Genomic DNA, 72,089 nt, shown 5'->3' on the forward strand with positions numbered 1-72,089 from the left:
TCTATGGTCCAAATGGATCCAAGGCTCTGTATAGTTGGAAACCTATATACAGCCTAAATGATGTATTACTAAACCATCCATTGGATCGGATTTTCCAACAAAGAATCTGATCATAGAGATTTGATCAATATATTTCATGTGCTACTAGATGTGTATGTCGGATATATTACATAACATTTATCCTCTTATTGACCCACTTGGGTGTGAGATCACTTGTGATTATGCATTTTATGAGTTCATCTAATCTGGAAACCCATGCATATTTTTGTATGTCTCTTATCTATGGTTTGCTAGCATGTGGGCCCTACTTGCCACTTAATCTATTTCATTTCCTTTGCACTTTTTGTTTACTGAAAATTTCCACGTACATGACCGTATTGCATGTAGGCCTCTTTGACACCTTGTAGTGGGCCCCACACTCTGTAGCTAAGGGTCTCACTTTAGGGGATGTTTAATCCTTATATAAATGAGCTGGGATGTCCCACCTTTTTATGAGGAATGATCCCTAAGTGTTTGAAAATTGAGCCCTAAGTTGTGACAGACCCCATTTCTGAAAATTGTCTGATTATTTGTGTTTTGTACCAACTTTGGGCCTCTGTAGTAGACCACACGCTGGAGATATGAGTAGGCCACCACTTGGAACCTTTAACCTATAGCAATGAATGGATAAGTAATATTTTACTCAGGCTAAATCAAACCCCACATGATCAGGGAGTGGATCCCAAAATGTGGTCAGGCATGGTTGTGCAGAAAATTAAAGTACCTATGTTTGGCCCTATACCAAATATTACGTGTGCACAACCAGTTGGTCCTAGCTTATAGTTTTTGAAGTACATATATAGTACAACCAAGGGCACCTGATGGGACACTGAAAGGTGGTCCCCTGTGATCATGGGATGTACTTAAGATCGGGCCAAAACTAATTCTGCACCGTGTTTCCTGCACATTTCCTCCAAGTACCCATATTTAGGACATCCCCGTAAATTGTATACACCAAACCAATGAGGATAGCCTTATACCTTTTAAAGCCCATATATAGAGCTACCAGATGGATCATTCCTTTCACCAGATGTGGGTCCCACATGATCATAAATCTGAATTGATGGCCAGAAACCAACATTTGCTCAAAAATCTGTTTGATGTAAAATTTATGTGGGGCCACATCAATGGGGTCCACCACCTTCCCAAAGCATTTAATGTAGCATCTAAACTCTGAGAAATAACTCTCAAATATTGTCGGACTTAAAAACCTTAAGTGGGTTATCTAGTATGGGCTATCTTGTATGGGCCTTACCTTTCATGTAATGAGGTCCACCTGACATGTTTTGTAAATGAATGTTGTATAACTTGTTACATATTTAGTGGATAGATCTTGTTGTCCAAATGTTCCCTTAAGACATAGGTGGCCTTGGGCTCATCTAAATGATGCAATCCTAAGGCCCAAGTGGGCCCAACACTAATTAGAGAAATCACTAGGGAATGAGAAACCCATAATGGTAACCTTACTTGAGCCTGTTGGGCAGGCCCATTGCCTATTGGGGCAGCGTGCCTTTCATACTACCTCTAGTCTAGTGGACCACGCTTAGAGAAACCTATTTTATAATGCATAAATTGGATAATTAGGCTTTTTCTTATTTTATTGTGTATGTGGCTAGTAGGCCCAATATGATATATGACATGAAAGATGTTAGCATGTTATCCTTTATGTTGGAGATTGTGCATTGTTTCTAGTTGGTGGAATGTGTGGGGCCCACTTAGTTGTGGATCTAGATCCACACCATTGAAAGCATTGTGGTTGGACATTTATACCCTTGGGTTGGCCTATTATTCACCAAATGGGACTCACGCTTGACCTATACAACCCCATGCCTTGCATGTAGTTCAAGTCCGGTGTGGAAGTCACACTAGGTAGGACACACCTAGTGATGGGTGATATGATGATACATGTATAGTAACATGATAATGATGATTGTGAGTTGTTGGTTGAAATGATAAATATGATTTAATGGATGGTGAATTAGAGCATATGCATTGATGATGGATGAGTAATTATTTATAACACTTATGTCATTGTTTATGTTATTCATGAAGTGAAAATGATCCTCATGGTAATGATGATGATATTATATATATATATGTGTGTGTGTGTGTGTGTGTGTGTGTGTGCATGATGATAAAACATGCTAGTTGACCACCATGCTTGATATCCAAGTGATAATAATGCACATATTGATTGTCGTGATGATATTGTGGACAAGATAACTATGTTTTGCTTGATGTACGAATGATGATAAATATATGATGTTGGTGAACGTAAGGATAACCATATGCATGACAAACAACTAATGCCTAGGGCATGTATGATAGTGATGGATGATGGCCATGATATTGACAATGCATATGAATCCCTATATGCTATGTACTCAATGCACATGATTGTATGATACATGTTATGAGGATAAATTTGATGTTGAATGCGATGTCTATGATAATGATGATACATGTTAGAACTTGTGTACTACCATAACCTATGCACCTTATGTATGTGCGTGTTATAGGAGCCCTGAGGGCCATTTATTAAGTATTCACAAGAGGTACAGGGCCTTAGTGTGCTATTAAAGACACTTAAATATATGGACCCTTACGTCACATTGGCTATTCTTGTGTCTAGGCCGATTATTGTTTATATCTGATAGTCATGCTAGTGTACCTGGTCTAGTAGGACACACTGAGAATATGCTTAGTATAATATCATGATACACGCCCATATGCATCATTTGCATACTTGTTATGAGGAGTGATTGATCATAACATATGCCATTGGGCTGGTTGTTTTTTCGACTCCCTGAGAGACGAAGTTGTCCCACATAAGCGCGAGGTACGTACAGGATTGTTGCATGACTGGATAATGTGACTCATGCATCTCGCATTTGTGTGCATTATTACTGTACACCCTAGCGACATTAGAGCCATAGCCTCCACAAGCATACCTTGGATGACAGGATTTGTCATGCCCCAAACTCGAAAACCGGGCTCACAAAATTTTCGATCGCCGAATTCGGCGTCGACAGCCTCCGTAGTATCCCATTCTCGGCTCTCAGCGCTCATTCACTAGGTTCCGATCCTGGGTTGCTACGAGGAGTATTTTCAACATCAGTTTGATTCGTAATAAGTATAACCAAAGGCATAACCCACAAACAACAACCAAAAACTCCATCACATTTCCACTATGATCGAAAACTTATAAGTACAATGAGCATAAAGGAAAATACAATGATAATGGATAAAAAAAGCTCCAAGATGATCTGCTAAATGCTCCTGCCTCAGCGCTGCTGTGGTCCAACGTCACCTGCACACAACAGTCGTGCATAAGCTTATGGAAAGCTTAGAGGGTGGTAAAAGTGTATGCACAAGGTAGTAATACAATTATGCAGTATCAGAGTAATGTGGAATATGTTGATGAATCCATGAATACTATTAGCCATACCAAGGCTACGCGATGCAAGGCATGAATGATGTCGGCCATACCAAGGCCATGCGATGCGAGATGCAACTCAAGCATACGAATCCTTATCTAAGTCCATATATCAATACAGTTCAACTTTGGAATATAACCGGGGTCTAGTACACTCCAAGCCAGATTGTCGCCCCATCGTGCTTAACAAGGTGAGTGGAAGAGACCTCACTATCCGTCTGCCAATATTGGGCCCGACTCGTCAATAGTTATAAGACCCGTATCCTAATCCATACTATTCCGTCGACTCCTGCGATCCTTCCCGTCGAATTTTGACAACCTGCGACTTATGATCGACATTTACTTGTGACCCTAAGTCGTATCTTGTATATTTGAGTCAGCTTAATCTGAGACTTGTACCATTGCGACCACACCGTTGCCGTGGTTCCAACGCTGCGTCTTGCATACCGATCTGATACCCTGGCAGGGAGATGTGGGCCGGCATTCAGTTTGAGGAAACGCTGCGTGTTTGCAATCCCAAGAGAATCTCTATGTCATGTCAAATCAATTCAATCAATCACCTCACATGTCAAGTACATGTCCCATCCCCAAAAGTAATCACAAAGTCAACTCTCTCCCTCTCTCTCTCTTACACACCTATACATGTCAAGTACATGCCCATCACCCCATCACTTACTTCCCATCACTCCATCACACATCACCTCTCTTTCTCTTCACACTTTTCAAGCAACCAAAAACGGTCCACGTCCAAGCTTTTCCCAAGAGAAAAATGTGAGTTGTGTGGCCCACTTCCCACCCCAAAAACCTTCATCCTAGCCATTCAATTCTCATCTTCCAGCATCAAAGTGAAGCACAAGGAGACTGGCATTCCATTGGACCAAGAAGATCGAACGATGGGTGCTTCTATAAGCTAGATTTTCATGTTTTTATGATGGGCCAAGTGAGGCCTACCGATTGATGGTATGGATCTCACTTGGGACCCTTGATGTGGCTGATGGCCCACCTTGATTTTTTATTATCATTCCATGATGGGGCCATTCTCCAGGGACCCCATCATGATGTTTACTTTCCTAAGATCTAAAGAGGTCTTCTAGACTGTCCATTTTGGGTGGAGAAGGAATCTCCACCGTTCATCTTTGATTTGGTGGGCCCACATGTATTGGGACCCACTTGATGTATGATTGAATGCAAGGGAGGGCTCATAGTGGCGGAGCCCTCCATCACACATGTCCTTCTCTCTTTCTATCTCTCTTTCCCTCTCTTTTTCATATTTTTTTTATGTGTTATGATGTGGCCGTGTGGCCCACTCGGATGGACCCCACCATGAGGCATGTATTTTATCCAAGTTATCTATTGGTGGGGCCCACTTTATATGTGTTGTATCCACACCATCCATCATTTGGTGGCCCACATGAGCAGGGCCCACCTTATAGCCCAAACCGTCCAGCGTCCCTGGACGCTAGACATTTACCGAAAACACAAATATTAGCTTTGGATTCAAAGCTTTTGAGAAGGGCCACACCTATAGGCCCCACCTTGATGTATGCACCCAATCCACGTCATCCATTTCATTCCCCAGCTTATTTTAGGCGTCGAGCCCAAATGTGAAGCCAATCCGATTCCTAGGTGGGCCATACCATAAATGTTAAGGGGTTGGGCTACCCACGTCATTTCTTACTTTTTACATGGGAGGTTTGGAGTGAGTTTTCACTCATGGGACCCATATTGATGTATTTCTTAGATCCACACCATACGTCCATTTTTTAACATATTTTAGCCGTGGAGCCCAGAAATCTACTCGATCTAACCATCAGGTGGACCACACCACAACCGATGGTGGTAGTGGGAGCACCCCTCACGCCAACCATGCAGACGTGAGGTGGGGGCGTCCTAACCATGGACCCCACCTTGATGCATTTGTTTAATCCATGCCGTCCACCACCTTCCCCATGTAGTTTTAGGCTATAAGTTAAAAAATGAGACAAATCTTAGTTCTTAGTAGACCGCACCGAGGGAAACAAAGTTCCACTAGTGGAACCTTATAATACCTACTGTTGTATGTATAAGTGGTGGACCTATCCATCATTCGACTCCTTTAGTCCATAGAGAGCTGGTTGATATAATAGACGGAATGGATTATCCACTAATGGGCCCCATATAGTAGAATAAAATAAAAATAAATGAATAAAGAGAAGAAGAAGGAAAAAAAAGTAAGTCCGTGGACGTTTTTGTCCAATGACGGTGAGGGTGGAAGCATTACTGGGCTTCCACCACACGTGGACCCCACCATGATGAAATTGTTTAATCCACACCATCCACCATCTTCTCCTTATAATTTTAGGCCATGTGCCAAATTTTGAGGCAAATATGAGTCTCGAATGGGCCATACTAAGGGTATTAATGCCCATCTGTTGAAACACTCTAGGGCCCTCTTTGAAGTCCCTTGTCACCCAAAGCAGTCCTAGTCAGAGTCTATTTGACCTCATTCGAGGTGGCTAAGATGGTGAACGGATTAGATTATTCACTTGGGGCGTCCCACCATGGATTGTATAGCGAGGCCCAAGATGGTGTAAGTGTTGTATATTCATGCCGCCCAGCCTCGTCGGACACCATGATATATGTATTTTATCCACGTATGGGATGGACCCACCTTGATGTATGTAATCTATATGCACACTATCCATTTGCCCTTGAACGGTGGGGCCCCCTATTGTATATGTGTTTTATACACACCGTCCGTCAGCATGTGGGGCGCACCATGATGAATGTGTTTCATCCACGCTGTTCATTCATTTTCTGGGATGAGGCCCACCTTTGATGTGTTTATAGCCCATCCATGAGGCCCACCTTGATGTATTTTGTGGCCATCTGTGAGGCCCACCTTGATGTATTTGGGGCCCATGGGTTGAGGCCCATTGTGATGTATTAGGGCCCGTTGTTGAGGCCTGCTTTGGTGTGTGTGTTTGTGTGCCCGTTGTTGAGGCTCGCTTTGGTGTGTGTGTGTGTGTGTGTGTGTGTGTGTGTGTGTGTATAAGGCCCATATGATTAGGCCCATCTTGATGTAGTTACGGCCCATCCATTGAGGCCCACCTTGATATATATTTGACCCATGTTATGAGGCCCATTTGATGTATTGGAGGCCCATGGGTTAAGGCCCAATGGGATGTATACAAGGTCTATTGCATTGTGTGATTCTATCATGGTTTATGTAATGACATTTATGGCGGGCCATGCCTTGGGAGTAGTGTTGGTTTGACGTCCACATTGTAAGAATAATGTTGGTTAAATGTCCGCATTATAACTCTCCCTAGGGCCCATTGATAGGCCATACTTGTTGTGTGTAGGCTATCAAAGCCCATTTTCATTGTGAGGATAGTTCATCACCATATAAAATGCTTAGTATAACTCCATAATTCATGCCCATATGCATCATATGTATGCCTGATATGAGGAATGTTTGATCATAGCATACGCCATTGGGCAAATTATTTATGGGACTCCTTATGAGACGGAGTGCCCACATTATCGCACCCTACGCACATGATTGCTGCATGACTGGATAGTGTGACTCAGGCATCTCGCATACATGTGACTTGATCATTGTACGCCCTAGTGATATCAGGGTCGTGGCCTCCACAGGCACATCGTGGATGGCTAAATGGGACACCGAAAATACTTGGTTCTAGCACTGTGGGCACTTAGGATGTCCTTGGGTGAAAGTCCCAGAATCCTCCAGGGCCAGGAGATGTTCCAACGTCTAGACAGAGTGGAATATGAGCGTCAGTGCCTATACCATGAGGGCATGTCTCCCACTATGTCATGGTCGATTGGAAGGGGGTGTGGCCTTTTCTGCCCGAGTGAGGGGACTGTAAGCTAGGCTGAGTATGACCAGCTCGTAAATGGGTCCGCTATCAACAAGCCGAGTAGGTATTGGTAGACTGCTGGCTAGGTGGATAATGAGGTCTCTTCCACTCATTAGGCTTTGCAGCTAGGGAGGAGGCAGTCAGCGTGGAGTGTAATAAACCCCGGTGATTTCCCCAAAGAGCAACCGTACTGATATATGGACTTATTGAGCAGAAATTGCATATCCATTCATTCATTCATTTACTATCCACTCAGGCTGGTGGTGTGTAACTATTTGTTACGTGTACCTTCACATGGCAGGATTTCGGTTGGGCGCTCGACTATCCTGAAATTAAGAGTTTACCACATTGAGTCGGACTATCCAAATTTAAGTATGAGACTAGTTTGGATAGAAGTCCCTTGTGGTGGACCCCATAGCCTGCAATACTACGTACTATCATCCCGACTTCACATTCCAGCATGCTCATTTCATTCGCACTGCATATTACATTGCATTTGCAGTACTTAGTATTTTGGGTTATTATGTTTTTTGTACTTATATGGCCTAGATGAGGTTAATGGTATTCGTGCCTCGTCAGGATTTGCATATTACATTGCATCTTCAACATATGTTATTGTCTCTTTCATGTCTTGCATCGCATAGCCTTTGTACGACTAATAGCACTTATGGACTTACCAGTATATTTTTTGCTTACTCTGATATCGTATGATTCATGATCTTGTCAGTATTTCTGTTTGTTCCGATGATGTATGATTTATGGGCATTATGGCATACTTGACACTTATCTTATGCACACACTTTCACCACCCTCTAAGGTTTTGTATGCTTATGCACAATAGATGCGTGCAGGTGGCGGTAAGTTGCAGTAGCGTTGAGCTTGGAGCATGCAGCTGTCCTCTGGAGCTTTGATTTTGACATATGTATTTCCTTTTTAGTATTATATTCAAATGATTATATTAGTGGATATGTGGTGATGATGTTACCTTTTTGATTTGGGTATACTTGTGGTTATGCTTCTTATGAGACAAATGTACGTTATAAAATCCTCCTTATAGGATCCCAGGATCGAAATCTGGCATATGAGTGCCGGAATCCGAGAATGGGGAACTACGGAGGCTATCGGCGCTGGATTCGGCAATTGGAAATTTTGTGAGGCCGATTTACGAGTTTAGGGTGTGATAATAGCGGACCCATTCATCGAGCTGGTCAAACTCAGCCTAGCTTTGCCCCCTCCTCTCAAGTGGGTAAGGCCGCACCTCCTTTTAACCGACCACAACACAGTTGAAAGTGCGACCTTCTGATATTCGGCACTTGACGCTCATACACCCACTCGGCCTAGACATTGGAGCAACCTCCTAGTACGATAAGGGTTTAGGGACTTTCACCTAGGGATATATATAGCACCCAATGTATAACAAGATTTTTGGTATCTAATCCTACCAACCGCGATATGCCTGTGGAGGCTATGACCCTAATGTCGCTAGGGCGTGCAGTATACATGTCACGCAATGCGAGATGCATGAATCACGCAATCCAGTCATACAGCAATCATGCGCGTACCACGCACTCATGTGGGCATCTCCCTTCACCAGGGAATCCTATAACAATCTGCCCAATGATATGTGCTATGATCAGTCACTCATCTCATCACAAGCATACAAATGATGCGCATGGACATATATCATGATGTTATATTGTCACATACTCATAATCGGTATCAATAACCGGCGTCAGCCTCGATAATCGGCATTGATAATTAGTATTTATAATCGGCACCGGCAATCAGGGTTGATAAACAAGGCGGGGTCCATAGATGATCAGCCAATCAACATAATATAAAGATCGGCACTCGGCCGTGGTTATATCAAATCCGATAATATAGAGTCATCCATTTATGGCAAATGGGGCCCACTTATTTGGGTTAACCCATGAAGAGAATGTGCCTAACAAGGCCTAAGGGAAGGTCACAATGAGGACATCTAACCATCATTGCCCCTCATTGTGGACATCTAACCAACACTGCTCCCAAGGAGTGGCCTACGTAAGGAATTCATAAACAATCTAACAGCCACACACATACATTACATTGGGCCTCGCTCATGGGCCTCACACACATTGCATTAGACTTCATATACATCAAATGGGCCGATCGAATGGGCCGATTCAAATGGGCCGATCGAATGGGCCGATTCAAATGGGTTAATTCAAATGAGCCGAATCAATGGGCCGATTCAAATGGGCTGATTCAAATGGGCTGACCAAATGTGTCGATCAAATGGGCCAAAGGTATATCAAATCGGGCCCACCCTTATGTATTTGAGATCTGACCTATTCATAAGTTATCATAGAGATAGATGAAATGAAAACAATTATCAACTTATTGGAAACTACCGTGGCCCTTAAGAATTTAAACAGTGGATGTCACGGTCCACTATTTAATTGGTGGGGTCCACTTGAACTTTAGATCTGGCTCACCACTATTTTCCCATGCTATAAAATGATCTCACAAATGGTTGGACGACATGGATTCAACACATGCATCATGGTGGGCCCCACCATCCAAACAGTGGACTATGTAGATAAAGCACATACATCATTAGGGCCCACACCACAGGGATGAAGCACATAGATATGGAGTGGGTCCCACCATCAAATGGATGACATGGGATACAAAATATACATCAAAGGTGGGCCTGTGGGCTGCTGACGTCAAGAGACCAGCTATATAGCTGCAGCACATGCAGCATTGCTGCCTTAAAAAAAGAGAGGTGGGTCCCACGGACCCCACCATCATATAATATATATATATATATATATATGTCACATGCAACATTGTTGCCTTAAAGCTTGACCTAAAACCTTTGCCCTCTGATTTAAAATATGCATACTTAGGTCAAGATGAGACATACCCGGTGGTGATTTCTGCCCACCTTAAGAAAGAACAAGAGAGTATGCTCATATCTACTCTCTTGGAGCATAAGGGAGCCCTTGGATGGACAATCGCGGACCTCAAGGGAATCGAACCCTCGATTTGTACTCACCGCATATATCTTGAGGATAATGCGAAGACCGCTCGGCAACCACAATGTAGACTAAATTCAAATATGAAGGAAGTGGTTAAGGCCGAGGTTCTTAAACTATTGGATGTGGGTATCATATACCCTATATCTGATAGTCAATGGGTGAGTCCAACTCAGGTGGTTCCTAAGAAGTCCGGGATCACCATCGTAGCCAATGCCAATAATGAACTCGTGCCGACTAGTGTCACTACTGGTTGGAGGATGTGCATTGACTACAGAAAATTAAATACCGTCACGAGAAAAGACCACTTTCCTTTGCTCTTCATTGATCAAATCTTGGAAAGGTTAGCTGGTCATTCCTATTACAGTTTCCTTGACGGGTATTCGGGCTACAACCAGATAGAGATCACCCCTGAAGATCAAGAAAAGACTACGTTTACATGTCCCTACGGCACCTTTGCTTACCGAAGGATGCCGTTTGGACTATGTAATGCTCCTGCCACCTTCCAGCGATGTATGATGAGCATATTTTCTGACATGGTGGGGCAATATTTAGAGGTCTTCATGGACGATTTCTTTGTCTTTAGTCCATCTTTCAGCGAGTGCTTGGAAAGTCTTAAATGTGTGCTGAAAAGATGTGAAGAAAAGAACTTGGTACTTAATTGGGAGAAGTGTCATTTCATGGTTTAAAAGGGAATTGTCTTTGGACACATTATTTCATCCAAAAGAATCGAGGTGGATAAGGCAAAGATCGATCTTATCTCTAACCTACCTCCACCCAAGAACATAAGGGACGTGCGATCCTTCCTAGGACACGCCGGGTTTTACAGAAGATTCATAAAGGACTTTAGTCTCATCTCTCGTCCTCTATGTAATCTACTTCAAAAGGATGCACCATACGAGTGGACTGAACCATGTCAGGAAGCTTTCACTAAGCTTAAGGGCATATTGACTAGTGCACCCATCATACAGCCACCTGACTGGAGCATTCCTTTTGAACTTATGTGCGACGCGTCTGATTATGCTCTTGGGGCAGTTCTAGGCCAGAAAGGATAAGAAACCCTACATTATTCATTACGCAAGTAAGACTCTAAATCCTGCCCAAGTGAACTACTCGATTACGGAAAAGGAACTCTTAGCCGTAGTGTTCGCTTTGGACAAATTTATGTCCTACTTGATTGGATCTAAGATCATTATTTACACTGATCACGCAGCGCTTAAGTATCTTTTGTCTAAGAATGATGCTAAGCTCCGCCTAATACGATGGATCCTCCTACTTCAGGAATTTGACCTAGAGATAAAAGATAAAAAGGGAGTAGAGAACGTAGTGGCTGACCATCTTTCTTGCCTTAATCCCTCTGATTCCCTTGAAACAACACATATCAATGACATGTTCCCCGATGAACAATTGTTCAGAGTCTCCCATTCACCTTGGTTCGCTGATATTGCTAATTATCTTGCCACAGGTTCCATACCGACACATTGGACTGCGCAAGATAAGAAGAAATTTTTCACCAAGGTACGTAACTTTTTCTGGGATGATCCATATTTGTTTAAATATTGCCCAGACCAAATCCTGAGGAGATGTGTGCCAGACGATGAGCATCAAAGTATCATCTCCTTTTGTCACTCACAGGCCTATGGTGGTCACTTTTCTGCTAAAAAGACCACAGCCAAGATTTTGCAGTGTGGCTTTTACTGGCCCACTATGTTCAGGGACACTCACGAGTTTTGCAAAGCTTGTGAGGATTGTCAAAAATTGGGAGCTTTGTCCCATCAAAATATGATGCCTTTGAATCCCATTCTTATCATCGAGGCATTTGATTACTGGGGCATTGATTTCATGGGACCATTTCTCCAATCTTTTGAAAATCTATATATTTTGCTCGCTGTAGACTATGTCACTAAGTGGGTTGAAGCGATTTCGTGTCGGAATAATGACCATCGCACGGTCATTAAATTCCTAAAAGAGAACATCCTTTCCCGATTTAGAACGCCTCGAGCTATCATTAGTGATGGGGGCTCACACTTTTGTAATAGGCCATTCGAGAGTTTAATGAAGAAATATGATATCTCTCATAAGGTGAGCACCCCATATCACCCACAGACAAGTGGGCAAGTTGAGATTTCTAATAGGGAGATCAAACACATTTTGGAGAAAATGGTTAACCCTGACCGTAAGGATTGGTCAACCCAATTGACTGATGCCTTATGGGCTTACCGTACTGCGCTTAAAACCCCTATTGGAATGTCTCCCTTTAGACTTGTCTATGGGAAGGCTTGCCACTTGCCTGTGGAGTTGGAACATAGAGCCTACTGGGCAATTAAAAAATTGAATTTCAATCTGGACAACGCTGGCTCGCTACGCAAACTTCAATTGAATGAACTCGAAGAAATCCGGAACGATGCATACGAGAACTCGAGAATTTATAAGGACAGAATGAAGGCGTTTCATGACCAACGTATTCTACGAAAATCATTCACACCTGGTCAGAAAGTCCTTTTATATAATTCTCGATTACATCTCTTTCTAGGTAAGCTTCGATCTCATTGGACTGGCCCTTACATTGTGGTCACTGCGTATCCTCATGGGGCCGTTGAGATAAGAGATCCCAATAATGGCAAGGAGTTTAAAGTAAATGGACATCACTTAAAGCCATTTGTTGAGAAATTTGATTCAGAGGACATGTCCATACCTCTGACTGATCCTGTTTACCAGGATTGACCTCCTAGTCTGATGGAGGTATAGGTAGGTTTCCTGTTTTCTTAGGACTAGGATAGTTTCCTGTATACTATTTTAGGATAGACGGTAAACTTAGCGCTCCTGGGAGCCAACCCAGCTTTTCATTCTGTTTCATTTTCCTAGTTAGTTAGTTCAATGTTTGTGGGTAACATTGCTGCAAACCCTCACGAGACTACAACTCGTCCACTAGGGGCAACCTAGGGGTTTAAAGGCTTGTTGCATATGCTAAATGCAATCGAGAGTACCTGCAAAAGTGGTGTAGGTAGGATTTCATTTTTGTTATTTTTATTTTACTTCTGTTGGTTTCTCTCTTGTGCTGACCCGATCTTACGTAGATATCTTTGGAAAGCCTTTTGATTCTTTCGTCCAGGTACTTTGATTCTTTCGTCCAGGTACTATCTTTCCATCACTCCTCTTATATTTTTGTTGTCCCATGTGCATTGCATGCTTATTTCTTTTACATTGAGGACAATGTAGATTTTAGGTTGGGGTGGGAGATTAGGTTTCCTAATTAGCATTTTCTTGGTCTTGAGCAAAAATTATGAAATTTTTTAAAATTTTCTAGACTTTCTTGTGAATTCGAAGGGATTTTGATGGCCATCTAGGGCACTTGGAATTTTAAGATACGTGATGTTGGTAATTTAAGACGCTTGGATTCAGTATCTGTTGGATTTCATAGTTAAGTTTGAATTGTTAATCCAAAATTAGAAGTTGTAAGCATTGATTGAGTTATGATCTCACATGTCACATGTCGCTTTCACATTAAGGTTTCAGTTTGATATTGAAGGATTTACTTGGTACTCACTAAGCTTGAAAGGAACCAACTTGAGAAATTGAAAGGATTGGGCAAATGGTCTACACCATAGGTTTGCTCCCTATAGGTGTAGATTTAATTCCCTATGAATGATATGTGAAAAATTTGGGTGTACAGTCTTCATCATAGGTTTGCTCCCTATAGGTGAGGATTTGATTCCCCTTCTTGGCGTCACTTTTAATGGAAAAATCAAAAGCTGAAGGAATGAAAAGATGATCTATGAGGCAAGTTTTGGTTATCATGAATCTTCTTATTGGTTACCAATGATATCCTGAAATAGAGAAGTGAATTTTAATGATAATAAGCTGAGATTACACTGTACGCTCATAGATCTCAATGATTAGAATTTTTCTAATTAATGGAATAATACTTTGAACTTGATTATGAAGTTTACCATGCGCTTGAGTCTAGGAGAAAGTAATATCCAACATTCATGAATCTGGGAATTCTCATATCTGGATTATTTTACAAAAGTCACTCGAGTTTATAGAAATTGTTCTGTAATTCTCAACTTACTTTTCGTATATTTTGCTCGGGACTAGCAAAATGCTGGTTGGGGGTTGTGTTGAGGGTCAAATATTGCATATCAGACCCAGTTATTGCATGGATTTACAAACATGATACCGTTTAATGGCCCGAATTAATCGTGTTTGTGATGTAGAGTGTATTTACGAGCATGGACTAAAAAAAGGGTGTTAGAAGTGTGGATTTAACACTCCGAAGTCACCAGAGCGAGGGAGACACTCTAGAGAACCAAGACTGAAGAATTTACATGCCAAAGATCCGAGGAAATTAAGCCATTCACGTTAAAGAGGCCCGAAATTGGTGAAGAATGCAAGATCACATAGTTCTCGCCATCTGATTGGCTCAAAACTTCATACATGGCTTGAGGGCCATAAATTAACCGTACATATCAAATTTCAGCCCTCGGATCACTATGGAAGTACCCCAACTGACAGATCAGCCCATAAACCGTTGATTCTGGGCCCACCTGATATCTGAAATTGTCTCAACTTTGGTCTCGACGGTTTAAATAAGATGAGAAAATGAATGGATGGATCAGATTTTTGAAATACATCACAATGGGGCTCGTATGTGAGGTGTGTACATTGCACATGTACGTGTACGCGAGCTGCACCGAACCGACTAAAGCCGATCAGCCACAGCTGACCCGCTTCTTCTTCCCAAAATGGATATTTCTGTTTTAGCGATGTATAACGGACGGACGACGTCCGTTTTGCGGACGCTAGTGGGCCCCACAGCGTACATACGTATAATCTAAACCGTCCATCTTGTAGAGGGCCATGAATACTTCAAACCTATGCTGAATTTTTGGACCCATGCAAGCACACGTGAGCGATACAGAGGCCATAAGTGGACTGCCCTACAACGTTCAAATTGATGTTTGAATGATTTCTTCTTTGATTCTGAGTCAATGGACATGAAAAACCATCCGTTTCTTACCGAAATTTCGAGGGCAATCTAATGGACGGGGTGGATTTCCTTGAAAACACCTCTGTGGAGCCCACCAATTACGTCAGCGTCGGACGTGCGAAAGGCTACGTACGTCCGCGAAATCTGATTTTTCAAGCAGTTGTGGCCCACCATCTTTGATCATATGGCAGATCTGAACCATCCATCGTGTAGGCCAGCCAAAATACTTCCAAGAGATGTTGATTTTACAGGAATAACGCAAGGAACGCGAGAGTTATGAAGCCCCGAACTTGGCTGCGAAAAGGCTTTCGTTGCGCGTGCGATAGCTTCCCAAATCCGATTTCCACCACTCCAGCAGGTATAAAAAGAGTTCCAAACGTGGAGAAGAGGGTGTGCTTGAATAGGGGACGTCAGATAGAGAAAGAGAGGCGGAGAGAGAAGTGTTTGGAATTTTTATATATTTTTTCTTTATTTTTTTTCTTTTTCCTATGAATTATGTTGAGATTTAGTCTGATTATGTTAGGCTAAACCTCTTAGCTAGGGCTAAGAGGTGAAGCTTGTGGCGTGATGGGAGCTTCTACAGGTTTGATTTAAACTGAAATGACTGACTCTGTTTTGATTTAAGAAATTCTTTTAGTCATTAATGGTTTGTTGTGATTTAAATTACAGTAGATCTGTGATGGCTTGAATAATTCCTTTCCTTTTTGTTTTGATGTTCGGAAACCCTGTTGTTCGCCATCGTCTCATAGACATGGTTGGATGATGGAATCCTTCCTAACACTCATACATCTTTTAGTTGGTTATGGATTGGTCTAAGTTCGGTTGTTTACCTTGTCTCTTAGGCATGGATTTATGATGGAATCATACCTAATTCTTATACCTTTCATCTCTTGAAAACTATATCAAGTAAGTTCAGTATAATATCCATGAAGCAGGCATAAGATCTCCCTGATCTCTACAAGTGGATCCTCTGAATCCCTAGTTCCCTTTCTCTGAATTCTTTAAGTTTAGATTAATATTTCACCATTATTTCTCAAATCACAATTGGTTTAGATTTCATCTTAGCCTAGTTCTAGATCTGGTTATTTTCAGATAACGTACAGGTTTCAATCCCTGTGGATTCGACCTCGGTCTTACCGAGTTTATTACTACATCACAACCCTGCACTTGGGGTGTATAACCCTGCACTTGGGGTGTGAACAACTATAAGCTAGGCTGAGTATGACCAGCTCGTAAATGGGTCCACTATCAACAAGCCGAGTAGGTATTGGCAGACTGCTGGCTAGGTGGATAATGAGGTCTCTTCCACTCACTAGGCTATGCAGCTAGGGAGGAGGCAGTCAGTGTGGAGTGTAATAGACCCCGGTGATTTCCCCAAAGCGCAACCGTACTGATATATGGACTTATTGAGCAGAAATTGCATATCCATCCATTCATTCATTCACCATTCACTCAGGCTGGTGGTGTGTAACTATTTGTTACGTGTACCTTCACATGACAGGATTTCGGTTGGGCGCTCGACTAACCTGAAATTAGGAGTTTACCACATTGAGCCGGACTATCCAAATTTAAGTATGAGACTAGTTTAGATAGAAGTCCCTTGTGGTGGACCCCATAGCCTGCAATACTATGTACTATCATCCCGACTTCACATTCCAGCATGCTCATTTCATTCGCACTGCATATTACATTGCATCTGCAGTACTTAGTATTTTGGGTTATTATGTTTTTTGTACTTATAGGGCGAGGTTGATGGTATTCATGCCTCGTCAGGATTTGCATATTACATTGCATCCTCAACATTTGTTATTGTCTCTTTCATGTCTTGCATCGCATAGCCTTTGTACGACTAATAGCACTTATGGACTTACTAGTATATTTTTCGCTTACTCTGATATCGTATGATTCACGATCTTGTCAGTATTTCTGCTTGTTCCGATGATGTATGATTTATGGGCTTTATGGCATACTTGACACTTATCTTATGCACACACTTTCACCACCCTCTAAGCTTTTGTAAGCTTATGCACAATAGATGCGTGCAGGTGGCGTTAAGTTGCAGTAGCGTTGAGCTTGGACCATGCAGTTGTCCTCTGGAGCTTTGATTTTGACATATGTATTTCCTTTTTAGTATTGCATTCAAATGATTATATTAGTGGATATGTGGTGATGATGTTGCCTTTATGATTTGGGTATACTTGTGGTTATGCTTCTTATGAGACAAATGTATGTTATAAAATCCTCATTATAGGATCCAAATCTGGCATATGAGTGACGGAATCCGAGAATGTGGCACTACGGAAGCTATCGGTGCCGGATTCGGCAATTGGAAATTTTGTGAGGCTGGTTTACGAGTTTGGGGTGTGATAATAGCGAACCCATTCATCGAGCTGGTCAAACTCAGCCTAGCTTTGCCCTCTCCTTTCAAGTGGGTAAGGCCGCACCTCCTTCTAACTGACCACAACACAGTTGAAAGCACGACCTTCTGGTATTTGGCACTTGACGCTCATATACCCACTCGGTCTAGACATTGGAGCAACCTCCTGGTACGATAAGGGTTTAGGGACTTTCACCTAGGGATATATATAGTACCCCATGTATAACAAGATTTTTGTTATCTAATCCTACCAACGACGATATGCCTGTGGAGGCTATGGCCCTAACGTCGCTAAGGCGTGCAGTATACATGTCACACAATGCGAGATGCATGGATCACGCAATCCAGTCATACAACAATCATGCGCGTACCATGCGCTCATGTGGGCATCTCCCTTCACCAGGGAATCCCATAACAATCTGCCTGATGACATGTGCTATGATCAGTCACTCATCTCATCACAAGCATACAAATGATGCGCATTGACATGTATCATGATGTTATATTGTGACATACTCATAATCGGTATCAATAACCAGCATCGGCCTTGATAATCAGCATCGATAATCAGCATTTATAATCGGCACTGGCAATCAGGGTTGATAAACAAGGCGGGGTCCATAGATGATCAGCCAATCAACATAATATAAAGATCGGCACTCGGCCGTGGTTATATCAAATTCGATAACATAGAGTCATCCGTTTACGGTGAATGGGGCCCACTTATTTGGGTTAACCCATGAAGAGAATGGGCTTAACAAGGCCTAAGGGAAGGTCACAATGAGGACATCTAACTATCATTCCCCTCATTGTGGACATCTAACCAACACTGCTCCCAAGGAGTGGCCTACGTAAGGAATTCATAAACAATCTAACAGCCACACACATACATTACATTGGGCCTCGCTCATGGGCCTCACACACATTGCATTAGACTTCATATACATCAAATGGGCCGATCGAATGGGCCGATTCAGATGGGCCGATCGAATGGGCCGATTCAAATGGGCCGATTCAAATGAGCCGAATCAAAGGGCCGATTCAAATGGGCTGATTCAAATGGGCCAACCAAATGTGTCGATCAAATGGGCCAAAGGTATATCAAATCGGGCCCACCCTTATGTATTTGAGATCTGACCTATTCATAAGTTATCATAGAGATAGATGAAATGAAAACAATTATCAACTTAATTGGAAACTACCGTGGCCCTTAAGAATTTAAACAGTGGATGTCACGGTCCACTATTTAAATGGTGGGGTCCACTTGAACTTTAAATCTGGCTTACCACTATTTTCCCATGCTATAAAATGATCTCACAAATGGTTGGACGACATGAATTCAACACATGCATCATGGTGGGCCCCACCATCCAAACAATGGACTATGTGGATAAAGCACATACATCATTGGGGCCCACACCATAGGGTTAAAGCACATACATATGGAGTGGGTCCCACCATCAGATGGATGACATGGGATACAAAATATACATCAAAGGTGGGCCTGTGGGCTGCTGACGTTAAGAGACCAGCTATATAGCTGCAGCACATGCAGCATTGCTGCCTTAAAAAAAGAGAGGTGGGTCCCACGGACCCCACCATCATATATAATATATATAACATATAATATAATATATATATATATATATATGTCACATGCAGCATTGCTGCCTTAAAAAGGGAGAGGTGGGTCCCACGTAGGGCCCACCCTCATGTATATATATAATATATATAAAATATTATATTATAGCTGCAGTTAGTGCAGCTTTATTGCATTAAAAGGGCAATGATAGGTCCCACATAGGGCCCACCAGCACACACACACATTATATATATATATATATATATATATATATATATATATATATATATATATATATATATATATATATATATAAGTAACGTCTAGGCCCTAGACGCCCTGGACAGTGCATTCATCAAGGAGGGCCTCACATGTGGGGTGTGTCCCACCATCTAAGGATGGTGGAACATAGCTTGCATCGTGGTGGGGTCCATCTAAATGGATGGACGTCGTGGATGGGTCCCACGAACCCCACGATCAGGTCACACTTCACTGTTAGCCATCGCACTAGGGAATCAATGCTAGGACCTCAGCGTTGAAATGAGGTATCTTTCTCCCAATCTACCACCAGAGCTATGGATCTGGGTGCAGATAAACATATCAAAGAGGGCCCCACACGGACGTGGGTCCCACCTTCCAGGGGCGGTGGACGGTTTAGATAAAACACATGCACTATGGTGTGGCCCATTAAAAGGGATGGAGGACGTGGATGGGTCCCATGGACCCCACTGTCAGCAAACAATTCACTGTTACTACACCCACTATCAGTCCACACTTCACTGCTACCACACCCCACGTCAGTCCACATTTCACTGCTACCACACCCCACGTCAGTCCACACTTCATTGTTACCACGTCCAACGTCTAGGGATGCTGGACGGCATGGATATAACATGGTATCATGGTGGGTCCCACATGGATGTGGCCCACCTGATTGGATTAATATAATATTTGTGTTTCCCTTTCATCCGGGCTTGTGTGACCATCCGGTCATGCAGGCCCCAAACAGGGATCAAGGTGACCCACCAAAATGGATGGCTTGGGTAAAATACACACATCATGGGTGGGCCATGATTATAGAGAGAGAGAGAAGAGGGAAGAGAGATCGAAGATGATGGAGGGGCCCCGCCACTATGGGCCCCTCATGGATACAAGCATACGTCAAGGTGGGTCCCACCATATATGGCCCTACAATCACAAAGTAAAAATGCAAATATGGGTCCAAGATCACCCACCGTCCACTTCTTCTTGCTCCCTTGGCTTCCTTTGCTCATTAACTTCGAACCTAACAGAAGAGATGAAATTTTAATGGTTGAGATGGGAGATGAAAGGGTAGGAAGTGGGCCATACTAAAGCTCCTCCATGAGAGCTTTGGGAGAGCTTAGACGTGTGGCTCTTTGGTTGCTTGGAAAAGAGTTTGAGCAATGAGAGAGAGTGTGTTGTAAGGAGAGAGAGGGAGGGATGGGTGATGGAGTGATGGATGTGGTGAGTGATAGGTGTGTAAGAATTTTGTTGACTTTAGGAGTAGATAGTGTAAGAAAGGTAGGGGTGTGTAAGAACTTTTTAACTTTAAGGGTTACTTAGGGATGGGTGTGAGGTGATATGTACTTGACCCTTGATGGGATTGATTGATTGATAGATGTGACATGTTGTAGAGATTCTCTCAAAATTCACACGTGCGATATTTTTCTCGAACTGAACGCGGGCCCACATCTCCTGGCCTGGGTATTGCCTCGGCGGGTAGGACGTGGCAACAGAACCGCGGCGACAGTACAGTCGCTAAGGTACAAGTCTCAGTTTGAGTCGACTCTGGTTTGCAGGACTTGACTTAGGATAGTGCGCAAACTTCGGATAAGGGTTGAAAGTTGTCGGAATTCAATAGGGAGGATTGTGGGAACATACGGAATGGTACGGACTAAGATACGTGTCTTACAGCTCTCTCCTCCAAATAAAAATTTCGTCCTCGAAATTTACACAATCATCGCAACTAGACATAACTCATGAGGAATAAGAAACATGACATCATTAAATAAAATCAGAGACAACATACCAAATACAACACATAATCAATCATAAAAAAGATGAGGATAACACTCTCGAATCTCGGTCTTGCGCTCCCAAGAATCCTCCTCAACAGAATGGTGACCTCACTGAACCTTCACCAATGGAATGACCTTGGTCTGGAGGACCTGCTCCTTCCAATCAAGGATGTGAATAGGCTGCTCAATATAGGAAGCGTACTCACGAACCTCTAACGGCTGCCAATCAATGACAGGAACGATGTCTGACCCACACTTCCTCAACATAGAGACATGAAAAACGTTGTGGATGCCAGACAACTGAGATGGTAAGGCAAGCCGATAGGCCATGGCGCTAACGCGCCCAGTGATCTCAAAAGGTCCTATGCATCTTGGGGTAAGCTTGCCCTTCGCTCCAAAATGAACTACACCCTTTATGGGCGAGACATTGAGATACAAATGGTCCCCTACATCAAACTCTAAGGGACGACGTCGGCGATCAGCAAAACTCTTCTGTCGGCTCTGAGCTATGCGCATCCTCTACCTGATGATATCAATAGCTTCTAACATCTGCTACACCAGCTCGGGACCTAGGAGATGACTGTTTCTAACCTCGGTCCAACAACTCGGTGATTTACATTGTCTGCCATATAATGCCTCAAAAGGAGTCATGCCGATGGTCACCTGATGCTGTTATTATGCATGAACTCAGCCAATCGTAGATGCTCATCCCAGCTACCCCCGAAATCAATCGCACAGGCCCGAAACATATCCTCAAGGATCTGGTTGACCCTCTCAATCTGACCATCGGTTTGTGGATGGTACGCGGTGCTGAGCTGCAAATCAGTCCCCATCGCTCTCTAGAAGCTCCCCCAAAATTGAAACATGAACATCGAGTCTCGGTTAGAAACGATCGAGACTGGAACGCCGTGCAGTCTCACGATCTCCGCGATAAATAACCTCGCAAGCCGGTCCATAGATTAAATCGCACGCATCGCAAGGAAATGTGCCGACTTCATCAGACGATCCACAACAACCCAGATGGCGTCATGACCGCACTGACTCCTTGACAAGCTAATAATGAAATCTATCGACACATGCTCCCACTTCCACATCGGGACACTCAACGGCTGCAATAAACCGGGGGGTCTCTGATGATCGGCCTTAACACACTTGCATGTGTTACACTTGGTCACAAAACTAACGATCTGGCGTTTCATCCCTACCTAAAAATACTGTCGCCTCATATTGCGGTACATCTTCGTCGAGTCAAGGTGGATAGAAAACCGCGATCGATGTGCATCGGTCATAAGATCTTTGCGCAACTCAGGAATATCCGGGACACATAATCAGCCTCTGAAGTGAAGTCCACCGTCTGAACCAATCTGCCAATTTGGATGACTCTTAGATGCCGCCTCAGCCATATAACTCTACAATGACTCATCAACCTGCTGAGCCTCGATCACCCTTGTGACAAGAGAAGGTTGAATTGACAGGCTCGATAATTACATGATAGAAGACTACAGGCCGAACTCAAAATCATACTTTGCATATCCTCAAGCATCCTCCACTCTCAGACCATCATATGCACCACTAGGCCACGTGGTTGACGGCTGAGGGTATCTGCCACCACATTCGCCTTGCCCAGGTAATACTGAAGATCGAAGTCATAGTCCTTCAAGAGCTTCATCCAGCGCCTTTGCCTCATGTTCAACTCAGACTGTGAGAAGAGGTACTTCAAGCTCTTATGGTCAGAAAAGAGCTAGAACTTAACCCCATAGAGATAGTGCCTCCACACCTTCAGTGCAAAGACAACTGTAGCCAGCTCCAAATCATGCATGGGGTAGTTCAGCTCATGGACCTTGAGCTGACAAGACGCGAAGACCACTGGTCTCCCAGTTGCATCAGGACAGCACCCAAACCAATATGCAAGACATCGGTAAATATAATAAATCCATCACTCCCAAAGGGAAGAGTGAGGACAGGATCAGACGTGAGGCAGTCCTTCAACTCCAGAAATGCTCACTCATAGGTGTCACTCTAAACAAACTCCGCACCCTTTCAAGTCAACCTGGTTAGTGGGGCTACAATACGAGAGAAGCCCTCAATGAAACGCCTGTAGTAGCCTGCCAAACCAAGGAAACTAAAGATCTTGGACACGTTCGTGGGCTGGCCCCACTGACGCACTGCCTCAACCTTCGAGGGGTTCATTCCGACGCCCTCCCTCGTCACCACGTGATCGAGGAACTTCACCTCCTCCTGCCAAAACTTGCACTTCTCCAGCTTCGCATACAGCTGGTGTGCGCGGAGGGTATGCAAGGAAATCTCCAGGTGCTGCTCGTGCTCCTTACGGGTCCTCAAATAAATCAGGATGTTGTCAATGAACACCACAACAAACTGATTGAGATATGGGCAAAAGACCTCGTTCATCAACTGTATGAATACCGCGGGCACATTGGTCAGTCCGAAGTACATGACCTGGAACTCAAAATGACCATAATACGTCATGAAAGCTGCCTTCGAAATGTCCTCCTCTCGGACCCGAATCTGATGATAACCAGAACGCAGGTCAATCTTCGAAAAGAACTGTGCACCCTGTAATTGATCAAATAAATCATCAATCCTCGAGAGCGGGTACTTGTTCTTGATCGTGACTTTATTGAGCTCGCGATAATCCATGTAGAGCCTTAACTAGCCATCCTTCTTCTTCAGGAAGAGTACTGGCGCTCCTCACGATGAACTGCTCAGACGGATAAAGCCCAACTCTCGCAACTCGTCCAACTTCTTCTGCAGTTCCCGCAACTCCAATGGTGTCATATGATACGGAGCCTTCGAAATAGGTGCGGTACCGGCACGAGGTCAATCTGAAACTCGGTGTGTCGGCAAGGTGATAATCCCAGAATCTCTTGGAACACATCAGGAAAATTGTAAACCACAGACAACTGGTCTATGCTCGCCAATATGGGCTCCTCTATGGCACACGACATCATACAAGACAACGACTCTCCTCTGGGCTCAGTAATGAACTGGAACTGCGGCAAGCCGGGTATACAAAACATGACTGTCCTCGCGGAGCAATCCAATATGGCGTGGTACTCGGCAAGCCAATCTATGCCCAGGATGACGTCGAACTCAAACATCGGCAATGCAAACAGATCGGCAGGAAAAAAGATATCCCCAACTAGAACAGGGCAAGACAAGCAAAATCGGCCTAACACTGCAGTCTTCTCTAAGGGAGTCAATACTGACAGGTCATCACGAGTAGACTCCAACGGCAAACTAGTCGATCGGCCGAAACTCTCGGCCACAAAAGAATGCGATGCACCAAAATGAAACAATACACGTGCAATGCATACAGAGACTAAAAGTATACCCTCGACGACTCCTCCGGATGACTGTGGGTCCTTCTGAGCCGCATAGAACCTAGCCTGAGCCGGTTGGGGAGGTGCCTATCCCCTATGAGTATACTGCCGTTGTTTTCGCTGAGGCAGTCGAAACTGTTGCCTCTGCTGCTGCGGTCTCTGAGGCTGGTGCTGATACTGCTGTTGAGGTGGCCTCGGTGGTGGGGGTTACTGTCGCTGTTGTTATGGGGGTCTCTGCTACTGCTGTGGTGGAGGTTGTTGTAGACCCCTCGACTGCTACTGCTGCTGGGGGTGGGGACACTCCCACATACAGTGCCCCGTCGCACTGCACCCAAAACAAGTGCTGGTAAACTGCCTCAGAGGTGGTGCTGGAGGTGCTGCTGGTGCATGGAAGGCTAGGTGACCTTTGCACCTTTGCTGCTGTGGTCGATACTGTTGGGAGTCACCGGAAGGAGCCTGTCTCTTCCAGTCTCTCCTCTGACTGCGATCAGACTGAGAACCGACCCACTTAGCCTAAAAAATCTAGGCCTTCCGTTCCACCCCCTCGAAAGTCGGGAACTCATGCCCAATAACATGACCTCGAAGACCGTAATGCAATCCATCTCCGAATCAGTGGGCTCTTTGCTCCTCGTTATCTACTAGATATGACACAAATCTGGACAGCGCTACAAAATGAGTTGCATAGTGAGCTACCATTATATCACCCTGCACTAGGGCCTCAAACTCCAATGCTCGCTATCGTTGGATGTGATTAGGAAAGTACTGTCGGTCATACTGATCCACAAAATCCTCCCAGGTCCACTCAAAATCGGCGCCTACTGCTCGGGAGACTGATGTCCACCAGTGCTCAGCCTCACCCTGGAGAAGGAACACAGCTAACCGAACTTGTCACTGGGTCGTACATCTCATCGTATCAAATATCTTCTCCACATTGGAACGCCATCTCTCAGCTGTTGTCGGGTCTAGCTCGCCTTGGAAATGCTGGGGATCGAGCTGTTGGAACTCTCGAAGGAGGGCGCTCACGCGCTCCTGCTCTGCCTGGTCTGATGAAACGACGGGGTGCCTACTCTGTCCCTAAAGCGGGGCTGTCACAGCCTGTAACATCTGTTGTAATTGGGAGGCACTTAGAGATATGGTCGGATCCACACCTGTCTCTGGTAGAGGAGCGGCATCCTCAGGCTGGGCAATAAGAATCTCTAGTGGTGGAGTGGGGATCGTAGGTGGTAGGGCGGGAGTCGCAGGTGATGGAGCGGGAGTCTCAGGTGATGGAGCGGGAGTCGATCGGGTCACTCTCCTACAAGACATGTCCTACAGGAAAGAGCGAAGATGCCTATCAACTTTGAAAACTCTCGAAGGTACGCACGTTAAAGGCCTATAACGGAAGATCGCTAAGCTATCCGAACTTCGGGACTTAGTCATTCTAAACTCATAGTAGACATGTAATATTGTTCTTGGTTATTCCCAAGTTATACTTTGATACCAACTTCTGTCACACCCCAAACTCGGAAATCGGGCTCATAAAATTCTCGATCGCCAAATCCGGCACTGATAGCCTCCGTAGTACCCCATTTTCAGCTCCCAATGTCCATTCGCCAGGTTCCGATCCTGGGATGCTACGAGGAGGATTTTCAATATCAGTTTGATTCGTAATAAGCATAACCAAAGGCATAACCCACAAACAACAACAAAAAGCTCCATCACATTCCTATTATGATAAAAAACTTATAAGTACAATGAGCATAAAGGGAAATACAATGATAATGGATAAAAAAAGCTCCAAGATGATCTGCTAAGCGCTCCTGCTTCAGCACTGTTGTGGTCTAACTTCACCTGCACGCAACAGTTGTGCATAAGCTTATGGAAAGCTTAGAGGGTGGTGAAAGTGTGTGCGCAAGATAGTAATATAATTATGCAATATCAGAGTAATACGGAATATGCTGATGAATCCATGAATACTATTAGCCATACCAAGGCTACGCGATGCAAGGCATGAATGATATATGCCATACCAAGGCCATGCGATGCGAGATGCAACTCAAGCATAAGAATCCTCATCTGAGTCCATATATCAATACGGTTTAACTCTAGAATATAACTGGGGTCTAATACACTCCAAGCCAAATTGTCGCCCCATCACGCGCAACAAGGTGAGTGAAAGAGACCTCACTATCCGTTTGCCAATATCGGGTCCGTCTCATTAATAGAGGACCCATTCCTCGAGCTGGTCAAACTCAAGCTAGCTTTGCGCCCTCCTCTGGGGTGGGTAAGGCTGCACCCCCTTCCAACCGACCATGACATAGTGGAAAGCGCGGCCTTCTGGTAATCAGCACTCGGTGCTCATACACTCACTCGGTCTAGACGTTGGAGCAACCTCCTGGTACCGTAAGGGTTTAGGGACTTTCATCCAGGGATATCTATAGCACCCCATGTAGAACAAGATTTCTGGTATCCAATCCTGCCAACCATGATATGCCTGTGGAGGCTATGACCCTGATGTCACTAGGACGTGCAGTATACATGTCACACAATGCGAGATGCATGAATTATACAATCCAGTCATACAACAATCATGCACGTACCGTGCGCTCATGTGGGTATCTCCCTTTACCAGGGAGTCCCATAACAATCTGCCCAATGACATGTGCTATGATCAGTCACTCATCTTATCACAAGCATACAGATGATGCGCATGGGTATGTGTCATGATGTTATATTGTCACATACTCATAATCGGTATCAATAACCAGCGTCTGCCTCGATAATTAGCATCGATAATCAGCATCTATAATTGGTACCGACAATCAGGGTCGATAAACAAGGCGGGGTCCATAGATAATCAGCTGATCAACCATAATATAAACATCGGCACTCGGCTGTGGTTATATCAAATCCGATAACATGGAGTCATCCGTCTACAGTGAATGGGGCCCACTTATTTGGGTTAACCCATGAAGAGAATGGGCCTAACAAGGCCTAAGGGAAGGTCACAATGAGGACATTTAACCATCATTGCCCCTCAATGTAAACATCTAACCAACACTGCTCCCAAGGAGTGACTTACATAAGGATTTTATAAACAATGTAACGGCCACACACATACATTATATTGGGCCTCACATACATCACATCGGACTTCATATACATCAAATGGGCTGATTCAAATGGGCCGAATCAATGGGCCGATTCAAATGGGCCGACCAAATGGGCCGAATCAAATGGTTTGATCAAATGGGTCAAAGGTATATCAAATCGGGCCCACCCTTATATAGTTGAGATCCGACCTATTCATAAGTTATCATAGAGATAGATGAAATGAAAACAATTATCAACTTAATTGGAAACTACTGTGGCCCTTAGGAATTTGAACGGTGGATGTCACAGTCCATTATTTAAATGGTGGGGTCCACTTGAACTTTAGATCTGGCTCACCACTATTTTCCCATGCTGTAAAATGATCTCACAAATGGTTGGACGGCATGGATACAACACATGCATCATAGTGGGCCCCACCGTCCAAACAGTGGACAGTGTAGATAAAGCACATACGTCATTGGGGCCCACACTACAGGGATGAAGCACATACATATGGACTGGGTCCCACCGTCAGATGGACTGCGTGGGATACAAAATATACATCAAAGGTGGGCCTGTGGGCTACTGACGTCAAGAGAGTAGCTATATAACTGCATCACGTGCAGCATTGCTGCCTTTTAAAAAGAGAGGTGGGTCTCACGGACCCTACCATCATATATATATATATATATATATATATATATATATAACATATAATATAATAATAGATATACGTCACACTACGCCAAAATCATGGATTTGCGACGTATTTTTGCGACGGACTTAGTCCGTCGCAAAAATCGCTTGGTTTATTGACGAATTTAATCCGTCGCTAACGTAAAAAGTCTGTTGCTAATCCCGTCTTTCTCAAAAATCCGTAGTTTAAACATCACGAAATTTCGCAATAGACCGAAATCCATCGCTAAAATCTGATTTACGACGGATTTTGGTTCGTCGTAAATTAGTGACGGACTAAATCCGTCACAAATTTTGATTTTGCGATCCTGCCCAAATTACTAGTTGGCGACGGTTTTCAGTTGCTTTTGCGATGGATCATGGTTGGTCGTAAAAAGACTTTTGCCCTATACATAAGTTTTTTCATTTTTTTTTTAGGATATGGTGGAAAAATGTTTTTTTGTAGTCTAATAATTGTTTTTAATAGAATTTCAGTGGATTAATTGTATATATTTGTATATAAGATTATTTTTTAACAATTGATTGATTGCAATAAAAAAAGAATTGTTTTTATAACAAATGAGTGGAAATTATTATTATTTTAAAATTTAAAACTAATATTTAAATGATTTGTAATATCACATGAAAAAAAAATATTGAGAATAAAAAATTTAACGATGTTAGAGAAAAAAATGAGATTTTGAAAAAATAAAAATCATGATTTAATAAAAATCTATTTTGTGGGAAAAAAAAAAGAATATTGAATAAAGTTGGAGGTATAAAGGTATAGTCGTTTTGGGTGTCTTAATTTGTCTTGGTTTGGCTTGTTTTGGTTTGAATTTGATTCATACAGGTTATTGTATGTTGTCATCAATGTTTTGGTATCTCTCATATTTTTCTTTTGTTAAGTTATTTTCCTTCTTCTTCTTCTTCTTCTTCTTCTTTTTTTTTTTTTTTGAATTTTTTAAAATTTCAAAAGGATAGAGCTATTTTGGACTTTTGGGTTCTGTTATTTTGTCATGGATGTGGAAATCTTAGGCATTTTTGCTTTGCCATTTTTTAAAAATGTTGTTGGAAGTTTTGATGGTAGATCTGTTTTGTGTGTGTTAATTCGCCACATGCATCTATATTTCTATGCACTCTGTAATGGATTGTTGCTATTTTCGTTTGCAGGCATTTCAGCAACTCACAAGAATCAACACTGTAATGTACTACAGTCCCACAATTGTGCAGATGGCTGGATTTGCTATTTTCATGTACTACCTAAAATATAGCTTATTTTCTGCTTTCTTTGCTGCCATCTATATTACACATCAAAATAAGTCGATGTTGATGATGTTATGTATATGTGTGTTAATTGGGTTTTGAACAATGCGTAAGAGATCAAATATATGGAAAAACCTTGTTTTTTATGGATTAACATGACTGTAAATACACATGGCTCTGTTTTCTTAGATCCTTAACAACGAATTTGATTTTTCTTTCTTGGCAGAACTAGTTCACTAAGCATTTAAGTGGCTTGGGAAATAGCAATTATATTAGGCAAGTTCCCATTTTCTCACTTTTTCACCTTAAAATGCAAGTGAATAAGAGCCATTCTTATCTCACGTTATTACATTCAGAAGATTTGGGAGTTTGTGGGTTACCCTTTTGAGTTGGATTTGCAACCTTTCGTTAGCAGCCCAAATGATGATAACAACATGAGTTGAAACTTCCGCCTCAACCATTGAATTAACAACTGTATGTTTGGTTTTCATTTGACTTGTTTAAATTAAAAAATTGATGTCTTTCTTAATTTTTTGGATATTAGGTGAATCTCTAAAAATACCCACTGTTCAACAAAATTTCTTTCATGCCAACCTTGTATTGCTACAATTGAGGTTGTGGCAAGATCAGCAGCATGGCTTGGAAGAAGCCTTTCTTGTGTTTGTGCTCAGAGAAGAGACACTACAAGAAAAGGGAGCTTTAGCCTCGGTTCAAAACCGTGGCTAAAAAGGTTAAAAACTGAGGCTAAAACCTTTAGCCTCAATTTTGCCTCAATTTATTCAAACCAAGGTTGAAACCCCCGTGGCTAAAGGCTTTAGCCTCAGTTTTAGCAACCGAGGCTAAAATGACTTTTATAGCCTCGGTTCTTCAAGTGAGGCTAAAAGAATCTTTTTAGCTTCAGTTTTCTCGAAATGAGACTAAATCAAAATTTTAGCCTCCATTGTTTCCAACTGAGACTAAATCCAAATTTAGCCTTAGTTGCCTCCAACCGAAGCTAAAACTATTTTTAACCTCAGTTCTCAACAACCGAGGCTAAAGCCTTTAGCCATGAGAGTTGTAGTCTCAGTTTATGTAACCGAGGCAAAACCGAGACTAAAGATGGGTTTAGCCTCTTTTGGCATCAACCGAGGCTAAATTCGATTTTTGACCTCATTTCTCTATCATCCAAAGTTAAAAATATCATGATCAATAAATGATTAAACCTATGCATATTTCACCCATTTAACATTCATCTAGACAACAATCAGCACAATATCAACAAAACAATTAATGGTCTATTTAAAGTTTTCAAAACAAAATACAATTGCACATGAACTACCACATAGCCTTCCACATGAACTATTTCAGTAGGGTCCCCTTTTAGCTCCTCTCTCTGCAACCGTTGCCTTTTAGCCTCCACTTTGACAAGCTTCCCCTAAAAGAAATGGAAAGTAAAAGCTACTTAAGAAAACTATTAAGTGAATTAAAGCTAATGCAGGAAACGTTCCGAATATATCCCAGTAACCATTGAGGAGCTGACCCTGTTTTCCAATACATTTACAGTATATTCTAGCTATTCCACAGACTTCTCTAACAGCTTCACGTCCTCCTCCTCTTCGGCATAGTTCTTCCTTGCCTCAGCCATCTGAGATCGAAAGGGAAAACATTGAGAATCAAACATGACACAAGTAGGGGAAAAAAATCAGAAATAAGGTAATGATAAAAAGAATCAGCAAGCACCTATCGAGCTTCTATAGCAATTGCTTCATTTTCTTCAGCAACAGCTTATGCCATTTCTAGCTGCTCTTTCAAGAGAAGTACCTCAGAATCAAGGCAATCCCTACCCTTAGTAACTTCATTCAGATCACTCTTCAAACCTTCAAGGTTATGATTCATTTGCCTAAGTGAATCACTCATTTCAATAAGTTCTCAAATAAGATTCCTTCCAAATGTCAAATCGATTAAGCATTTTATTAGATTCCAAAAGGAATTCTGATGTAATTGAGCTCATAGCAAGAGTCTCCTGCCAATTGCAAAGCAGAGACGATGGCAGTGATTCTCTGACCCTTTTTGCTACATAGTGTCCCCAAGGGCCATGGCCATCAAACACACCACAGAACATCATGACTTCTTGGCATCCGAATTCCTACAACCCATTTAGAACCCACATTTTAAAAACAAACACAGAAGAATTGAGCTCTCAGCAATTGAAAAATTGATTCGTACTCATCAAACAACTAAAAATCGCTCTCATTTCTTCCTATACAGATCTCCATGCTGAAACTAAAACTAAAAACATTTAAACCTGTGTGGAATTAAAATAGCTTTGAAAGTAAGGAGACAATGAAATAAACTTAAAATATTTAAACAATGCATGGAATTAAACATTTAAACCTGTGTAGAATTAAAATAGCTTTGAAAGTAAGGAGACAATTGAAAAACTTAAAATATTTAAACAATCCATGGAATTAACTAGCTTTCATCAGTAAAACATCTTGGCAAGGAACTACATGATACACGACCTGAGGATGGGCCCTGACATTTGGTGATCCACACTGTTGATCTGATGATTCCAATGCTGGATGGGCCACACCCAAAAATCACCCCAATGGGACAATCCTAATGGATTAGTTTGCTTCTGTGGGTGGGTGTGTGTGTGTGTGTGTGTGTGTGTGTGTGTGTGTGTGAGAGAGAGAGAGAGAGAGAGAGAGAGAGAGAGAGAGAGAGAGACATGTAGTCAAAGAATGACATTCACCGCGTCGTACAATCTGTTTGCATCGATTGGTTCACCAACAGTTTTTGATGGAATCTACGACAATAAGAGTGAAGCCTGCACAAGCAAAAAGGCCATGCACCTTTAGAAATGTGAAGCCTACACAAGAGTGAAGCCTGCACCTAATCAATCAGATACACAATAGTGTGTATAATTACCTTTAAACCTTCTGCAGTGCAATCTGATATGGACCATCCATGATCTCTAGTTGAGAAAGGCCATGCACCTTTAGAAACGTGACAATACTAGAAACTAAGATCACCAGGGTAGTCTTCCAAAACCTTCAAAAACAAAGTGGAACAGGTCATACGAAAAAGTAGGGGGAGGACCACGGTCAAGATATCCGAAAACAACTTGATTTTAAAAAAATTACTGAGAGAGAGAGAGAGAGAGAGAGAGAGAGAGAGTAGAAAAATACTGCTCTCAAAGTAATATAATGAAACCTGCGAATTCTTTATGTACTCATGCGCTTTCTTAAGAGTTGGACCAAATTCCTCAAGAAGGCTAGTTGAGATTATTGCCTGAACAGTGAAAGCAGTGTCCCATAATTGACTGCCATTCTAACCCTGCAGTTAACCACGATCAATAAGTGAGTTTTGAATCAAATGTCCTCCAGAAAAAAAAATAAATTATGCCGATGACCACTTATGCACTGAACTATAAATGGTTTTAGATTTTGAACACCTGTGAGAAACCCAGATTCAATTGACACTGGATAAAAACAAAGACAAAATGCCACTACATAAAAGTAAAGGTGGTTTATTTTATTTCCTGACCTGCATTTTCATGCCATCTTCTGCAAGCCACAAATAGTCAAAAATCCTTGGCAGGTGCAACTTGCATGCCTCAGAATTTGGATCTTCAACCTAGCAGCAAAGCATATTTAAGACCTGCTTATCATGAGATAGAAAAAACCAATGGACAGAAAAATAGATGATGAGTTCCGCTAATGCCTGTTCTTATTCATCAAAGGAATAAATTTTGGAACATTACAAGAAGATCCAACCAATATGTTTGCAATGGCAAGATTCCTACAATATGCTTGAATTAAATACTTTCTAGTAGGGGAATTTTTTTTTTTTTGATGTTACAAATATAAAAATTCTAGAAGCCATATGAAATTATCAAGGCTACTGTTGAATTGGTGAAAGTTCACCAAGTTGATTTAATAAATAATAATAATAAAGCCACCATACCCACCAAAATGAAGAAATAAACAAAGTCTCTTCAAGGAGGTTAAAGGGGCCTTTTTCAACTCCAGGTTGGTTAAAGGAACTTGCTCACTCGTGCCGTCAATACTAACCAAGGTATTACTCCAATCTACATGTGTGTTAATAGCAAAGTAATTAATGTCAATCTAAGATAAACATGGGAAGAATATGTATGCTTTTAATTACCATGACATAGCCTGGTGTAGATTCTCCAGCTCTCCATGACAATGCCTTCCCTGCAAAAGAATATTTGAGAACTTTTTTTTCAGCTTATACATTTTGGCAAGCAATCAATGCAAAACCAATAAGCTTCTAAATAAGGGTTTTATTGTGAGCCACAACTGACACAAACAGATACAGCTACTGGGTTGATGATTTTTTGTCCTCGTCTTTCTGTTTGGAGGGGGAGGGGTGATCAAATCTTTATGATCCTTTGATCAAAATCACAATCTGAACCATTAAGATGTGTTCAGAACATCGATGTTAGACTACAAATTAAGTTTTAGCCAATTTTGAATTTTGACAACTTAATCGTTTGGACCAATTCTTTCCAGATTGAACGTTCAGCAAGCTGCTTTGCTTCATCTAAAGTGTTTATCAAATAATTTTATTTCACTCCATCTTCTGGTTCAACTTAATACCTTCATCTAGAACTCTATCTTCTGCTCAATTAAAATCCATCACCTATCTGACCAGAGATCAACAAACTGATTAACAGAACTAAATTCCAAACTGATGCAGGACAATTAACCACTTGTCCCTGCATTACAAACTCCCTTTCTTTCAGGTAGAAAAAATCTCATGAGTAGAAAATTCACACAGATTTTTAAGAAAACAAATAGAAGTGAATTACCTACCATCCAATTCTCATCCTATGCTAGAACCCCCTGCTTCAGCTTACATCAACTATGCCAGAACCCCCTGCATTAGCCTGCATCAGTTTTTCCCATCGTTATTGAAAATGCCTACTTTGCCATGTTGAGCACACATATCACTGCACTAAACAGTAAATAAAAGCATTAGATGATGCAAAGCAAGGTCACAATTAAAATGTCCAATACCACTAAAAAATAACATGCTAATTGTTCTTTCCTTGGTATGGAGTTAGAATCACATGGAGTGCAAACAACAAGAAAATACAAAGTTTCTATGAGTTATCATATCAAACATTTGGCATGAATGCCTCCCTTTGGCATTTCATTGAACATCGGGTACACATCACAATTCAAAAGCCTCAAATCCCATTTCGTTGAACATCCAGTACACATCCCATGCATGTCTGCCTTTGGCATTTCATTAAGCATCTAGTACGCATCACAATTCAAAAGCCTCAAATCCCATTTCGTTGAACATCCAGTACACATCCCATGCATGTCTCCCTTTGGCATTTCATTGAACATCTGGTACACATCACAATTCAAAAGCCTCAAATCCCATTTCGTCGAACATCCAGTACACAATCGCTCCAAATTGATTAGAGATCAAACAAGATTAGTGCTTTGAATGTCTGCTTCTCAAATTGATTCGATCAAAAACCTTCAAAGAGGAGGAATCTGCCACGATCTGACGAAGATGAAGCCTTCAATGAGAAAATCACAGCCTTTTAGGATCCGAATACCATAACCCGATGACGACAAGGGCACTAGATGAGAAATCAAATCCTATATGACGTCGAGCATCGACAGATTGCTTAGAGAACCGATACGGACCGAGCTTGCAGATCGAATTTCTCTGGGACGAAACCCGATGTATCGAACGATCAGAGAGCTTTGAAACGATCTGGGATGAGGAAAGATTTCTTGTAAATCCAGGCACCCAATCGAATACGAAAATCCTCTTGAAGGAGAGATTTCAGCGCCGTTAATAAAGATTTCAAGCCCTAGATGGAGAGCTAGGGTTAGGGTTTCTGGAGGGTATCCCTAGCTTGGATTTCCCCCCATTTTTTCTCTCTCTTCCGAGAAAGGAAAGTGAATTCACAGTAGCTAATGGGAATGGGGTGGGCTTCGTGGAGGAATCGGTATTTATAGTTGCCGTTAGATGGGGGTTGAAAACACTATCCGATCCTCAATCTACAGATTATACTCGCGTTTCCATATCTGACAAGTGGGGCCCACTTTAATAAAATCCAAACGTTGGTCCAGTGCATGCTACGGTGGATTGACTACTTCCCAAAAATATCTAAGATGTTGTGATTGATAACTATGGTTTAGATGGTAGACTTTTGGCCTCGATTGCTCACCAACCGAGGCAAAAGGGCAGACTTTTGGCCTCAGTTACTCACCAATCGAGGCAAAAAGGCAGACTTTTGGCCTCAATTGCTCACTAACCGAGGCAAAATGGCAGACTTTTGGCCTCAGCTGCTCACCAACCGAAGCAAAAGGGCAAACTTTTAGCCTCAGTTGCTCACCAACCGAGGCAAAAGGGCAGACTTTTAGCCTCAGTTTTCAACAATCGAGGTAAAAGGGCAGACTTTTAGCCTTAGTTGCTCCCTAACTGAGGCAAAAGGGCAGACTTTTGGCCTCAATTCTCAACAACCGAGGTAAAAGGGCAGACTTTTGGCCTCAGTTTTCAACAACCGAGGCAAAAGGGTAGACTTCTGATCTCAATTGCTCAACAACCAAGGCAAAAGGGCAGACTTTTGGCCCCAGTTTTCAACAACTGAGGCAAAAGGGTAGACTTTTGGCCTCAATTGCTCACTAACCGAGGCAAAAGGGCAGACTTTTGGCCTCAGTTCTCAACAACCGAGGCAAAAGGGCAGACTTTTGGCCTCAAGTTGTTTATCAACCGAGGCAAAAGGGCAGACTTTTGGCCTCAGTTTCTCACCAACCGAGGCAAAAGGGCAGACTTTTGGCCTTAGTTTCTCACCAACTGAGGCAAAAGGGCAGACTTTTGGCCTCAGTTCTCAATAACCGAGGTAAAAAGGTAGACTTTTGGCCTCAGTTCTCAATAATAGAGGCAAAAGGGTAGACTTTTGGCCTCAGTTCTCAACAACCAAGGCAAAAAGGTAGACTTTTGGCCTCAGTTCTCAACAACCGAGGTAAAAGGGCAAACTTTTAGCCTCAGTTACTCACCAACCAAGGTAAAAGGGGAGACTTTTAAACTCAGTTTCTCACCAACCGAGGCAAAAAATGAATTTTTAACCTCAGTTCCTTTACAACCGAGGCTAAAAACCGCATTTAGCCTCCTTTTTTTGAACCGAGGCTAAAAAATTGAGGCTAAAGGCCTACTTTCTTGTAGTGAGAGAATGGTGCTCGTTCATCATTTGAACTAACCCCTTTACTGGTAATTTCCTACCTTTGATTTCGCTACATTCAATTTTTGGTTTTCTGTTCAGCTTGTGGATTCCATTCTAATTGCAATACCTGCTTAAAGCTTCAAAAAATGGGATGAGTTCCTTGCCCAAAAACATATCTCCCCCAGTTAACCAACAAGTGCATAATATGAATTACCATATATTATTTTTTATCCCCCTGGTTCATGAAGAGAACATTTTGCCCACATTATTTTATGCAAACTCAAAAAAATCTATATTTGGTACTTCTTAACTATGTAGTTCCATCTAGAAAAGAAAAAGAAAGCTTATGAGCTTGATTTACATCATTTTTGAGCTCATGCCTTAGAATGAGTTAGAAAAACGGATAGACGACATGGATAAAATGAATAAAACACATACATCACGATAGGCCTCACAGAGCTTGGGCCATGTTGTGGCGGATGCTGCAGGCAATCTGCTTCCATGACATCCACCCTATACATCAGTTTCACCACCTCGTGTTAGGGCCACATTGTGGTGGGTGCTGCAGGAAATCTGCTTCCATGACATCCACCCTGCACATCCGTTTCACCACCTCATGTTAGGATATGAGCCCAAAAATGACTGGATCCAAAACTCAAGTAGGCCATGCCAAATTAAACAATGGAGATTGAACACCCACCATTGAAACCTTCATTGGCGAAAACAGGATAGATGTCATGTGGACATGTTGGTGGGACTGTTATGTTCCCAAGGGTTTAAAGAGCCAAACATTAGCCATTCCATTAGTCCTGTGGTTTATGGCTTAAGATTAGCGAAAAGTTGTGTTTCATCAATAATCACATACCTGAATATTGGTGTATGAGACTTTATTGTGTTTCATCAGTAATCAAATACCTGATTGGTCAAAAGCTTCTCAATCACCATCTGTCAGCATTGCCTGCAATTTTCATATTCTTATGCAATCAGGTGGTCTTTTTTTTTTTCTTTTGTATGTTGCATGTTGCATTGTTGGACAAGGGGCTATGATATTGACATGTTCAAACTTTCTATAGTCTCTTTCAATTATTCTAGTTTCTAGTGATTGCATTCACATGCTCAGCAAGAAGTCTTATTGATACAAAATCTGGAATTGCAAGTAGGGGTTTGGTTGTCTCACCCCACTCTGGGCATTTCCTGTTTGGTGAATTGAGTGAATCGCGATTCAATTCAGCTGAGCATCCAAATAGACCCAAATAGATATTATGGATGTTGTTGATTCACCCAGACTTTCTTCGTATCTCATGTATTTGGTTATTATTATTATTACAATAATCTCTGTTATATCCAAAAGGATCTTGTTTAATTGACATGCAGTACAATTGCTTTCGAAATGGCTGGCCGGACCGAGATTACCAGAATCTCCATTGGCAGCCAAACGGATCTTCCTCATTCCATGTTGCAAGATTCATGTTGTTGAGTGTGCACCTTTTCTGCTAGCATCCAGCCATGGCTTGTATAAATTTCTAGTCATAGGCTCTTCGATGGTTCTGATTCTAGCACTTGCAAAACTGGTTTATGTATCAGGAGTGGATGTTCTGATGTTTTGAGTTTCGGCTAGTGTTTTTAGTTGGCTAGGTTTCTATATAACTTGTGTTTGATAGCAGATGAGCTATTTTAGTTAATTCTAATTTGAATTGCAGTTACTCGTGTGAAGAATTCATCTTTGACTATTCTTGGGCTGATGCTTACTACAACTATGACGCTCGACATGCCTAATTTGAATTGCAGTCACTCGTAGTCCTAGTTTTCTTCATCAGATATTTGTTAACTGCATTTGTGGCTTGAATTTGTACTTTATCCATTTTCTTTTCTCTCTCTCCCTTTAATTTTTCATGTTGCTTCTTAAAGATTAGTTTTTGGTTCTATAATATTTAAATTTTTGTTTGTTGCTTTAACAGTTCGACCAGAAAGGCTTCTAGTTTCTTGACCATCTCTATTGGTGGTAGCAATGCCATGGGAATCGAAAACCCATCCAACCTTTTCATGCAGATGAGAAGATAGAAGGTCTCTGACAAGATTTGCAGTTGAAAACCAGGTAACCAGATGTTGCTTTTACTTGGAATCAATGATACTGGTACCCATATTGATGTGGGAAGTGTACGTTTTTATTTTTATGGAACTGAATCTGCAGTGTTCTTCTAAACATCAAATCTTCTTGTTTTGACATTGATACTGTTTCATTTATTCATTTTGAGCCTGGAATGATGAAAAGGTCCAAGCCAAAATCTCCATCTCATACACTGCTTGCCTTTTGCTTCTGGTGCATACACCTCGTGTTTGGTGGAGAGATGCAAAGCTAAAGATGCAGCTAATGCTACAACAGACCCAGATGAAGGTATGCATCCTTAGCATTCAATCTCTATTATGAAAATTTAGAGTTTCATCTTAACATGAACTCTATTTTCTCTTGTTTTGAATCATTTGATTGAAACCAAGTGACGTCGCTTTGTTTTGATATATTTTCTCTTACTTAATGAAGTAGAAATGTGAATTATCTGAGAACTCAGCCACTGGGAGCCTTGGCACTTGCTGCTGGTCTCAAACCTAGAAAATGGACGAGGTTTCTCTTAGGTTGGCTGCTGGCATTTCTTATGAATCCTGTGCTGAACAGTATACGTACGTAGCCAACGCTAATTAATTGGAATATGGCTGAGATGACATGAAGGCAATCAATTTGAAATTGATTTTTTTTTTACCCATGTGTCAATGCATCAGATGGAGCAAAATGCAATCATGACCATCCATCTTCTGGTCTGTACTATATATGGGCCATGGACCAAAAGTTGTGTCAATTGGACAACTGTAAGTATCTGGGGATTGCACTTTTACCCAGTTGCCTATCATTTTTCATCAGTTTTTGCCTGTGACCATTTGTTTGTAGATCAAGAGGGTGGTGCAATTTCTTGGGCTGAGACCCATCGATGCTATGGGCCACCAGATAGATGTTTTGTATCTTCTATACACCACATGCATAGCGGTGGAATCTAAAATATCTTTTTCATATTTTCTTTTTTTAATACGAAAATAATGCATACGGCTTTTTTGTTAAATTTAAAGTTTGAAATTTGAATTTAAAGTATGAAAACCTATTTGGTAACTACCCAAAAGAGAGGCTAAAGTCTAAAAATTAAGTATTGAATTTGAAACAATCTGTTTATTAACAAATGTCTGAAATATATTAATTTGATACATTTGCTAATTCTCTAACTGTGGACCCACTATAATTTATTTTCTTTACATTCACACTGTTAATCCATTTTGACAACTCATTTTCTTTACATTCACACTGTTAATCCATTTTATGGCATGACCCCAAATCTTAGGTGGACTAAACCACATGAAATAGTGGTGATTAACCATCCATTAAAAACTTCTCACGGGCCATGAAAGTTTTGGATCAAGCTGATATTTGTGCTGTCCCTTCCTCCAGGTCTTTTTGACCTTACTAGCAGGTTGGATGGAAAATAAACATTACTTCCCAAGATGTTCTTAATGGTGGGTATCCAATCACCATTTTCTCCCTAACGTGGTCCACATAAGATTGTTTTTTTTTTTTTTTTTGGTCCACAAGATTTGTATTTACTTCATTTGTTGGATCTTGATATAAAATTCCGGTGGTGTGGTCCCCGAAATATTAGCTCCTTGCAACTTCACAGGTGGGTCTATTGTTTCATACCAATTCCAACTCTTGGTGACCCCATAACTTGGTGACGCCAAGACATCACCGAGGTGGTATCTGGCACACCACAAAATCCGCTTATACTAAAATTAGATGCCGACCCCTACCAAAGGCTTCAATTGGAATTTCGTGATGTCACGGTCCAAAAATCAGGCAAGTCCACTCCAAGGATCACCAAAAGCAAGGGCGCCACACCCTTGGCTTATTATTATTATTATTATTATTTTTCTTACCAATCTTCATTGCTTCAATATAATGAAGGATTTCCATAATGTTTGATTTGTATTATGTATTTATCTTTGGTTGTAAGATGCTTATTCAAAGTGGAAGTAACTATATAGATTGTGGGCTCAGGGGTCCACATTGCTTACATGGATGCATGATCAAAGTTGCTCATCAGGTACAAGCCACTATATGGCTTTCCTTGTGTTGAATTCAAGTCCATCCATATTGAGTTGCATGCTAGTTAATGCTTCTGTAAAAATGCTCATATTGAGTTGCATGTTATGATGCTTATGATGCAGTTTTATCCTTGAAGAAAAAGGAAAGAAAAATCTGTCCACATATTTATAAAAAAAAATTCCATAGCTATTCTCCTCCTTCTGCTAGTTACCGGTATTTATTGGTTCATTTTATTTTATATCAAATTTGTTTTTTGGTTATTTTATTTTGTTTTATAAACTTTTGTCTTTGCATTGGTAACTGAAGGTGGAGCATTGGTAACAGAGGGGGGCTTTGCTGCTTCATATGGGGATGGATATGGACTTCATTCTGTATGGTTGTTTTTACAGTAAATATTTATAACTGAAAATTTAATTTTAGATAGTGTAACTCAGATTATGAGTGTATATACTATTTTATTACCCGACCTCTATGCATGGCAGGGTGGTGCTGACAAAGGTCCTCTATATAGCATGAGTACTGGTTCTTGGGATGCATTTGAGAAGTCTTGCCTTAGGTGTCACTGAAGTCCGTTGATTTTTATTTTTTTTCCTTTTGCTTCTCCTTGTGTCTCAATCTATAAATTTTCTATCCATTATGTAACCTTTCATTTTCAGACCTCCTGTAAATGAGGTTGGTTGTAAATGATTTACAGGTTGTGTTTGAATGCTAATTTAATCTTGTAAAGGTCTTTTGATTTAGAAGATTCAGCCTAGCAAAATTTTTAATTGTTTTTATTATTTTTTCTTTTACACTGTAAATGATTTATTGGCGTTTTAAATAGATTTTACCAGTGTTTTTTAATCTCTCATTAGCATTGTTATAGCTTTTTAGCGGCATTTGTTGCTACTTTTATCGGCGTTTGTTGCAAAATTTGCCTTCGTTCCTCCTTTCTTTTAGCGGCGTTTTTAAAGTTTTTAGTAGCGTTTCGTACAGATTTTCCCGGCGCTTCTATACTTTTTACCGGTGCTTTTATAGTTTTTACCGGCAGTCAGCAGAGTCGCCGGTAAATGCCAACTTTTAGCGGAGGCCGCCAAAAACGACGGTAAAGACGAACGAACGCCGGTAAACGATACCGCGACGTCGCCCGACCGCCGGTAATTCTTGTACCGGCGGTTTTTGGGACTTTTAGGGGCGGTTTTGGCCGCCGGTAATTCCTATTTTTCTTGTAATGGATGTTACCTGGGTAACAAATTAGTTGGTGTTACCGTTACATTGTGGGGCGCCCACCTTGATGAATGTGTTGTATATCCACACTGTCTATCTATTTTTACAGCTCATTTAAGTAAGTTATGCCAAAATCTAAGCAGATCAAAATGTCATATAGAACACACCAGAGAAAGTTTTGTAGGCCACAAAAATTTTGGATAATATAATATTTATATTTTCACTTCATCTAGTTCTTGTTGAACTTATCAATAAGTTAGATGAAAAATAAACATTTCAGATCTGCTTATATTGGCCCTAGGAAGTTTTTAACCGTAAGTGTTCAATAACCATTGTTTCTTATAATGAGTCTACCTGAAATTTTGATATGCTTAATTTATTAGACCTCCTTCTAAAATGGGCTGGAAAAACAGATGGATGGCTTGGATATACAGCACATCATCAGGGTAGGGCCACTGCAAGGGTAACACTAACACCCACTAACATGTTACCTAGGTCACACGTAATCCACACCCAAATCCATAGCTCAACTGGCAGACTGAGCGGACATAACTCATTTTAACTCTTGAGGTCTTGCTATCAATACCCAGCGGGGGTGGCTAACATGGAGTGTGTGTACTGACATGGGTGTCTACTAACCAGCTAACCCGACCACAAACAAAAAAAAAAAAAGAAAAAAAGAAAAAGAAAAAAAGAAAAAAGGTCTCACCTAATCCGGCTGGAACCAGCAATGTGGTTGGTACGTGATCGTGGGGCCACATCAATGTATGGCCTTTTATATCAATGTTGTCCATCTATTTTTCAAATATATTATCATATGAGCTAAAAAATGAAGCAGGTACAAATATAAATGGATCAAACCATAAGAAACAGTGGTCATTGAACCCCCACAATTAAATAATAGTCATCTCTACTGTCAACTCATTTTATGACACGAGCTTAAAAACAAAGCAAATACAAATTTACAAATTTATCCACCCCCCCTGTTGCAGTGTAGTCCACTGAGATCTGGATATTCAATGCATGCATCGAGAAGGGTACCACCCACATGGCTGTACCATCCGAATGCGGATTGTGTCCTGCCCCCTGAATGGATTACCGTCCAACGAATTTGTGAAGGGGCCTACAGTGATATATCTATTTATCCACACTATTCATCCATTTTCTTGGATCATTTAAGATATGTGAAGATGAATGAGATAGATCTAACGCTCAAGTGGACCACACCAAATTAAGCACTTAGGTTGCATTAAATTAAACAGTGCATTAATGTGTTGTCTAATGTAAGAGTCATCTGTGATGTGGTGTACTTGAGCATTGGATCTACCTCATCTTTGGGCTCATACGTTAGAATGATCTGAGAAAAGGGATGGGCAGCATGGATAAACAGATACATCAAGGTGGACCCTACACATCTGCCTGCTGGGGCAGCACACAATCCGCTTCCTGCCATCCAAGTCACGCCCAATGCGTGGAGGGGAACGGATTGGATGCGGCCCACTCTCACCCAACAAAGTGTGGCCCTGACCATGGGAAGCCGATTGCCTAGTGAGTAACACACTATGCTCAGCGTACTGACTCTGTGAGGTCCACCAAGATTTATGTATTTTATCTACTCCGTCCATCTATTTTCCCAGATAATTTTAGAACTTGAGCCCAAAAATGAAGCATATACAATGTTCAAATGGACCACACCACAGAGTTGTTTTGAACTTCCACAGTTGAAAATTTCTTAGGGCCATAAAAGTTTTGGATCAAGTTTATATTTGTGTTTTCCATTCATCCATGTCTATATGATCTTATGAACCGGTTGGATGACAAAAAAAAACCACTGTGAGGCTTAGCAAAGTTTCAACGGTGGAATTCATTATCCCCACTGCTTTATGTGGTACGATCCAATTGAACTTTGAATGTGCTTCAATTTTGGGTTCAACTCCTTAAATTAGATGGAAAAACAGATGGGATAGACTACATACATTCAAGGCGGGCTCTACTGAGTTACTTAATGAGTAACTTAGTAGGCAATCCCATTTCCTAACCATGACCATGGGCCCACCTTGATGTATTTATTATATGTCCACGTTGTTCATCCGTTCTTTAGCTCATCTTAAGGCATGAGCTCAATCAGCATTTCCAATTCTCACGTGGACTACCCAAAAGGAAACAATGGTGATTGACAATTAACAACCGGTGATTGACAAATAAATATTATGGTGGACTTAGAAAGTTTTTAATGGTGAGCATTCAATCACCACTGTTTCCTATACTATGGTCTACTTAAGATTTGGATCTGCTTGATTTTTGGACTCGTGCCCAAAGATGAGGTGGAAAAAAGGGCAGACAGTGTGGATATATAATACAAAGATCACAGTGGGCCTGACAATCAAGGGTGCACCTTGTTGGGTGAGGGCGGGGCCGCACCTAATCCGCTCCCCGCCTAGGGGAACTGCTGCTGGGTGCTGAGAGAGCCACTGATGTGAGAAATAGGGACAGAGATTGCCCGCTATGGGAGGCTAAGTGGGGCCCACCTTGATGTTTGTGAGAAATCCAACCCATCCATCCATCTGTTTTTCTAGATCATATTAGTACATGGCCCCAAAAATAAGATAGATCCAAAGCTCAAAGTAGGCCGAACTACTGGAAAAAGTGGGTACGGAATTGCCTATCCATGAAACCTCCCCAGTCCACCATCACGTTTATATGTCATCTATACCCTTCAAAAGGCCATTCCTACTAAAATGAAAACTTATCCTCACCTATTTCTTGTCAGGCAACCCACTTGAGTTTTAGATCTATCTTATTTTCCCACCCATGTCCTAACATGATGGGGGTAAATAGATGAATAAGATGAATTTCTCACAAACATCAATATGGCGGCCTACCACTAGACTCATGTGAAAGGAAGTTCATGAAAGAGGCTGTGGCTAGCAATCTGTGGTGTAAAAACAAGGTGCAACTTGGGTCGGGCTCAACCTAAACCTAAAAAAAATTTGGTCGCTAGCTAGATCAGGATCGGCGGCTCGGGTTGAAAATCCCCGACCTCACTTTGGACCGAGTTGGGCTTGGTATCCACGATTTACTGAGGTGGGTGGTGTTCATCCCCATTGTCACCATTTACTAAGAGAACAATCAAAATGATTTACATATGATATGGATGGATCCGTGTAGTGTATTTGAAGATTTACAGAGATATATGAAGAGAATTTTATGACAATATAACTGTAGAGCATCAAATAATGTCATGTCATTGTTTAAGTGGCTGATGAAAGAGCAATCATGAATAAGTGATTATATGACAAATGACAAATGAAGAAGTAGAGTAGGCCACGTGTCGATTGGTTATAGCAATCGTCCGAATATGGGAAAGATCTAGATGGTTAGGGTAAATATATAAATAGTAGAGAAATTTAACATAAGAAGATGTCTCATACCAATTCAATCAAACTCAAACACTATCTTTCAATTATCGGTCAATTACATTCATTAGTGTAATCATTCAACTTTTCTACCAAGTAAATTACATTTCTTAGTGTAATTCTTTACTTTTTGCTTGCTATTTACATTCTATAGTATAATCTATAACATTAATTAAGTAGCTAGTAATCTTAGCTGTAATTTGAGTTTAAGCTCATACGCTGGATTGAAGTCTCTATTTAAAAAGGTGTTCTGCAGCAACTTTTCGCAACTGGCTGTAAAATTTCCTTTCCTATTTTATTTTTTCTTTTATCTATATAGAAAAGTTCTTTTGCATGGAAGGTAAAGTTGTAACCCATCAAATGACCAACCCTACCCTCTGAATATCGCCTGCTCCTGATTACACATTGAGCGAGTGACTGAATAGGTGACCGATCTCATCAAATCTCGGTCATATAGTGTGTATTTGCTTATCTCGACACTTAGGGTCATAGTTGTTTGGTTTGAATTGAGCCGCAAATTCAATTTTGGCACAACTGCATTCAAACGGCCAAAAACCAACACCAACAGATGGATCCCTAGCTATGAGGTTTGCTGTGATATGTTCCTTCATCTACATTACCCATTCCTTTTGACAATTCATTTTAGGGCATGATATATATATATATATATATATAATTTTATTTTTAAAAAAAAAACACTCATTTCTTAGATGGACAAAACCAAACGAAACACCGTGATTGAATACAAATATTAGCCTTCTATAATAGCCAACTATAAAAGTTATTAGGGCCACCGGAATGTCTATTTGTCATCCAACATATTGATAATATTACAAAGTACTGTCCGAAGAAGGGAACATACAAATATTAGCTTCATACGGAACTTTTGTGGCTAAAGAAATTTTTTTACTGATCAATCACCACTATTTCTTGTGGTTTGGTCTACATGAGATTTGGATCTACTTCATTTTTTGGATCATACACTAAAATAAGTTATTGAAATGGATGGACGGAGTGTATGTAAGGCACATGCATCACAATGATTGGACAATCCACCCACCAGATCCACCAAAGTTGGGCTGCGTAGATGAGGCCTCGTGCAACCCCACCTCATGTAAAATGCATATATCTTTGGACACTAGTGACCCTGCCCCTCGATGGCAAGTGGTTGGTGCTCTATGGGCCCACCATGATGTATATGTTTCATCCATGTTGTCCATTCAATTTTTCCGAATCATTTTATAATATAAGCCTAAAGATGAAGTAGATCCAAATCTCAACTAGACCACATCACAGGAAAGTGTTGATTGAATTATTACCATTAAAAACTTCTTAGGGCCACAAAAGTTTTGGATCAAGCTGATATTTGTTTTTTATTTTTTTTATTTTCCCTTCATCCAGGTCTGTATGACCTAATCAACAGTTTGGATATCAAATAAACATTACAAAGGGTCTAGGATGATTTTAATGGTGGACATTCAATCACTATTGTTTTCCTCGGGTGTGGTCCACCTGAGATGTAGATTTGCCTCATTTTTTCAGTTCAAGTCTAAAATGATTCGGAAAAATGGACGGAGGGCGTGGATAAAACATATACATCATAGTGGGGCCCACAGAGCACCAACAACTAGCCACCCGGGCTAGTGGCAGCTTCACTAGCCAAACCGCATCCTATGTCTTTTCAAGTATTTAGGGCTTGTTTGATTTTCCGACACCGGTAGATTCCCGGTAAATAGGTAATTATTGCTTTTTCACTTGTTTGAAGATGAGTGAGTAATTCCACCTAGAAAACCAGTCCAAAAATGTTTTACTTAAGTCCGCAGGTCCATCATAATGCATATGATATATCCGTGCAGTCCATCTATTTTATTATAATATTTTAAGGCATGAGACGAAAAATAAGGAAGATCCAATGCTCAATTGGCCCACATGAAAGGAAACAATGGACTTAATTTGTCCACCATTGAAAATTGATTCTTTTACTGGGCCCACATTGAGATTTATTCACCAGCTAACCCGTTCATAGGGTCACATAGGCATGGATAAGTGAAAAACATAAATATAAGCTTGATCTAAAACTTCTAAGGGCCCCAAGACATTTTTAATGGTAGGCATTCGATTCTCGCAATTTCGTGTGGTGTGGTCCACTTGAGCTTTGGATCTGCCTAATTTTTTGGCTTATGCTTTAAATTCAGTAGGCATAATGAATGGACGGTGTGGATAAGCCACACACATTATGGTGGGCTCCATATTTATTTTGCAAAATTCTTAATTAATATGTTTAAAAAGTCACTGGTAAAGTCAGCATCGGGTAATGATTACACATGTACAGGGTAATTACACTTGAGCTAGGAAATCAAACAGGCCTTAACGTAGACCTTATGGGAGCTTTCCATAAAGTCGAGTACCAAGACCGCACTGTGATGTCTCCCTTACATCCAAACCGAGCATCTGGTCGGTTCCCTCCATGTTATGGGATGTCCCAAAAATCAACCGCAATCTGAGACTAAGGTGTGTCACACCATCTGGAGCCGTGTGAAATCATGCTTAAAACATTTAAAATCAATTAGCTGGGCCCACCTAAGTTTTGGAGTGGCTTATAATTCCATGCGACCCTTCATCCAAGTAGTAAAAACAAAATAGATAAGACGGATGTCTGAACCGCATACCCACAAAAAAAATAAGGTCTTAGTGGTTGAGCACCTAATCTTAACTATTTCCTATGGTGTGGCTCACGTAACTCATGGATTAGCCTGAATTTTTTGTCTCATAGTCCACAATAGAAGGGTACATATAATTTACAGGGTGGATGTAAGAAACACATTGTGGTGGGGCCCACAGTGTTCCACCTTACGGTAAGCTTCCATGATGTACATCTCACGGTACTTTTCCCATTCATAATATAACCAATCTCGTTCTTGGCAAATTCCGTTTTTCAAAGACGGTTTTCCCGTGATATTATCGGAAAAATCTTGTTAAAAAAATAATAATTTATTCTAAATTAATAAATCAATTTAAAGTTTTAAAATTTACATTTACTAGGAGTGTGGCATGTGAAACTTATTCGGAGAGAGCGAGTGAGAAAATCTGCAAGCAAGATGTTTCCTATGGGCCAGTTTGATTTTCTTTAATTACAGGTCAATATTGATAGTCTATCTTAACAACGTTCTTGCAAAGACCGTTTCTAAGTGATAACGGTCGTGCAACAACCGTTTTTAGAATATACAATCCCGTGAGAACTGGTTCTAGGTATAGCACCTACCTTTGGCGGGATTAAATCCTACTCTTCTACTTTAGCCGAGCATCAATCAAAGCACATATACGGCATAAGACAAGCCCTGAAGACAGCCATCGGGTCAAATTGGCTGTCGTCGGAGCACACAGGCTATCGCATTCTGAATTCAGGAGCTGAAAATGTTACTTTTAAACTCCCCAATCCGGCACCGCTAGGGTTTTTTTTTTTTTTTGCATAGCTGTTACGCCTAGAGTTCGGCGAGCGGGCTCACTAAATTTCCATACTCCGAACTTGATTTGTAACAATGAAGCATTTCTAATCTCCAGTTGTCACACTCCAAACTTGGCAGACGGGCTTACTAAATTTCAGAAGTCCAAATCTAATTTGTGATAAGGAAAGTTTTATTATTATTACTATTTGTTTCTTTTTGTCTTTTCTGAGATATTTAAATTAAGATATTAGTTTACTCTAATATGACAATGCCCGACAACCCACATACGTCAAAACCCAAAAGATACAATCATCCATTTAAAATATAACAGTTCCAAAATTTTAAAATAAAGGCGAAAAATAGAAAGCGGGCTAAACATCGGGCACTCCAACAGGTTTAGTAATATCTTCTTGAAAAAAAGGGAATAAAACGTGACTTGAACTCAACACACTCAATAGGCAAATATAAAAAATCAAGGGTACAAAGCAAGTAAACAACCAAGAATATTATCATTGGTGGCCATGTTATAACAAGTAGAAAATAGATCTAACATACAATGTGTTCAAGATAATAAGGAGTGGTTTCGCAGGACATGGGGTTCAACACAAAGAACTTTTATCCAAGCCAGTCATATATCTAATTTAGATAGTAATTAGCTTTAATGTGGTAAACTCCTAATCTCAATTTAGCCTCATAGTAAACTGTAGTATTAGCCGTTGCGAATGAGTACATGATGGTTTAGTTGCGCATCCACCAACCCAAGTGAGTAATGTATGAATGAATGCATGGTTCAATGTTTATTTTACCTTCCTTCATATGACATGTCTCCGAACTGCCTGCTATTTTCTTAAATGGATATCAATCATTACTGATGTAGAGCGGGTCGCGGACAGTTTCATGGCCAAGATGGATCAGAAAAGGCCCGGTCGACGACAGAAGTGATCCGGACCATCGGACCTTAGATCGGGCGTATCTCGCAATCCGGAAGGAGTTAGCTGACGTAAAATATATGATTTTGGGGTAGAACGAGCTACTTTAGCCAACCAACCCCGCTACGCCGGGTTGCGCCGCCCGGAATTGCGAAAAACCCCTTGATTGACGGTCGTTTCCCTGTTTTAATTTCGTTTTTACTATAAATAGTAAGTTTTAGTTTGATTATAACTCTTCATCCGTTGGGCTTTAGGAGTTGCGCCCAACGTGAAAAGAGCTTAGAATAATTAGGGGAACGGTTTGGTGAAGCCAAATAGGACACTTACTATTTTTGGCCGAAAACCTTGCGCACTAGTAGACATCACGACCGTCTATAAATAGTAAGTTTACTATTTATAGTAAGTCGCGGATTCTAGGAGTTTGAGTTGTAGTTTGATTATGATTTCTTTCCCATTGCTTGATACCCTTATTTAAAGGGTTGTGAACTCGATTTTAATCATTCATCAATCAATTTCGAATTTATTAGAATTTATTTCTATTTTCCGCTTTCTTTCCTCGTGGATTCGAGAAGTCTCGTGAGGAGTCTAGAGAGAAGTTCCGTGGATTCGAATAGTTATCCTCTTGAGGAAGACGGTGCTCGACCTCACGTCCTCCCCTCGTCGTTTGGTATCAAAGCGAGGTTTCTCCTCGGATTGATGGCTTCTAACGACGGTTGCAACAATCCCATGGGCGGTGCTCGGGAATTTACCTTTAACGGCTGCAACTTTCGAAGTAGCGCAATGAGAGAATCGCAAGGGCTGCAAGCTTCCATCGACCGCATAGCGGATCTCTTGGGAAAACCTAAGGCAACTCCGTGTTCCTGGTGTCAATCCTCCACCCCCAATTAATCGCCCGATCGCAGGATAGTACCGACGGTGCATCCAAAGGTCATTCCTGAGGAAGGGGGCTCCGGTGAGGAGGAAATCGACGATATACTCTTCCAACACCCCAGACATGGCGCGATCGAGTAGATCAAACGGATCGAGAATTCAAGATGAGGGTTGATATTCCTAGCTTAATGGCCAATTACACATTGAGGATTTCCTCGATTGGCTTTATGAAGTAGCGATTTTTTGACTACATGGACATCCTTGAAGTAAAGAAGGTCAAGCTTGTGGCCTACAAGTTGAAAGGAGGAGCTTTAGCTTGGTGAAAGCAACTGCAACTCAGGCAGATGAAAGCACCAATCCGCACTGGCAACGGATGAAGCAGCACTACGTGCCCGATTCCTCCTAGCGATTACGATCGGTATTATTCCAACAATACCAAAATTGTCGGTAGTCGGTCCGTGAGAGAATACGCAGAAGAATTTTACCGGCGCGCGTAACGATTTGGTCGAGACGAATCGCAGAAGTCGCCCGATTCAACGGTGGATTGCGATGGCTATCCAGGATCGGGTCCAGATGTCCGTCTGGATGATGAATGATGCATCAAGTTGGAAAACTGTCCAAAGTGCAACTTGAACGCCCTAACACACGGACCTATCCTCCTGCAAGGATTCCTGTGGTGCCCCAGGGAACTGCACACCTAAGGGGAAGGAGCCCGTAGGAGCACGCACTCAACCTCCTACGTTTGAGAACCGAGATCCGGGAAGTGGGCAAGCTAGACCCCAAAGGGACGTATCGACTGCTGCTAGAGAATCTCGAACCCCTATGCTCGACCAAGGCCCGATAATTGCTATCGTTTAGCCAACTACGCCACCTATCAAATACTTGTCCCGGAAAAGTGGCAAACCTCGCCATCAATGATGGTAGTGCTGATAACGCTTATGAGGATCCAGATATTAAAGAACATGAGCATACCACCGAGGACGAGGCAGATGATTCAGGTTGGGTTCAGCAAGATCACGGCGAGTCGCTTGTCGTGAGGCGACTATTATATGCGCCAAGAAAAGAAGTGCATCCACAGCGGCATAACATCTTCCGCACTAGGTGTACGGTGAATCGAAAGGTTTGCGACGTGATCATTGATAGTGGGAGTAGCGAGAACATCGTCTCCAAGGTCATGGTGGAAAAATTACAATTGAAAACGGAGCGTCATCCCTCTCCATATACAATCGGTTGGATCAAGAAGGTCAGATAAAGGTAACTGAACGGTGCACCATATCCTTTTCAATTGGCAAACATTATAAGGATGAAGTAGTATGCGATGTGGTCGACATGGAAGCATGTCACATACTACTCGGTCGGCCCTGGCAATCTGACCGTGATGCCACTCATAAAGGGCGAGATAATATATATATCTTCGTCAAGGACGACCGAAAGACCATATTGGCCCCTATGGATCCTGAGGGACCACCTGAAACTTCTAAAGTGGAGGGCCGTTTTCTCTTAACCATACGGGACTTCGTGGAAGAATCAAAGGAAACAGGACAGACTTATGCATTAATTGTAAAAGGGGAAGAACTCGAGCCTACCAACATCCCTGAAATACTAAGGCCCCTGCTACATGAATTCAAAGAAATCTGGCCCGATGACCTTCCCGATGGGTTACCCCCCATGCGGGATATCCAACACCATATCGACTTTGTCCCTGGGTCCAGTTTACCGAATCGTCCCCATTATCGAATGAGTCCGAATGAGTGCGAGATTCTGCAGGGACAAGTAGAGGAGTTGATCCGTAAGGGTCTTATTCGGGAGAGCATGAGTCCATGTGCTGTACCAGCTCTATTAACTCCAAAGAAAGATGGGAGTTGGCGCATGTGTGTTGACAGCCGAGCCATCAACAAAATCACCATAAAATACAGGTTTCCTATACCACGGTTGGACGATATGCTGGACATGCTAGAGGGTGCAAAAATATTCTCTAAATTGGACCTAAGGAGCGGCTACCATCAGATTCGAATACGGTCGGGTGATGAGTGGAAAACAGCCTTTAAAACCAAGGAAGGATTATACGAATGGATGGTCATGCCCTTCGGGCTTTCGAATGCGCCTAGCACATTTATGAGATTGATGAACCAAGTTCTGAAACCTTTCATTGGGCGGTTCGTTGTGGTTTACTTCGATGATATTTTGATATACAGTCAAGACGAAACCGCCCATATGGAACACCTCAAGAAGGTCCTTCAAGTGCTCACTAAAAATAAACTGTATCTCAATTTAAAAAAGTGCAGCTTCATGACTGATAGCCTATTGTTTCTGGGTTTTGTCGTCACATCCACGGGCATTCGGGTGGATGAGGAAAAGGTGAAGGCAATCAGAGAATGGTCGGTTCCTACAAATATTCACGAAGTGTGAAGTTTTCATGGACTGACGACATTCTTTCGTCGGTTCGTGAAAAATTTCAGTACCATTGTATCATTAATCACAGATTGCATGAAGAAATGGACTGACGAAGCCGGCAGGAGCTTTGCTGAAATCAGTGCCCGGTCGACGACAGAGGTGATCCAGACCATCGGACCTTAGATCGGGCGTATCTCGCAATCCGGAATGAGTTATCTACAGCGAGAAGGTAGGCCGGTAGCCTTCTACAATGAGAAACTTAGCGATGCACGTAAGAAGTGGTCTACATATGAGATCGAGTTATACGCAGTGGTCCAGGCACACTGGCGACATTATTTGATTCAAAGGGAATTCATACTTTACACGGACCATCAAGCTCTCAAATTCATTAATAGTCAAGCTAACATTAACCGTGTGCATGCTAGGTGGATCTCGTTTTTGCAGGAATTCACGTTCGTACTAAAACATAAGTCAGGGCAACAAAACAAGGTAGCTGATGCACTGAGTCGCCGCGCAACTTTGTTAGTCACCATGAGCAATGAGGTTGTCAGGTTCGAGCGCCTCAAAGACATATATGCCGATGACGACGACTTCAAGGACGCATGGGTTAGATGCCAAGAAGGTCACCCGGTGACTTACATATGTAAGACGGGTTCCTTTTCAAGGGAAATCGATTGTGCATCCCAAACAGTTCTCTAAGGGAGCAGATTATCGAAGAGATACATGGAGGTGGCCTTGTTGGACACCTTGGGTAAGGCAAGACGTAAGCTCTTGTTGAGGAACAATAATATTGGCCTCAATTGGTACGTGATGTAGAAAAGGCAGTCCAACGTTGTTATATTTGTCAGACCTCCAAGGGGCAATCTCATAATACGGGCCTTTACACTCCATTACCCGTGGCTGACGGCCCTTGGGAGGATTTATCTATGGACTTCGTGCTTGGTCTCCCACGAACATAGTGCGTCATGGATTCGGTGTTCGTGGTAATAGATCGTTTCTCCAAGATGGCGCACTTTATTCTATACAAGAAGACTCTCGATGCAACACACGTGGCGAATCTATTCTTTAGAGAAATTGTGCGGCTACACGGAGTTCCCAAGACTATTACTTCTGACCGTGATACGAAGTTCATAAGCTACTTTTGGCGGACTTTGTGGACTCGATTCGATACATGACTTCAGTTCAGCAGCGCCTACTACCCACAGACTGGCGGTCAAACTGAGGTTGTGAATCGCACGTTGGGAAACCTCCTTCGATATATTTCAGGAGAAAAACTAAAGCAGTGAGATTTGGCCTTGTCTCAAGCGAAGTTTGCATTCAACAACATGGTGAACCGCTCGACAGGAAAATCCCCGTTCCAGGTTATTTATGGACGAGTACCTCGCCACACACTAGACTTGGTCCCTCTGCCCAAGCTCCCAGGCATGAGCATTGCAGCGGAACATATGGCTGACAAGATCATGGGCATTCATGCGGAAGTACAAACCAAGTTACATGCCTCGAACGAAAAATACAAGGAGCAAGCCGACAAGCATCGGCGACAAAAAGTGTTCGAGGTGGGTGACCAAGTAATGGTCCATCTGCGCAAAGAACGATTTCCGACCGGAACGTACAACAAGTTGAAGAATAAAAAGATTGGACCGGTACCAATCATCCGAAAGATCAATGACAACGCTTATGTTGTTGATCTTCCAGATGACATGGCGATCTCACGGACTTTTAACGTCGCGGACTTGTTCGAGTATCATGAACCAGCGCATGATGAGAACTCGAGGACGAGTTCTTTTGAAGTGGAGGGGACTGATGTAGAGCGGGTCGCGGACAGTTTCATGGCCAAGATGGATCAGAAAAGGCCCGGTCGACGACAGAAGTGATCCGGACCATCGGACCTTAGATCGGGCGTATCTCGCAATCCGGAAGGAGTTAGCTGACGTAAAATATATGATTTTGGGGTAGAACGAGCTACTTTAGCCAACCAACCCCGCTACGCCGGGTTGCGCCGCCCGGAATTGCGAAAAACCCCTTGATTGACGGTCGTTTCCCTGTTTTAATTTCGTTTTTACTATAAATAGTAAGTTTTAGTTTGATTATAACTCTTCATCCGTTGGGCTTTAGGAGTTGCGCCCAACGTGAAAAGAGCTTAGAATAATTAGGGAACGGTTTGGTGAAGCCAAATAGGACACTTACTATTTTTGGCCGAAAACCTTGCGCACTAGTAGACATCACGACCGTCTATAAATAGTAAGTTTACTATTTATAGTAAGTCGCGGATTCTAGGAGTTTGAGTTGTAGTTTGATTATGATTTCTTTCCCATTGCTTGATACCCTTATTTAAAGGGTTGTGAACTCGATTTTAATCATTCATCAATCAATTTCGAATTTATTAGAATTTATTTCTATTTTCTGCTTTCTTTCCTCGTGGATTCGAGAAGTCTCTGTGAGGAGTCCAGAGAAGTTCCGTGGATTCGGAATAGTTATCCTCTTGAGGAAGACGGTGCTCGACCTCACGTCCTCCCCTGCGTCAATTATACATAAGTGCAATCCATCATCTACAACACAAGTGTTGGATGCATTTCCAAAGAGTCAAGTCTGGGCGCGTCAACCCATTCCTCATCCAACCATCGGCTCAACAATGAGGGAACCAAATTTGTTTACCTTATCCCGCCTCAGCAATTGGAATAAAACGTTCTTGACCTGGCGTATGATGACAGGTAGGCTCGTCACACCTCTTCCATTCCCAGTCTTGGTAGTGTAAGGGATTCTTACACCTAACCTACTATACTCACCCCCATCCAACTTACAACGAAAAGATGACTCAATTGGTACCAATCAAAATGAGTTCCTCGGAGGATAGGCATCTCCTAATACAAGATATATGCCCAGAGTGACATTAATAGTGCACCGTTCTCATTCTTCTCAACAATACCATCCAAGTTGGCCATCTAAGGCCTTACCATGCACAAACCATTTCACCTACGCAGCCATCACGTGGCTGCCATACGAACCATTTCACCAATAAAATGTATTACCATTTTCATGCATAGTGCTTATGTAGCCAATCTCAAAAATCATACTAGCATGTTACCATTCATATGCAAATGAATAAAAACAAAGTTCATGGAATCTAATCTCACCTTACTAGCCATTGTTAAGGAATAAATCCAACCGAAGGTTTAGGTGTTCAAGCGTGACACATTTTCAACTTCTAATGTCCAATTCCAAGATTCATGAGCCTATTTGGGCTTTCAACAAAAGTGGCCTATAAGGCCAATTATTTGGTTCGGTCACTTGCCCATTAGTCTTATAGCTTACATCACTTTCCCTTTTACGGTTTTACCATTAGTGAGCTCGCCTAAGGCCCAAACCCATATGTAGGACCTACTCCCTCAAGTGACTAAGGTCCATGAATTTAGTTCATGAAGCATGCCTCAAATATCCAACTACTTAGCATGTTACAAACATTATCGTCAACAACTACAACATACCTAATAATTCATCCAATCGGTCCACACGGCTGGTGTGGTCCATGATCATGATTTAAACATTCATATGCATCAAGGATTGGGCTCCACTAAGTCTGGACCCATGGCCATCAAAGGTACAAATGATGGGCCCATTGGACCATCCAAGAAATGATATATTACACATATATTGGCAATGGGCCGAATAAAATCATAAAATTACATCATATACATCACCACGTAATTACTTCCACACACAAATTAAGCAACACAATGCATATGGTGAGAAGGGCCTCAAGTATTGGCAACACACAAAAATCAAATGAATGGCACATTAAGATATATCAGGCTTCATACTTGAAATCTGCCTCAGTTTGGGTTCCACATGTGGCCCACTCATCAGCTCACAATTTCAATTCATTTGGACCTTGAAACAACAACATTCCGGGCATCAACGGGCCTTACCATATGGCCCACCATGCTGCCAAAGGGGTTTGCAGCATGGCCCCAAATTACATGCATCAAAGTGGGCCACATGGGTTGCCCGAAATTGGCGGTCAGCGGGCACACAAAACACATACATCATAGTGGGAATCCAACACATCTACCAAGGGGTCCCATGGATAGTGGGCTCCGACCGCTGTCATAGATGGACAGCGGGAATATGCAACACATTTATCAAGAAGGTCCCCTACATGTGCAGAGCCCAGTGGCCCATCAAGGTTTCAAGTGTGGGCGCCCTCATCACACTATTTTCCATCATATGGCCCACCTAAGATTTGGATCTGCTGCACTTGTGGGCTCACTGCCTAAAATGAGCTGGAAAAATAGGCAAATGAGTGGATTTATCACAGACATTATTACAGTGGGTTTGTTTATCTATACTAATTTACAAACTAAGTATAAGATCATAAGTAGCTCATGATTTTATTTTTATTTTATTTTTAAGTAATACTATAGCCCTTAAAAAAAGGTGGTGTGCATAAAATATTACACAATTGGGTACACAGCTATTATAGAGATTGCATAAAATATTATTTCATTCAGATATAAAACTAATTAGTCACAGTAACCTAGCTACTTTAATCTATGGTACCAAGATACAGATACTCATACAGTCACAAACATGGTAGGGGGATGCAACTCTCCATTTCACAAAATCCAAGACACAAACACAAGTCTCCTATTCATAAACAGCTCTTCATATCAGTTTTGTTTCTGTTTCTATGATCATAATAGCATCTGTATGAGTGCTCTAGCTGGCCTGTCAGTATTTTATACTGTAATTACTCCTGATAATACTAGAATGGGTTCATAAGTCAGTAAAATTCTACTTATTTAAACTGTTCACCTTGAAACAGATTGCATGCAGTGTTTGGATGAGTGAAAAGCTGGTAAAGTCATTAATTACACAAAAAAAAAATAAAAAAATGTTGCTTTTGAATCCTCTCGGAGGGATGAGTAACACTTTACATTATTAAGTGTTTACCTCTGATGATGAAATAAAAGAAAAAAGATACTTACAAACTTCACAAAACACAAGAAACTCTTCACCTGGTAAAGACTTCACCAGTACCAAACCATGATAGAATGAAAGTCTTTAGCTGTGTGTGATCTTGGATTAAGTTGGGATAATACGCATATGATTGATCGTGATATCATGTGGTTCATTACATTGCATTCATGATATTTATGATTTAACCTCATTTTAATTTGGGTAATTTGTGATGTTTCAGTCGATGTTTGGTTAATATATGTAACAAAAACTCATTATAGTAAGAAATGACAAACAACTAAGGAACTTCTAATTCCTAAATCCTTTAATACTCAATTTAAAGGAACAAGACTATAAAACTCAGATTTTCGCAGGTCAAACCAATAAATTCTTACCAAAAAATGGTGCTATACGCTATTGAATACATGTCAATACACAAACTAAAGATGAATTCTCACAATCTTTTTCCTTTTTTTTTTTTTTTTTTTTTTTCAGCTCTTCTTGTAAATATAAAAAATAAAAAATCACAGTGATATAAGACACTGTCCAATATGGGTCCTAAGTGACTCATAATGTGCCGTTTTTCTTTCCTTTTTTTGAAAGGCCCAGTCGTTTTACCATCCGATTTTGGAACCTGGGTTAGTATACTTTGAGAATCAAGGAAAAACCTGACTCCTGCGGGCATGCAGCTGCTGCCCAATCAGAATGATTTTCTCAAATGAGACTTCAGAGTATCTTCTTCCATTGGTCCCTGCACACGTTCAAACAATTGTCTAGCACTACCCTGGTGTAGAGCGCCAACACAAGCACAAGACTGGATTATTCATGTTTCATCCTCAAAATCTTTTGAACTATTCAGTGGCAGAATTTTATTTTCCCAATAGGTAATAATAAAAAAGGCTCAGATAAGGAAGCAAAAATGATCATGCCTTTGGAATTCCCGGTAAGGTGGAAGGATAAGGTTGAGACATCCCGGAATCTTCTGCACTATCAGCCCTGTCACCAACATTCCTGTCCATTAGGAAATTGTGGCGCTCCTTGCATTCTTTAAGTTTTCAAAAGATATACTGGAAGTATAGGATGTGAAAATGACATCAATTTTTTAGTCTCCAATCACAAGGAAAAAAATATTCGTTTTTAGCAATAGCAATATTCAAAACAAAAGTTTGAAAACTCTACAGCACCAGAAAACAGGCAGCTTTGGATAGCCCTAAAGGAAGTATAACCAAAGGAAAAGATCCAAATGCAACTTCACCTTGAACTGCAGGGTACTGTTGATAGCATCACTTATCAGCTCCCAGTTTGGACCCACATCATGCATGAGGACAATAAGTGCCTGAAATAAGAAATTTTAGTTAGGGAGTTCTCCCTTGTCCTTGCAATTATCCAAAATGATAATATGGTCAGGAGGAGCACACTGACCTGGTCTTCAAAAACTGACCATGGACTTTCTGACCCTGACTGTCCAGCAGGTATCTGCAAAGGTGGAAGGACAAAGGTATTAAAATTCTACAAACATTTGACTTTGCTATAAGCAATCTTCAGAGGTAACATGCACTAAAATTCTACAACCATTTGACTTTGCTGTAATACAATCTTTTGAGCTAACAAACACTCTTTAAAGTTTGTGGTATCTTATTAAAAAACCATGTTGAACATTAGATTTCATATTTATTCTATTTACATGGGTTTCGATTTCTCAAAACCATTAAAATGACCAAACAGAATTTTCAAAAACAGAGTGCCAACATCAACAGCCACATTTCCAGAGATGGGTATGAATGAGAATATTATGCAGAATTGCGGCAAAGTTTGAACAAACCAAAAAGAAGAAGAAGAAGAACAACAGCATGAAGGACTGCGGTACGACACAAGTCACAACAGTACCCAAATCCCTACAAAAGAAGATTGCTTAGAAAGAAAAGAAAGACCTATGATGAAATATGAACTGAACAATAAAAGAAAAGAAAAACAATCAATATCATCTATCCGTCAACTAAGAAAACTAACAAAGAGTAAAAATCATACAAAATAATACAGCTTCTAACAGGAACTTCATTTCCATCAATGAACATATTCCATAAGTTCTCAAGACATAAAAAAGCATAGCTAAACCAACATGGAAGTCGAAAGATGAAAGGTTGTGCTTGAGAGAGATCCATGAGCCATGATATTAGAATGGTTAAAAAGAAAATAAATTGAAATGATGAAACAGAAATTCCAATTCACTAGCCCATAAGTGGCAGCCCAGATATGTTGGATCAAGCACTACTGGGAATGCAATGAATCGACATTGTTGGTCTGATTATGATGAAAACAAGATACCTATCGGCATGTGGCACACATGCAATCATGTATTAAGTAGGTAGTCTAGATCCTAGTAAGCAACCACCATCAGCATGTCATTGAAAAAGATTATCGAAATATTAACCAGGTCACCATGGACGCTACACTTACCTTCAATGCTTTAGATTTCCTACCCCGATCCCAATAGACAATCATTTTGATAAGCTTTGTTGGGTTGGGCATATTACTCATTTGAGAAGCAACTGGTGAAGGCATAGACCTATTCACTGGAGTAATTAATGGATTATGGGGAACCATCCGGAAGTTACTTCAAGATCTTGGGTTTCTTGGTCACACACGGCCACCCGTGCCAATGTGGCACATGTTGTTGGACATAGGCCAGTGGGGCCCATTGGTGGGCAATCACTATGTCAAACAACCATTTACTCCAAAAGTTTAAGCTGTCAAAGTGTGGTGTATCAAGGGATTTCATGACTTCAACACCCCCCCGCACGTGTGGGGTGAGAACTCTGCACGGGAACATATTGACGAAGGTGGAGGGACACTCACATCATAAATAGGCCGGGCTTAATTTCCCAGTCCCTGGGCCGGACCTGATTTTCCTAACCCCCGTGGGAGAATAATATATTAGTAAGACATATTTGCTGCTCTCGAGATTCGAACATAGGACCTTCTGCTTTGATACCATACGTCTGCGTATATCTCTTCGCTACCAGTCGTGCTTTGTACCATTCAATAGATCCATCTGCTTTGTGTTTAATGGAGAACACCCATTTGCACCCCACGGTTTGTTTTCCTTCAGATAATGAAAAAAGAATCCATGTATTATTTTTAAGTAGTGCCTCCATTTCTTCCTCTATAGCTCGGGTCTATCTTGGATTTGCCAATGCCTCATGAACACTGGTAGGAACCTGACATATGGAGAGTTCCTGTGCAAATTTCTTGAGAGGTTCAAAGAGTTCTTTGGTGGATACATAGTTAGCAATTGGATACTTCGACCTTCGTTCTTCAATATCTGGAGAGTATCTGTTAGGTGGCTTGCCACGATTGTACCTGTGAGGTAAGACATATCCTGCAGATGTATTTATATCATCGGTATGTAAGGGTGTAATAACAGTACTTACCTCAGGAGTATTCTCAGAACTCATTTGGCTCTGATACCATGTCAAACAACCATTTACTCCAAAAGCTTAAGCTATCAAAGTGTGGTGTATCAATGTTTATCAAGGGATTTCATGACTTCAACACACTAGTGGGTGGGTCCCATGAGTTTAGGCTTCTTCTGGCCTCTTCCGTTAGCAAATGGATTTCAAATTCAAGTTTGAATTTGGATTTAAAAAGAGGAGATAGGGATAAGACTCATCCTTTCCTATTTAAGGCTCTCTCGTGAAAATATATGAGTAAAAAGAGGAATAGTGATTTATAGAAATTTATCCGTTTAGCTTGTCCTTGGGACGATCTAAGCCATAGATTGTAATCCGAGGCCATCTATACCGTAGAATCAGAGGGGTGATTAGAACCATCTGCTCCAGTGGTGGTTAGGCGGACCGCTAGATCTGGACCGTTCATCTTCAGCTTTGTGGAGGTTCCATATCATGTAGACCGTTAGATCTTGGGGGCTCACTCTTCCACACTTTCTTTCACATGTGTGAGACCCAACCATCAACTAGGTGGATCCTATTGTGTTGATGCCCTACCCCAGAAATCAGGCTGGTCCAATCATTAGGTTGACGACATGTACAAGGAAAATGGACTATGCACTTTCTTCTTAGCCATCCACCATTTTATACGGTGTGGCCCATTGTCACATGCATGGATTGGTTTTCAACTTTTGGTCCAAGGCATCTACGAGGTGGGGCCCACCTGATGGACAGCTTGGCATGCATGTGTTTGGGTCCCTTGCACATCCAAACGTTCATGGCCCTGGCAAACTACATAACAAAAATTGTTCATGGATGTACAAAATCTGGGATTTGCAGGCTTGCTGCCTCCAAAAAGTTTGTTTTCACCATACAATCAAACAGAGCCCATGTGAAGATGCTGTGATCTTAAGGTATTGAAAATACAAATGCATCCTCGTAAACACTACCAAATCTGCTTCACTTGTAATTTGAAAGCTGCCGATAGCTGGGAAAGCAGCACTGCAATCAGGATATCCGATGGATGCCTGCTGCAATGGCCATTGATTTCTGAGACAAAATCGGACATGACGCCCCTCTCAAAAAGAAGAAGAAGAAGAAGAAGAAGAAGAAAAAGAGTCAAGCTATGAATTCACGTAAGAAATGTTGTTTAAAAAATTGTTGAGGCAACTGAAATCAGGTTTACAATGCCTTCCAAAAAAAAAAAACAGGCTTACAATATGATGAAGATCACATGCCAATGCGAAGAGATACAAATACATCCTCCTGTTGCTAATTCTGGTAATATACACATTCAATTATAAGAAAACCATGTAGATAGAAGACATAAACAAGTTCTTGTTTGCAACAAAAGAATTTCAAACAAACACATGACCTCTAGCATGATTAACACAAAAACGTTCTTGGTTTACTAGAACAATTAGCATGCAGATTTTGCATATAAAAAATTATGAAATGCTTTAGCTACAAAAATCTCATATGATTATATTAACTTTGTGTCACTACTAAAAGTGAAATGAAAATGATTAGGGGAAAGAAGTCTAACCAATTTAGCTCACAAGTTGAGGAAATGCAAGTGATGAATTCAACAGCACCACATCTTAATAATCGCCTGCATTGAATCTTGTGCCAATCTTCCTTTCGCCTTCTCGAATCATGGGTTTGAATTCTGAATCCATGCTCCACAGCTCCAATTCCTTAACAGTAATCACATGTTGCAGTCCTTGGAGCATCTTCAAATCACTGCATCCATCAATCCACAAATGTAAAAGACTTGGCATTGACATACTTCTACTCTCCACTCCTCTTGTTCACTGTTCACAACCCTTTGGAATGCAAGTATTTGAAACCCATGTGTAGAACAAGCCATTTCCTTTCCCTTGTGTTCTTTCCAATGCAATCTGATAATGAGGTTTTTCAGTTTCTCAAACAATGCATGCGAACAGAATTCCATAGCAAGATTTTAAAGATTGTAAAACAGAGTAAATTCATATACCTATAATGACAATCACACCATCAATCAACTACCAGCATCACACCATTAAAGACAAAACCAAATTGAAGGTAATGACAATCACATTTGAGCAAGCTTTTGGCATAATCAGTTCCACCACATAAATAGAAAGCCACACTAATGCTAATGCCATCATTAAGCTAATGCTAATGCTGCCAGAATTAATAACACACTTGACACTTGCAGAAAGGAGTTGCAGAAGGCAATGGCAGTCCAGGATCGGAACAAAGCACATTGCAAAAAGAGTCTCACCTCAAGAATGCATTTTCAAAAACCCTCCAAAATGGGGATTTATATTACATTAAAATCCAAATACACCAAATTCCAACTGCCAAATGCACCTTCAAACTGAAATCCCTTCAAGTACACCAAATACCAAACTGCCAAACACACCCTAATAAAACATTTGTACACACTTGACCATGAAATACCTGTTGGAATATTTGGTTGAATTAAATAGACTATTAAAATCGAGAACCAAAAAAGGAAAATAAAATTTTGAGAAAAAAGAACTTATTAGGCGTGACTAAGTCACTCGGCTTGAAATCGAATTTGCTCCCCTTGGACAGCGTCCCAAGTGCAACAAGTTTCCAGAGCAATCGACCTCCAGGATACAATGACTATGATCCAGTCCCAGCGGTGCATTCACTATACACAGGCTCGAACCACTTGCAGTTTAATCTGAAAGTGCTGAGTTGACTCAGCGATGAACTCAGTAGAAAAATACTTAAAACCGAATATCAGAGAGCGTTTTATAAGAGAAGAATTTTTCGTATTTTTGAAACTGGAATCGGTAGTCTTTATATAGACTCCAAAGTGGTGCATAAGCACCCTTTACAAAAGGTTAGGTCCGTTAGGTTTAAACCCAACAGGGGCGACCAACCGGAAGGGATGCATCTCTCTTGTTTAAAATGAAAAAGCGCAAGTGTGAGTACACTCTCGTACATACAGTCCTGCGAGTACCCATACACACACCCAAGCGAGTACACTCACACCGCACTCGCACCCGTACCCCAACCTGCGCCCACGCCCAGCCAAGCCCGTCCCGTCCCGTCGCGCTCGCGCACGCACACACGCACACGAACATGGGCTCGGCTCGGCTCGGCGCACATGCGCGTGTGTGGTCAATGGCATAGATTAGAGCTATTAGCATAACCCCCTCGCAGGACCAAATTCACATGCCTCCTGAAAGGGGCTCAAGCCCTAGACAAAAAGACTATCTTATATACAAGATAGTTTACTTTGTCAAATCCGATGTGGGACAAAACCCACAACTCAAAAGTACAACAACTTTTAAAAAATGGAGGGAAATCAACGAAAATTTAAAAATTCAAATTTTAATATTATTTTAAAACAAAATATAACAATCCCCCACATGTTTTAAAATAAAACTCTTTCGAATTAAAGCGTAATAGTTGTGCAATGGTGCCGGTGTCACCATAGACTTGAACCGACATTAGAGTAAGCAAGACAGGTCTATAGGAATCAGGTGACACCATAGTCTTGAACCTGAATCCTTTTAATATAGATCACAAGTACATGCCACTCACACAACTCTTCCTCTGCAAGTGATTCTGCGGTTTGGTGTGTTTCGGCTATACACCATTACTTGGATTTCATGAGTGCTCTACAGAATTCGCCTAGATTTTCATAGGAAGCGACCTCCACCTCTACACCTATATAGGTGAATTCCATCAAGTGTATGCAGCAACTGTATACACCATTAAATATATGGCTATGGATCCATTAAGAGTTTTAAAAACTCATCCTTCTACGTTGTTACTCGCACTGTACACTATAGAAGGGGCTCATATAACTCAGTGCAATCGTCTACCTCATGTCTTGTTGTTTACCCATTGAACCTATCTCATGGGATCTCTACTTGTATAAGTTGGGTTGCCGACACTGGCAGCTTATATATTAGGCTCAACTCCATTTCCTTCGATGTATCATTGACTAACCTTTTAGATAGTCTTTTGGTCAGAGGATCTGCTAGATTCTTTTTTGACCTTACAAAGTCAATAGATATGACTCCATCACGCAACATGTGTTTCACTATGTTGTGTCTGAGTCTAATATACATATTTTTTCCATTATATAATTTACTCTTTGCTTTTGCTATAGCTGCTTGACAGTCACAATGAATAGACACGGCCGATACAGACTTTGGCCACAATGGTATATCAGCTAAGAGATTTCTAAGTCACTCGGCTTCCATTCCAGCATTTTCTAAGGCAATAAACTCGGATTCTATAGTCGACCGAGCGATACATGTCTGCTTGGTAAACTTCCAAGAGACTGCTCCTCCACTCAAAGTGAAGACATATCCACTTATAGATTTTATCTCATCTGAATCGCTGATCCAGTTAGGATCACTATATCCTTCTAATACAGCAAGATAACCGGTATAATGTAAACCATAGGCCATACTGCCTTTTAGGTATCTTAAAATCCTAGATAAGGCATTCCAATGCTCTTTTTCAGGGTTATGTGTATATCTACTTAGCCTTCCTACTGCAAAAGATATGTCTGGTCTAGTGCAGTTTATTAGATACATAAGGCTACCAATTATTCTGGAATATTCCAATTAAGACACTATTTTCTGTATTCTTCATGAGAGTCACAATATAATCATAAGGAGTACTAACAGGTAAGCAGTCCAAATGGTTAAACTTTCTCAATATCTTCTCAATGTAATGAGATTGTGATAATATAATAACACCATTTTTTCTGGTTACTTTAATACCCAAGATTACACTAGCCTCTCCTAAGTCTTTCATGTCAAATTTAGATGACAAGAATTTCTTAGTTGCATTAACTAATTTAATATTAGTTCAAAAAATAAGCATGTCATCAACATAAAGGCATATAATAACATAATCATTTCCAGAAATTTTACTATATACACATCTATCTACATCATTTATATGATAACCATTTGATTTCAAAACACCATCAAAATTTTCATGTCATTGTTTAGGAGCCTGTTTTAAACCATATAGTGATTTAATTAGTCTACATACTTTATTTTCTTTACCTGATATTTTATAACCCTTAGGTTGCTCCATATATATTTCTTCTTCTAAGTTTCTATTTAGAAAAGTCATCTTAACGTCCATCTGCTGTACAACTAGTTTATATATGGAGGCTATCGCTATTAAGACTCTAATAGTTGTAATCCTAGTTACAAGTGAATAAATATCAAAGTAATCTATTTCTTCCTTTTGTTTAAAGCCTTTCGCTACTAACCTAGCCTTAAACTTATCAATAGTTCTATCTGGTTTTAGTTTCTTTCTGAACACCCATTTACAGCCTATTGGTTTGTTTTCAGGTGGTAAGTCTATTAGTTCCCATGTGTTATTAGATATAATAGATTCTAACTCATCATTTATTGCTTCCTTCCAAAAGATTGCATCTGCAGAGTTAATTGCTTCTATATAAGTTGTAGGATCATCTTCTACTAAGAAGGTGAAAAAATCATCTCCTAGGTTAGTTTCTCTTCTAACCCTAATACTTTTTCTTGGTTGTATCTCTTCTACTACTTTCTCGTAAGCATTTTTACTAGTAGACGCAATATCTGATTCATTGACTTCCTCTATTCCTATAGATTTAGATTTCATAAGGAATACGTTCTCAAAGAACTCTACATCCCTAGCTTCTATAATTGTATTAGGATCTACAATATTATCTTTAGTTTTTAAAACAAAAAACTTATAGGCCGCACTGTTTTGTGCGTACCCTATAAATACACAGTCGGTCGTTTTAGGACCTAACTTTCTTTCCTTAGTTTCAGGCAATCCTACTTTATCAAGACACCCCCACACTTTAATATATTTATAACTAGGAACATGATTCTTCCAAAGTTCATATGGTGTTAGTTAAGAAGATTTAGAAGGAATCCTATTTAGGATATAATAAGCAGATAAAATTGCTTCTCCCCACATATTTGAGGGTAAGCCTGAACTGTTTAACATGGTATTCATCATCTCTTTTAGAGTTTGATTCTTACGTTCTGTTATTCCATTCTGTTCTGGTGTATAAAGAGCTGTAGTTTCATGAACTATTCCATTGTTTTCACATAATTCTCTAAATTGAAAAGATTCATATTCACCTCCTCTACGATCCCTGCACACGTGCCTAGTTGCACCAGTGTCTAGCACCCACTCCAAGTTGTTTACAAGGAAGACTTCTGACACCACAGCTATTACCATGTCAGACTCATTGCCTGTTTCTGTAAGATTAGCCCGCGGCTTATGTTTATTTTTCTTAAGCCTGCAGGTTTTAACATGATGCCCAGGTTTTCCACAGTTGTAGCAGTTTCCTTTTTTCTTGAATTGATTGTTTGCATTCTTCTTTTTGAGCCTGCATTCATTTGCATAATGTTCAGGTTTGCCACAGTTATGATAGTTGTCCTTTTTCTTATTATTTGCCTGACTTGATTCCACAAGATTCGCCTTTGAATCTATCTCATTTTTATTTTTTTGGTCCCTGATTCTATTGGCCTCCTCTATCGTATGTGTACGATAGTGGTTTCCAAAGAAACATCGTTCTTTTTATGTTTCATTCTATTCTTATATTCTTTCCAGAAGGGCGGTAACTTTTCTATTAGCGCTCCTGACAGAAACACTTCATCCAACTTAATTCGTTTTGTCGATAGTTCGTGAACTAGACTTTGAAAATCGTGAATCTGATTTGTGACAGGTATATCATCTGTCATTTCATAATGAAGGAAATTAGCAATTGCATGTTTCTTAGCACCCGCATCTTCTAATATGTATTGCTTTTCCAAAGCAGTCCATATGTTTTTAGCAAACACGTAAGAAGCATACACATTATATAGTTCGTTGGATAAAGAGTTTAGAATATAGTTTTTATAATTATTTTCATCTGTTACTTCAGTTTGATTTGCTGGATCTATAGTAAATGATTCAGATAAAATGTATGAAACTTTCAGGGTGGTCAGCGCGAACATCAGTTTCTGTTTCCACCGTTTATATGATTGTCAAGCGAACGGTTCGATTTTGGCTAACTCAGCAGAAACATTTACTGTTACTGTAGCCATAGTATATGTAATTCAACAATTTCGATTTCAAGATTGTTGGAATATTTGGTTGAATTAAATAGACTATTAAAATCGAGAACTAAAAAAGGAAAATAAAATTTTGAGAAAGAAGAACTTATTGAATTGAGTCGAGGTGTGACTGAGTCACTCGACTTGAAATCGAATTTACTCCCCTTGGACAGCATCCCAAGTGCAATAGGTTTCCAGAGCAATCGACCTCCAGGATACAATGACTATAACCCAGTCCCAGCGCTGCACTCACTGTACATGGGCTCGAACCACTTGCAGTTTAATCCGAAAGTGCTGAGTTGACTCAGCGATGAACTCAGCAGAAAAATGCTTAAAACCGAATATCAGAGAGCATTTTATAAGAGAAGAATTTTTCGTATTTTTGAAACTGGAATTGGTAATCTTTATATAGACTCCGAAGTAGTGCATAAGCACCCTTTACAAAAGGTTAGGTCCGTTGGGTTTAAACCCAACAGGGGTGACCAACCGGAAGGGATGCATCTCTCTGGTTTATAACGAAAAAACGCAAGTGCGAGTACACTCTCGCACATATAGTCCTGCGAGTATCCATACACATACCCACGCGAGTATACTCACACCGCACCCGCACCCGGGCCCACGCCCAGCTCGTCCCGTCCCATCGCGCTCGCGCACGCGCACACGGATATGGACTCGGCTCGGCGCACACGCGCGTGTGTATGGTCAATGGCATAGATTAGTGCTACTGGCATAGCCCCCCCCCCACAGGACCAAATTCACATGCCCCCTGAAAGGGGCTCAAGCCCTAGGCAAAAAGACTATCTTATATAAAAGATAGTTTACTTTGTCAAATCCGATGTGGGACAAAACCTACAACTCAAAAGTACCACAACTTTTAAAAAATGGATAGAAATCACCGAAAATTTGAAAATTCAAATTTTAATATTATTTTAAAACAAAATATAACAATACCTTCTATCTTATCATCCTTCATCTCCATGAAAAGCAGGCTTACATTTCAGACATCTAGAAAATATTATAAATTACCCATGGAAGATTGAAGACACCCAAAGTTCAAATGCTACATATTATGAACCCCACACAGGTGGCACAGCCCACTTCCAATCCATATTAAACAAAATTTTTACAGTCCACAAAACAAACAACTGAGATAATAAATAATTGAAATATTCTTTTCCTAATAGCTGAGTCAACATGTACCCTGACACTAGTGTCCATGCACCACTGGTGTCAGACATGATATAGTAGTAGAAGAATAAGTGTCCTCGTTACACAGCTGTTTACACTTGCTGACTGTACCATAGTCAACACAGCTATCAGCTTGCAGATTACTGAATAGAAAACATGGATATAAATTCTAATAAAATCAAAGAAACTGGAAGCCGATGTTCAACTCGATATGAATCAATACATGGATATAAATCGATCGAGTTGAACATCGGACACAACATGGATAGAATTCTAATAAAATCAAAGAAACTGTAAGCATTTTTTCATTTCAATAACAGAAATTCCTTACAAAAGAACAATACTATAATGTTGTAATACATCATCATCTAAGCCTTATCCCAACTAATTGGGGTCGGCTACACATATCCTACTCTGCATTCAATTCTAGCAGATTAATTAGAGTATACTGCTAGCTACTACCAGATGCATTTGTTTCCATTTCTTTCCTTTCAATAGAGGGTTCTGAAAATTAAAATAGGCAAAACATTGTGTGAGCACAGGGTGAAGTGGGAGTCGGCTAGACATATCTCCCACCATCCAATAATGGAGTGTGGGATTCTTAACTTGAATCTCAAAAGAGGGAGCTAGCTAGCTTCCTGTGAACTGTTTCTTAATGTTTGGAGATGATGTGCACCCCAGCTCTCAGTGTACACTACGTGCACTGTTGCTGTGGCTATTAAAGTAACTAATCAGACGTTACATTTTAGAATATATATACACAAAGACTGTGCTATTGACCTTTTTTTTATAATTTAATTTTTAATTTATGAATACAGAAGATTCAGAAAAGTCTCGCCATCACTGTGTAGCTGAGCTGCAGTGTCTTTGTTCAGTGTAGATACTCTATTCATGTTTCTTCAACTTAAATCTGCTTCTTTTATTGGCTTTGTTATTCATAGGTTATGTGTCATTTTCTATCACTGAAGATGATTTTCTTGATATATATGTTTCCTGAGGTTTACTAGGAAATTGAACTGTCAATTAGTTGCAGAAAATGTAATGTGAGATATTATCCTTTTCTCAAATAAAAGAAAAGGAAAAAGGAAACGAAAGAAAGAAAAGAAAGCATGAAAAATAATTGTTTCTGTGATTTACTTACTATAGAAAGAATTTAAGAAAATATTAGATAGAGAGTTTACATGCAACTGTTTATCTCTGGCTATTTCTGGTAAGATTTACTACAGAAATAAAAATTAAAATTTTAAGGCTACTGTGAATAATATGTAGGCTTTCATCCCTGAATTGAGTTAGTTATATGCTATTTGTAGTAATACTCTTTCTGATATGATATTATTTGGTGGGGACCCTCTAATAGTTTAAATATTGTAAGCTCAACATCCACTAGAGAATTGAGGTATTTGCATTGGAATTTCCACTTAAGTAAAACTCTTTACAGCTCATTTGCAAAACTTCATTTTGCCATCATGCTTCTTTTGTAATGACAGAAGGCGCACACCTGCAGTTAAAAGAACAACATGGCTATCTTGTCTTTGCATCAAGAGCTACTTTACCATGCAACTGAGAGCAATTTTTAATATCTGACCAACTTGTTTGTATGTTTACTGGTTACAGGTGTTAATTAGCTATGCCAGAATTGCAGAGATCATGGCATTTCACAGTCATTCCATCAAACACCTGCCGAGCAAGATTGACGGACCTGCATTTTGCATACATCCGTACCGAACTTGGTGGTAAGCGCTAGTTTAACCCCAACTCATGAGTTTCAAGTCAGCCCAAGTTGCATGAGTCAACTTATGGTATTACCACATCATGAGATCCAGTCAGACCCAAGAATGAGTTTCCAAGATACTCTACTCAAAATCTCACCTAATTAAGTTGACTGAGCTGACTTGGAACAATGGTTATATGTCACAATCATAAAAAGAATACTTTCTTGGCGGAAAAATAGATGAGTCAATAGGTCAACTTATGGAATGGACCAACTCTACGAACCAGCATGGATCCAATTGGATTTGAGCCTTAAGAGGCATCTACTGTCGAAGACGGATCGACCTTCAAGGAGGTTGATGCAACTATGAGGACACTTAAAGAGGATGCAATTGTAAGTC

The 72,089-nt window shown here is 41.0% G+C and overlaps 2 long non-coding RNA genes across 5 annotated transcripts; one reads left to right on the forward strand and one right to left on the reverse strand.

The window, feature by feature from the left end:
- Positions 1–31,572: 31,572 nt before the first annotated feature.
- Positions 31,573–35,665, reverse strand: LOC131221071 (uncharacterized). Of its 4 annotated transcripts, none has more exons than XR_009158964.1 (7): positions 34,807–35,665; positions 34,524–34,660; positions 33,853–33,902; positions 32,899–33,021; positions 32,614–32,736; positions 32,414–32,512; positions 31,579–31,828 (listed from the first exon to the last, which is right to left on the reverse strand). It is a non-coding gene; the product is annotated as an uncharacterized LOC131221071 (long non-coding RNA). The 4 variants fall into 4 exon arrangements; XR_009158963.1 differs by having other exon boundaries at positions 34,524–34,665; XR_009158962.1 differs by lacking the exon at positions 34,807–35,665 and having other exon boundaries at positions 31,573–31,828; positions 34,524–34,798.
- A 4,670-nt stretch (positions 35,666–40,335) lies between these two features.
- On the forward strand, positions 40,336–41,891 carry LOC131221072 (uncharacterized). Its single transcript, XR_009158966.1, has 4 exons — positions 40,336–40,456; positions 40,951–41,040; positions 41,165–41,413; positions 41,525–41,891. It is a non-coding gene; the product is annotated as an uncharacterized LOC131221072 (long non-coding RNA).
- The last annotated feature ends 30,198 nt before the right edge of the window (positions 41,892–72,089 follow it).

This window comes from Magnolia sinica, chromosome 12 (assembly GCF_029962835.1).
Source record: "Magnolia sinica isolate HGM2019 chromosome 12, MsV1, whole genome shotgun sequence".
Taxonomy (NCBI): Eukaryota; Viridiplantae; Streptophyta; class Magnoliopsida; order Magnoliales; family Magnoliaceae; genus Magnolia; species Magnolia sinica.